General features: G+C 50.7%; 2 protein-coding genes and 2 pseudogenes across 2 annotated transcripts; all 4 read left to right on the top strand.

The window, feature by feature from the left end:
- Positions 1-4,090: 4,090 nt before the first annotated feature.
- Positions 4,091-5,280, top strand: LOC149360818 (uncharacterized; annotated as a pseudogene).
- Positions 5,281-22,369: 17,089 nt separating this feature from the next.
- On the top strand, positions 22,370-23,613 carry LOC149360819 (uncharacterized; annotated as a pseudogene).
- Positions 23,614-27,208: 3,595 nt separating this feature from the next.
- LOC149360820 (uncharacterized) lies at positions 27,209-28,893 on the top strand. Its single transcript, XM_089572525.1, has 2 exons — positions 27,209-27,297; positions 28,074-28,893. The coding sequence occupies exons 1-2, from the start codon at positions 27,278-27,280 to the stop codon at positions 28,615-28,617; spliced, it is 564 nt and encodes a 187-aa protein (XP_089428651.1). The 5' UTR covers positions 27,209-27,277; the 3' UTR covers positions 28,618-28,893.
- Positions 28,894-58,790: 29,897 nt separating this feature from the next.
- Positions 58,791-60,041, top strand: LOC149360821 (uncharacterized). Its single transcript, XM_089569399.1, has one exon. The coding sequence runs from the start codon at positions 58,791-58,793 to the stop codon at positions 60,039-60,041; it is 1,251 nt and encodes a 416-aa protein (XP_089425525.1).
- Positions 60,042-71,124: the final 11,083 nt, after the last annotated feature.

Genomic DNA, 71,124 nt, shown 5'->3' on the forward strand with positions numbered 1-71,124 from the left:
TAACCTTGCGAGCGAGAAGCGCGCCGGCGACAAGGCGCCTTCCGAGCTGGGCCAGGTGCACGCTCAGGATGACGCCGGCGGCGACGGCGGCGGTGGCGTCTAGCCATGTGCTGGACGCGAGAGGTAAGCACCACGCTTTCGGTCTCTTCTTCTTATGTAGAAATGGCTCCTGCATCTCCGCTGAAAGTCGCCTCCCTGAATGTTAGAGGTCTGGCAGGAAAGAGAAAGCAAGGCCAGCTCTTTCGGCTTTTAACGGAGCACGGCATAGATGTACTGGCTGTGCAGGAGACGAAAGTAGACGGCGAAGAAGAGACCGGGAGCATGGTGCAACGTTTCACGTCCTCGTTTTTTGCTGTAGTTAACCACGCTGTAGGCACATCGGCTGGCTGTGTTCTTTTTCTAAAGAAGTTGCCGGGGCTAGAAGTGCAAGCTCATTTCTCTTGTGTGTCGGGCGGGTGTGTCTTCCTTGATTTTCGATTGAATAACGTCGATTGGCGGATTATTTGTCTGTACGCGCCTAATGAAGCAGAAGAAAGGGCGCAGTTTTTTTATAGCATCGAAGAGCGCCTTCGTAGTGACAGACAGCTGATCGTCCTGGGCGATTTTAATTGTGTTCTTAGTGCGCGAGATAAGACAAGCCCTCGACCGTTTAGAGATGCCAGCACACAAGTGTTATCGCGAATGGTTGAGAAATGGAACATGGAAGATGTGGCAGAGTGTCTTTAGGAACGCGTGCAGTAAAGCTCACACACTTTCAGGGTTCTAGCCATGCACGGCTGGACCGCATTTATGCATCCGTTGATGTCTTACCTGAATGTCATAGTTACGAAGTTGTGCCAGTATCTTTTTCAGACCATTGTTTAGTTAAATCTTGTTTTGGGATGGTAAAGAGAGGAAATTCTTTTTCGTGGGAAATGTGGAAATTCAATAATAAATTCCTGCAGGACGAACTGTATACCAGCATAGTAAAAGATGAAATTGCAAAAATAGGCCCCGGTAAAAATGTGCACATATGGCAACAGTGGGAGCTCTGTAAAGAAACTATAAAAATTAAAGCAATAGAGAAGGCTGCCTGTATACGGTTTCAAGAAAAACAGAAAGAGACAGAGTTAAAGAAGCTGCTCCATAGGCTGCTTCAACAGGAATCTCTAGCGCCGGGGAAATGGACTGAAGATGTAAGGAAAACAAAGCAAAAACTAGATTTGATGGAAGAAGAACGGTATCGGGGAGCGTTAGTGAGGGCAAGGGCAGAAGACATAGCTGCAGGGGGGACGCCATCAAAACGAGCGCTAGGGTTGGAAAAAGCAAACGCTGAAAGAAACCACATCGACAAAATAGAATGGGGCGGTGTCTTGTCGGCGGACAACGACCACATAAAAGCAGCTTTCAACGAGCATTACCAAGCGCTCTTCGCTTCCCACGTGGTAGACAATATCAAGTTTAAAGATAAGTTTCTGGCGGCGATGCCGCGTCTCGTTGATGACGTAAAAAAGAGATTAGAAATGGCTATCACTGAAGCCGAAGTGGAGCATGCAATCGCCAGTTTAAACCCCGGTTAATTGCCGGGACCAGATGGGCTCAGCGCGCGTTTTTACAAAGAATTCAAGCACGAAATTGCCCCTATTTTGAATGTGATCTTTAACGCAGCCTACACAGTAAATGCACTGCCTCCGTCATATGGGTCATCCCACACGGTGCTCATTCCTAAAACGGATCAAATAGATAAATTGCGACTGGTTACAGCCTACAGACCCATAGCACTTACGAACGTTGAATATAAAATTTTTATGAAGGTTTTGGCTCGGAGGTTGCAGACGGTGATTAAGGATATAGTTGGGCCACACCAGACGTGTGGGATAAAAAAATCATAAAAGGGAGGTCAATAATGTCCAATATTCATAAGATGCGAAGTGTGCTTGAGTGTTGTGATGACTCGAATTGTCGGGTGGCCATTCTCCAGATCGACCTTGAGAAAGCTTTTGACTGCGTCGATCACGAAATTTTGTTTTCTATTTTGGACCATGCGAATGTTGGGTCAGTTATCCGCAAGGGCGTGGCCCTGGCGTACCGGAACTGCACGACGAGATTGATCGTAAATAAGAGTCTGGGGGCCCCCATTAGCGTGCAGCGTTCGGTGCGACAGGGCTGCCCTCCCAGCCCTCTTTTGTTTTGTATATATATTGAGACATTGTGTATTAAAATATTGAACAATGATAACGTAAATGGGTTTAAGTTACAAGCAGCCGAGGTGAAGCTGCTGGCGTACGCGGACGATGTTGCAGTTTGTACGGTTGACCATGAGAGTATAACCGAGGCTGTCAAATGTATCCGTGAGTTCTCTCAGGTTACCGGAAGCGGGATGAACTGGGCCAAGTGCCTTGGGTTCTGGCATGGACGGTGGCCATCGAAGCCTGACCACTTTTCAAATGTGACGTGGGCGAAAACCCCAACCAAGTACTTAGGCGTCGAGCTTGATGGTTACCGCCAAAGCGAGCAATATTGGCAAGAGCAGACGAAAGCAATACGGGAGAAAGCGGAGAAGTGGAAAGGTGCTAACTTATCGATTTTCGCCAGGGCTACTGTATGTACCCTTTTTTATATCAGTAAACTTTGGTTTGTTATGCAAGTTTTGCATTGTTCGTGTGTAAACATACAGAAGCTCCAAAGGACTTTCGCTGTCTTTGTTTGGGCTGCAGAATGGGAACGCTGCAGCAGAACAAATTTATTCCGTCGGGTAAAAGGCGGCGGCTTGGGACTTGGACACCTCTTTTTGCGGCAAGTGGTCAACCGGTTTTTGTTTTTTCGCGACGTTTCTGACCCTTTCTTGCGCACTGTCTGCCAAGTTAGGCTGCGGCGCCTACTGCCGGAGTTTGTTGTCTCCACCGAAGAAGTTGCGTGTGGTATTTTCGGCTATTACAGAGAGGTCGTCGCAAGTGTTAAATTTCTTTCAGTGCGTTTTTCTAATGAATATTTGTCCTGCGTAAAACGGAAAAAGCTGTACCACGATTTATGTGACACTGTTTTACCACAACCTTTGTATAGAGTCTTATACAGTGGAGGCCCAGGCTCACACGTCTTAAAGAGGGTAAAGAAAATGCAGGTGCCGCCAGGAGCTAGGACCTTTTTCTTTAAATTACACACCAGAACGTTGCCAGTAAAGAAATTTTTTGAGCAAAAGGATTTATTTTTACCTTGGGGTTCGCATTGTTTAATCTGTAAGCAGCCGGAAACAGTAGACCATGTTTTTTTACATTGTTGGGAAGGGGTTTATTTTTGGGACGTTTTGCAACGGACTATGAAGAAAGACTTCCCCCTAGATTCGCATGGCATTCGTTATTTAAGAATTGATAATGACGACGGGGTTGCATTTGATTTAATTATGCTCCTGGGTCTCCACTGTATATGGCGCTCAAGAATGGCAGGCTATCACTGTGACAGGGAAGCACGCCCTGCCCGAATTTATTTCCGAGAGTCTATGGACTGGTTTGTCGCTATACAAAAAGCGGCTGCGGTACCTCCCGACTTGTTCTCAAGGGTAGAGCCTTTGTTGTCTTTGCGGGAGTTTTAATGTGACGAAGCCAGCCTGACGCTGGCTGAGTATGACTTTCAGTGTGTTCATTGTCTTGTATTATTGCTTTTGTGATTTGTCTGTTCTTTTTCGTGCAGTGTTGTTTTCCAAAGCCAGGAAATAAAGAAAAAAAAAGCAGAGTGGCGCAGTGGAAGCGTGCTGGGCCCATAACCCAGAGGTCCGTGGATCGAAACCACGCTCTGCTATAGTTTCTTTTGCTCTCTTCGGCGGCAGGCTCTCTGTCATGGCCACCATGCTGCTTCAAATTGAAATACGTGGAACTTTTCCTGCTCCCTCGTCCAGCAGAGTGGCGCAGTGGAAGCGTGCTGGGCCCATAACCCAGAGGTCCGTGGATCGAAACCACGCTCTGCTATAGTTTTTTTTTCTCTCTTCGGCGGCAGGCTCTCTCTCATGGCCACCATGCTGCTTCAAATTGAAATACGTGGAACTTTTCCTGCTCCCTCGTCCAGCAGAGTGGCGCAGTGGATTCTACTTCCGGCCACCGAGCGTGACGGACGTGTAATGACTAGCTCCGTCGGAGCGGCTACAGCGGCCATGTCTGGCCGCGGAAACGGGAATTTTGGCTCGGACAGCGAGTACCAGGTTGTACTGCCTAGTTTGCCTACAGGGCGTTTTGTTTTGAACACAGTTTTCCTGCACGGGAACATCAGTGCTCGCCCCTACAGGGTGGAAGATTTTCGAGATGCGCTCGCTCCACCGTCGCTCCTGCCGGAAGTTATCGCCCTGGGGGCGTATCGCATGAGTCTTGTGTGGGCCGTAACCTTCAAGGACGCCGACGCTGCGAAGAAGATTATCAACATCGGTGAGCTCAAAGTGAAAGGTGCCCGATGTCTTGTGATAGATCCTGTAAACAGGGACGTCCGAATGAATCTACATTGGCTCCTACACAGCGTACCGGACGAAGACGTGCGGCTTGCCCTCGCTCCGTTCGGGAAGGTGACGGACGTCACAAGGGAGCGATGGCGTGCACAAGGCGTGTCGGACAAGGGTTCAACTACGAGGCTGGTGACCCTTAAGTTGAACGCCGGCGTCAAGATGGACGACTTGCCCCACCAGGTGAGCGTAGCCGGTGAGCTTGCGCTTGTGGTCGTGTCGGGCAGGCCTCCCCTTTGCCTGCGCTGCCGCGGCACAGGCCATATTCGGCGTGAGTGCAAAACCCCACGTTGCGGTGCTTGCCGTCGCTTCGGGCACGAGGAAAGCCAGTGCGCTCGGACGTACGCCAGCGTCACCGGACCATCGACCAGTGAGGAGACGACAGAGCTGCTCATGGATGAGGCCGATGCGGAGGACGCATCGAGAGCGGCGAGCGGGCCAGTGGCGAGCGAGACCGCGTCGGCTGCTCCTCGAGCGGATCAGTGGGAAGCGCAACTTTGCCCGGTCGACACTCCGTCGCAGTCGCCTCCAGCTCCTGCACAGGCTGACGATGTCGTGACGAGAGATGCGACTGCAAAGCCTGGGGACTCTCCGGTGAGCGCCGCCTGTAATGTGGCTGAGCCCATGGACATTCCACCAACAACCAGTGTCACGGCCGGAAAACGGGCGCATGATGACAGCGCAAGCAAGGAGCCGCAGCAGGATGCCAGTGGGGCGATGAGCCTCCTCCTAAAATGCCAGGTATGAGGCGAGCGCCCTACAAGCCGCGGCCGAACATTCCGGCCGACTCACGGCAGACAGGGAAACCGCCTCCGTAGTTTTGCAGTGTAGCACCCGAGCTGGGGCGTGGGTGGTTTGTGGTGCGGTCGTGATGGTAGACACCATGCGACAAGGTCTTTTTTTTTCACTCGATATGGCGATCAATCTCACGGAAGCACTGCGTGTAGCAACTTTGAATGTACGAGGCCTCGGGGCAAGAAGGCGACAATGCCAGTTGAGTCGCCTTCTTCTAGAGAACGATCTACACGTAGTAGCAATTCCGGAAACTAAGATTGAAAGTGAGGAGGCGACGGATCGAATGGTGTCTGTTTTCCGTACGCATTTGGATGTATGCGTGTGTCACTCTGTTGGCGCCTCATGTGGCTGTGTTCTCTTCATTCGGAATAACCTTGGTATCACTGTGCAGTCCTTGTTCTCTTGTGAAAGCGGCCGACGTCTTGTCTTTGATTTTTTGCATTGCGGCCAGAATTTCAGGGTTATTTGTGCGTATGCGCCAAATTTAGAGACCGACCGGAAAATGTTTTTTGAGCGCTTGCAGACATATTTAAACTGTGACAGGGTGCTGGTATTAGCGGGCGATTTCAATTGTTTGTCATGCCTCAGATCGTGCAAATGGTGCTTCTGTGCGAGACAAAAGCATGGACGTCTTGAAAGAAGTGGTCTACGACCACTATTTAGAGGAAATTGGGAATGTATTCTTATATGGTACCCGTCCGCAGTATACTCATTTTCAAGGAAATAGCCATGCACGGCTAGACAGACAGTATGTGTCAGCAGAGCTGGTACCTCTATGTACAATGTACGAAGTAAAACCTGTGCTCTTAATGACCATTCCCTAGTAATAGCAACTTTTGGAAATAAACAAGAGAAAACTCGTTGCAACTGGCACTTGTGGAAATTTAATTCTAAATTATTGGAAGACGAGGGATTTAATAATGGAGTAACGCAAGAGCTAAAGAAGCTACTTGCAGCGCAACGGATAAACTACGCTACCCAATGGGAAGAGTTTAAGCAGCTTGTCAAAATAAGAGCGATTGAAAAATCTAGCACCTTGAGGTACGCAGAGAAACAAACCGAAACACAGCTACACGATCAGCTTGAGTTCCTGATCAGTATAGAAAGCGCTGAACCAGGAACATGTTTTAATGAAATAAGGAATTGAAAAACACAGCTTGAAAGAATAGACGCTGATAAGTACAGAGCGGCAGTTATTCGTGCACGGTCCGAGAAGCTGTGGGCAGCGGAAACGCCAACAAAGCGTGCTATGTCTGATGAGAAACGATACGCATGTCGGATGGAAATACGACAAATAAGCACCGGCGCAGATATTTCGGCAGACAGCAGTGTTATCAAGCGCGTAATCTGTGACCACTTCAAAGACGTACTGGGTCATTCGCGAAAAGCTGAAGAAAACTTTTACAGTGAATTTTGTGGGTTTCTAAGTGGACACAGGCCACCACCCACCGCGGGTTCGAGCTTCGCGCGAGCCAAGGGCCCCGATCAGCCGTCACCACACACACACTGGGACACCGATGCGGTGCACTCAACCTCCGCTGGGAGGAGAGCGATTCGCCGCAAAGAAATAGGCCTCCAAGTTCACAAAGGAGATGTTTATTCACATCGTCCTCCAGCTGATACACACACACTCAATAGTCACCCCGTCCCGGGGGCGCGCGAGGAGCAAGGCTCCGCTGCGCGCACGAAGCGACTCGAGCAATGCGTGCCGCTAGCACGCCGCTGCAGGAGAATGTCCCCGCGGCAGTGCTGTGATCTCCCTCTCGTGTCGACCGTTGGGCCGGTTGCGAGAGAGAGTGGGCAATCAACGCAAGGTACGCCTGTCTGAGGTCGCTGGACCCCGCTGGACAGGCTCGAGCCGCTGCAGGTCAGAGGACACGTGCGGGCGAGCTCGAGTAAGCACTGGTCCGAGCGGCAAAGGCCGGCAGGGACAAACAGTAACGTACGCACCTTTCGCTGTCTCGGAGGGATCTCCCTCTCTGGGCCCCGCTCGGACGGTCGCGCGGCGCGCGGCCGCCCAAAGCGGGGTCCCGAATTCCCGCCAAAAGGCGCCAATGGCAAAGGCCCTTGGGGAGCCGGGGCGGAGCTGTGGCTAAATGACAGTGATTAGTCACCCAGCCGCCTCTCCACCGCCTGAGGCGGGAGCAAGGGAAAGAGGAAAACAACGCGGGCGGCCGGCACAGCCGCGCAAAGGCGACGGCGGAAAGCCAGATTCCCACATCCCCCTCTCCTTAAATGCCCTCCTACCCATCGGCAAAGCACGCGGCCAAAATAAAGAAATCAATACACAAAAAAAATAAGCTACACTTCAGTTCCAAAATAAAGAAATGAATACACAAAAAAAACTAGCTCCTCTTCAGTTCCAGCCAGAACAATATAAAAAAACAAAGGAAAAACAAGGCAAACAAACAAACACTGCCATACGCTTCAGTAAATCAAAACAGCTTGCAGATTATATACACGGTACACAAGAAGATGTGAATACAACTGTACAGCTATGTTACAGGTGGATGCCAGCCTCAAAGTTCGATGGCGCGGCCCTGTGGGCCGGTCGGCGACTCACCGCTCGCAGACTTCAAGTTGAACAGGTTGGGAGGGCCGACGACTGATGGCGGTCTTCTTTCCGTTGATGTATGGTGCGTTGATGACGACGGGGCCGCGGCAGAGCACTGACCTCGCGCCCTTGGACACGACATCACGTTCGGGCACAAGACAGTTAGTGCACCCCTTTCACGCCGGCTGAAACGGGCGAGGACGTTCGGCGGCGTCCTGATGTGTAACCTTGGCCACAGCGAGGGGTCCTTCTCATCCTTGCGCTCACGCAGAAGCACACAACGGCACAACCTACAGGCGTCGCCTTGGCTCATGGTTACGCGCGCACACAGTCACAGCCACAAACACGCATACACCGGCACGTGCGCGGACGCTGGTCGGCGACAACGATCCCCTCATCAGAAGCGTCCAGAGGCGCCGCGGCGAGGGTCAAAGGGTGCACTTTCCGCCCCCCATCGTCCCAAACGCCCCGCCAACTTCCCCTCCATACGGGCCGCACAAAACTCGCACCGCGACACACGGCTCCTTAACGAGCCAACCACCCACAGTCGGGCCGGAAATGAGAAAAGGCGCGCTGTACAAACGACACCTAATCCAATCTATTCCTTCTAGAAGATAAGAGCAAGCACGAGCGGGCTGAAGTTTGCCTATGTACATCTGGGTACGTTAGAACAAAAACAGATGTACAAGCGGGAAACGAAAGTGGCTAGAAACTGACTCAAGCAAACAAATAAATAAACTGATAAACACACAAGGCTGGAACTGAGCATGCTGCCAAAACAACAACAGAAAAAAAACACACCGTGCTTCACCTGGGTAGGGCCTGACAAGAAAGCTCGCCAGCTAGCTGAGGCTGCGTGACTTCGGTTGCGGAAAAGTCCGCCGTCCGGCATCAATCACACAGGTGACCGTCGCCTCAGATTGTACCGGTGCTCCGTACGCTTGCGTTCCGCAGCACCAGTTGTGCCTTTACACTTGCCTTTGATACCAATGGGTACCGGCGCAAGCTCATCAGACCGTGACGCGTAGGCCTTCAGGTCAATGAACCCCTGCTTGCTCCTGGGGAAAGGCCCCATCAAATCGCAGGTGGCCATCTGCCACGGACGCACACTGTCAATCGGTTTCATCATTCCAGGCGGCTTGCCGCCCCGTGACTTCACCGCTTGACAGACATGGCAGGAACGGCAATAGCGGAAAATATCACGCTTCATGCCGGGCCACGTCACCGATTGACTCAGTTTTGCAAAAACTTTGGAGTCACTCAGATGACCGGCCAGTGGTTCGTCATGAGAGAATCTCAACAGTGCGCCTCTCAGACTTTTGGGGATAACCACCTTGAACGGGTCGATGGACTCGTCATCGGTGGCTATGTATTTCAGCACGAGCCCGTCATGGTCCAGCAAATATGAATCCCCGGGGTTCGCCGCGACACACGCTGGCTTCTGCCCCCCTGCGCCCGCTACAATACAAGTAGCGTCACGGCGCTCCGTCTCCCTGAGACCGTCGCTCACCTCGCGACAAAACGGGTCATTTTGCTGGGCTTTCAGTAGCTCTTTAGGGCTGAAAACGATTCCAGTCATCCCAGAGGGGAGCTTGGTCTCGTCCCCACTCAGGTTTGCAGCCAAAATTTCCGTTCGCGTCGGCAACTCCGAGGCGCTCACGAAGAGCTTTGCCTCTCGTCCGCTTTGCGAAGCGCTGCTTGCCTGGTTAGCGGAATGGGTTAACCCGTTTGCGGGTTCCCCCTCCTTGCCGCCCGGCGGCTCGTCCGCTGTTTCGCCCCCTCCGCCTACAGGCGTCAAGGCGCCGCTGGCGAGTGGGGCACGGGATAGCGCGTCAGCTACCACGTTTGTGCTCCCCTTTCGATACTGCACGGAAAAGTCGTAATGCTGTATCAGGAGAGCCAGCGCGCCAGCCGACCCGCAGGCTCGCGGAGCCGCATCAGCCAACTGAGCGCACTGCACCCCTGCCTCAGTGGAGGCTTGACAGGGCTGCACGAACGAGGGAGGCAAGGCTCCTAGTTCGATGAGCGGCGTGGTTTCCACAGGGAACCGGGCCAGCGCCTCGCCGTTCCCAGAGCAGAATTGACTGCTCGCGGGGCACGGCTGCTGCTGTTCGAAACTGCCGGTTGCGGCAGCGTGACACGAACTGCTTTCGCACTGGGCGGAAAGCGTGCACAGCTGAGGCATGCGACCAGCGGATGCACCGCAGGGTGCTTCCGATACAGCTCCAATGGGAGCCGCGTGGTCGACATTTTGGGTTGTGCCGCCGTAAACCCCAATGGGGGCCGCGGCCAACCACGGTGTCTAGCTATTCGAAGGAACAGCAGCCAGCGGATCAAACGACGCTACAACTCCGTAGGGAGCCGACATGTAGCTGCCGAGTGCCGCGCTGGGGGTGGTAGACACGGTGCGCAAGCGTGATCGTCAAGGCGACCTGCTCGGCTAATGTGCCATCAAAGGCGTAAGCGCCAATGACTTAGCACGTTGGGCGCCAGTTGTGGGTTTCTACGTGGACACAGGCCACCACCCACCGCGGGTTCGAGCTTCGCGCGAGCCAAGGGCCCCGATCAGCCGTCACCACACACACACTGGGACACCGATGCAGCGCACTCAACCTCCGCTGGGAGGAGAGCGATTCGCCGCAAAGAAATAAGCCTCCAAGTTCACAAAGGAGACGTTTATTCACATCGTCCTCCAGCTGATACACACACACTCAATAGTCACCCCGTCCCGGGGGCGCGCGAGGAGCAAGGCTCCGCTGCGCGCACGAAGCGACTCGAGTAATGCGCACCGCTAGCACGCCGCTGCAGGAGAATGTCCCCGCGGCAGTGCTGTGATCTCTCTCTCGTGTCGACCGTTGGGCCGGTTGCGAGAGAGAGTGGGCAATCAACGCAAGGTACGCCTGTCAGAGGTCGCTGGACCCCGCTGGACAGGCTCGAGCCGCTGCAGGTCAGAGGACACGTGCGGGCGAGCTCGAGTAAGCACTGGTCCGAACGGCAAAGGCCGGCACGGACAAACAGTAACGTACGCACCTTACGCTGTCTCGGAGGGATCTCCCTCTCTGGGCCCCGCTCGGACGGTCGCGCGGCGCGCGGCCGCCCAAAGCGGGGTCCCGAATTCCCGCCAAAAGGCGCCAATGGCAAAGGCCCTTGGGGAGCCGGGGCGGAGCTGTGGCTAAATGACAGTGATTAGTCACCCAGCCGCCTCTCCACCGCCTGAGGCGGGAGCAAGGGAAAGAGGAGAAACAACGCAGGAAGCCGGCACAGCCGCGCAAAGGCAACGGCGGAAAGCCAGGATTCCCACAATTTCTACCGTTCATGCCGAAACTTGACGAAGAAGTGAAAACGCGTCTTGAGCTACCGATTTCCGTGAACGAAATAGAGCACGCGATAGACACATTACCAATTGGTAAAGCTCCTGGTCCAGACGGCCTTGGGGCTGCTTTCTACAAAGCATTTAGAGCTATGATGGCTCCTGTCCTGCTGAAAGTATTTGCCGAGTGTTACGAAGCAAAACGTGTTCCCATGTCCTTCACAACTTCACACATTGTGCTCATACCAAAAACTGATGATCCGGAAAAACGCCTGTTGGTGAGCTCTTATCGTCCGATAAGCCTCACCAACGTTGACTACAAAATATTCATGAAGGTGCTTGCAAAAAGATTGCAGGGAGTCATAACCATGCTGGTAGGTGAACATCAGACATGTGGCATAAAGGGGCGAAGCATCGCCACTAACACACACGTAGCGCGATCCGTGCTAGAATGCTGCGACTCTTTTGACAACCAAGTGGCGATGATGCAGCTGGATCTGGCAAAAGCCTTTGATCGTGTTTCCCATGAAGTACTCTTGGCCATATTAGATTACTCGAATGTGGGCGAGATAATAACAGAGGGCGTGAAAATAGCCTACGCAAATTGTACAACTCGAATTGTTGTCAACGGAGACCTCACAGAGAGCCTGCAAGTGCGGTCTTCTGTGAGGCAGGGTTGTCCTTTGTCACCCTTGCTATTTACGGCCTACCTTGAGCTACTTTGCCTGGCTATTCAGAATAAGGACCGCATAATGGGCTTCAGGCTGCAGTCAGTGGAAGTGAAAATCTTGGCATATGCCGATGACATTGCAGTTTTCTGTTCAAATAGGGAGTGTTTGTGAAGCCACAGATGTAGTACACAAATTCTGTAGATCCACTGGAGCGCAGATCAACTGGGAAAAAAGCTACGGGTACTGGCATGGCAGTTGGGAAGTCACGCCCGACTACTATTCTCGAATTCGCTGGTCCACCATTCCAACAGTATATCTAGGAGTACCACTTGATTGTTACCGAGAGCCTGATCGGTACTGGAATGAGCAAGCAGCGAAAGTCAAGGAAAAAACCGATGCTTGGCAAGGACGACAATTGTCCATGCTCTCACGTGCTACTGTTTGTAATATTTTCCTTGGCGCAAAGATATGGTATGTGATGAATGTGCTGAGCGCAGCGCGGGTCAACATTCAAAAAATGCATCGTGTTTTTGCCGTTTTTATTTGGTCTTCAACTTGGGAGAGGACCAGTCGAACAAATTTGTTTTTGTCCGTGAAGAAAGATGGGCTTGGACTTGCACATTTATTTTTGAGACAAGTGGTCTCGCGTTTTATGTACCAACGAGAGAAAAACGATATGTTCCTACTTACCGTAGTGCAAACTCGGCTAGGTCGATTTCTTCCAGAGTTTCTTGTGTGTTCGTGCCAAAGCATGGGTGGGGCCGTGAGAGGGTATCTGCGAGAGGTCGTACTCGCGTATAGGATGTTGCATGTGCGATTTTCTATGGAATATTTGTGTGGCGTAGGGAGAAAAAAATTGTATAAGGATTTAGTGGACATAATGCTACCTGTACCGATGTACCGTTTCCCACATCGTGGAGGCCCAGGAGCAGATGTTCTTAAGAGAGTAAAGAAGATGCCAGTATCGCCATCAGTCAAATCCTTTTTCTTTAAACTTCACACTAACACATTAGCAGTCAAAACATGGATGCAAGATAAAGGCATCTTCATTCCCTGGTCAACTAACTGTTTTCTATGCAACAAAGCTGAAACCATAGAACACGTTTTTTTGGACTGTTGGGACCCCATCTTCTTCTGGGATGTTCTTCAAAGGACTTTAAAAAAAGACTTACCCTTAGATTCTTATGGCATAAGATTTTTACCGTTCCACGACGCAGATGGTATTCCATTGGATGCGATTATGCTCCTGGGCCTGGACAGCTTGTGGAAAACAAAAATGCAGTTCAACCATGCTGATGTAGAGGTTCGTTCTGTACGGGAACACTTCATTCAAAGTGCTGTACGTTTCAGAGAAGTGTATCGAGGACTACCTGAACCGCCAGAATGGGTTGATGTGCTTGACGTTTTGACGCAACTGAAAAAATTTTAACATGCCGTGTCAGCCAAAGCCTGGCTGGCACGTTTTATCAGTTGTATATTGTTGTGAACGTCGAAGTCGGCAATAAAGAAAAAAAAAAAAAGCAGAGTGGCGCAGTGGAAGCGTGCTGGGCCCATAACCCAGAGGTCCGTGGATCGAAACCACGCACTGCTACAGTTTTTTTTTTCTCTCTTCGGCGGCAGGCTCTCTCTCATGGCCACCATGCTGCTTCAAATTGAAATACGTGGAACCTTTCCTGCTCCCTCGTCCTTGTTGATTGTTTGTGTTGTCCAGTGTTTTGTGTCAAAGCCAGGCAATAAAGAAAAAAAGCAGAGTGGCGCAGTGGAAGCGTGCTGGGCCCATAACCCAGAGGTCCGTGGATCGAAACCACGCTCTGCTACAGTTTTTTTTTTCTCTCTTCGGCGGCAGGCTCTCTCTCATGGCCACCATGCTGCTTCAAATTGAAATACGTGGAACCTTTCCTGCTCCCTCGTCCAGCAGAGTGGCGCAGTGTTCACTGTCACGGTAAGCATCGAGCGGAACAGTGAACACTGCGCCATTATTGGACAGGACAGGTCAAAGAGACACGGGAGAGAGCTGATAAGTGGAAAGGAACGACCTTGTCGATTTTCGCCAGAGCCACTGTTTGCAACCTGTTCTTTATCAGCAGGCTCTGGTACGTAATGCAGGTGTTGCACTGTTCACGGTTAAGTATTCAAAAGCTACACCGAATTTTCGCCGTCTTTATCTGGTCGTCTGAATGGGAGCGCTGCAGCCGAACCAACCTGTTCCGACGAGTACCAGACGGGGGGTTGGGATTGGGCCATTTGTTTTTGCGACAGCTGGTCAATCGTTTTTTGTTTTTTAGGGACACAAGAGACCCTTTTTTGCGTACCGTATGCCAAGTTAGGCTGCGGCATCTACTTCCAGAGTACATAGTCGGAACTGCTGAGGTGTATAGTAGGGTCACCGGTTTTTACCGGGAAGTCGTAGCCAGTGTAAGGTTTCTTTCCGCGCGATTTTCCAATGACTTTCTGTCCAGTGTGAAACGAAAGAAACTGTACCGTGCCTTGTGCGATGTAGTTTTCCCCGAGCCCTTGTACAGGGCCTTGTACAGTGGAGGCCCAGGCAAAGATGTTTTAAAGAGAGTTAAAAAAATGCAGGTGCCGCCTGGAACAAAAACCTTCTTTTTTAAATTGCACACCGGGACCTTACCGGTTAAAAAATTTTTAGAGGGAAAGGAATTGTTTTTACCCTGGGGATCTCACTGTTTAATTTGCAGAAAGCCGGAAACAATAGACCATGTATTTTTACACTGTTGGGAAGGGGTTTATTTTTGGGATGTATTGCAGCGAACATTAAAGAAAGAATTTCCACTAGACCCGTATGGCATCCGGTTCTTATGTGTTGAAAATGAGGATGGGGTGCCTTTCGATTTAATAATGCTGACAGGCCTCCACTGTATATGGCGCTCCAGAATGGCAGGCTGGCATTGTGACAGTGACGCAAGACCTGCCAGAATTTACTTTCGCGAAAGTATGGAGATGTTTCTGGCCATTCAGAAAGCCGCTGCGGAGCCTCCGGAGTGGCTCTCAAGACTAGAGCCGCTCTGTACGTTGCGTGAATTTTAATTGGACGAAGCCAGATTTATGCTGGCTGACCACAAGTCGTGTGTACATAGTTATTGTCTTTTGTTGATTGTTTGTGTTGTCCAGTGTTTTGTGTCAAAGCCAGGCAATAAAGAAAAAAAAAAAAAAAGCAGAGTGGCGCAGTGGAAGCGTGCTGGGCCCATAACCCAGAGGTCCGTGGATCGAAACCACGCTCTGCTACAGTTTTTTTTTTCTCTCTTCGGCGGCAGGCTCTCTCTCATGGCCACCATGCTGCTTCAAATTGAAATACGTGGAACCTTTCCTGCTCCCTCGTTCAGCAGAAGCCAGATTTATGCTGGCTGACCACAAGTCGTGTGTACATAGTTATTGTCTTTTGTTGATTGTTTGTGTTGTCCAGTGTTTTGTGTCAAAGCCAGGCAATAAAGAAAAAAGCAGAGTGGCGCAGTGGAAGCGTGCTGGGCCCATAACCCAGAGGTCCGTGGATCGAAACCACGCTCTGCTACAGTTTTTTTTTTCTCTCTTCGGCGGCAGGCTCTCTCTCATGGCCACCATGCTGCTTCAAATTGAAATACGTGGAACTTTTCCTGCTCCCTCGTGCAGCAGAGTGGCGCAGTGGATTCCACTTCCGGCTGCGATAGCGAACGGACGCGTGTGAAATGGGCTCCGTTGGAGTGGTATCAGCGGCCGTGTCCGGCCGAGGTAACAGGTTTTCTTCTGCATCGGATGATGAGTACCGTGTTGTTTTGCCTAGTATGCCTTCAGGGCGTTTGGTTTTGAATACCGTTTTTATGCATGCGGACGTGAGAGCACGGCCCTACCGAGTAGAAGACTTCAGGGATACGCTGGTGAATTTGAATCTGCTCCCCGAGGTTACGGCCTTGGGGGCGTATCAAATGAATCACGTGTGGGCAGTTACCTTCAAGTGTGACGCAGGTGTGCAAAGACTGCTCGCCAACAACGAAGTGCAAGTGAAGAACCATCGCTGCGTTCTCATCTACCCGTCTCACCAGGACCTACGGTTGAAACTGCACTGGCTGCTGCCCACCGTCTCCGACGACGACGTGCGGGCGGCTTTGCTAGTGTACGGGAAAGCGACAGATGTGGTCAAGGAGCGTTGGAGGGTGAATGGTCTGTCTGACAAGAGCTCGACGACCCGGACCGTGACTTTGAAGCTCAAGGCTGGTGTGAAGCCGGAAGATATACCACATCAGCTTAGGATTGCTGGTGAGCTGGCCCTTGTCGTGGTGCCGGGCAGGGCACCCCTCTGCTTGCGATGCCAGAGCACAGGCCACATACGTCGTGACTGCAAGGTACAGCGCTGTGTGCTATGTCGTCGCTTTGGCCACGACGAGACCGAGTGCGTGCGTACCTACGCCAGCGTCGCAGGGCCCGCGAGGAGTGACGATAACTCGGAGCTCCTAATGGATGAAGCAGCAGCCAAGGCGGAGTCAGAAGACAAAGCTACGGCTGGAAATGAGCCGGCTGAGCAAGCCTCGGGCGAATCAGTACGCCAAGGCCTTCCGAACCTCCAAGAAAATGGCACACATGCGAGAACAGAAGACCCATCGACGGCGAGGTTGGTTCAGGACGAGAAGATAAACGCGACATCGGTGGGAAGCGCCAGCGAGGGGGTGCAGAACATGGACACATCAAACGAGGGCACCGCCGCCGCGGTGACTAAACGCTCGCACGAAGTCGTCGAGGAAGATAACACATCTTCTGGCCCGCCTGTCAACGGAGAGCCACCGTCAAAAGCAGCTCCCGTGCGTCGGTCGACGTTGCGACCTCGACCGAACATCCCTCCAGACCGGGGGACGAGGGCAACGACGCCGCCGCCGCCGCCGCCGGCGTCCTCGTAGTTGTAAGTTTTGTGAGTGGACGAGCGCTTGTTCTGGCGCTGAGGATGCTTCTTGTCAGCGGTAAGCACCATCCTCTTGGTCTCCTTCCATACTACAATGGCGCTCCCAGATAGAGCTTTGCGATTCGCCACAATCAATGTCCGAGGGCTATGTGCGAGGAGGAGGCAACGGCAGTTATATAGGTTGTCAACGGAAAAAGATTTAGATATTATTGCCGTACAAGAGACGAAAATTGAAGGAGATGTTGAGACCGAGAGTATGGTGCTGCCTTTCATGTCACATTACTACGCGTGTGTGAGCCATGCGGTTGGGAGATCCGCAGGCTGTTTTTTTTTTTGTGCGCCAACATTTGGGGCTTGAGGTGCAGGCCGTACGGTCGGACATTGCAGGACGTATGGGTCTTTGCGATTTTAGTTTTGGTTCAGTGCTGTGGCGGGTGATATGCTTGTATGCTCCTAATGTACTCGAGGAAAGACGACAGATGTTTGAGGGACTCAAAAATTATTGCGATGTCGATCGGAAACTAGTACTGATGGGAGACTTTAATTGTGTTTTAGCGGCGCGAGATAAAGCGAACGATACACCGTACAGAGACGCCAGCACGGCAGAACTTCGAAACTTAATCGATGAATTTGGGCTCGAAGACGTAGCGGAATGCTTGGAAGACGACCACTGCGTTCGCTTTACGCATTTCCAAGGAGCCAGTCACGCCCGGCTTGATAGAATGTACGTTTCGGCCGAATTGACAGCGCTTTGCACTCGTCCACGTTCCTGGCAGAGCTCCGCTCTGCCTCCGGTGCCGCGGCACCGGACACATACGTCGGGAGTGCCGTGTGCCACGTTGCGGGCTCTGTCGTCGCTTCGGCCACGACGACGCCCAATGCGTGCGAACATATGCTACCGTGGCTGGTCCTGGTCGTAGGGATACTACAGAGGAGCATATTATGGACGAAGTCGACGCGGTAGAGGCGACCTGTGAGAGTCGGGAAGAAGCAGTACCGAAAAGCATAGCCTCAGAAAAAGCAGTGCTTCCCACGGAACATGAGGCTGCCAACTGAGCAGAACCATCTGTGCCTGACACCAGAACTGAGGCGGAGGCGGGAAAAGCAGATGATGCTTCGGTAGGTGCACCTGAGACGGTTTTGGAACCGACCGACGAGAAGGACATTGACACGGAGATGCCCGCGGCGTCAACTTTGCCAGCAAAGAGGACGCACGACGAAGCTGATGACAAGGCGACGAGCTACGACGGGACGGACCATGAGGAGCCTCTTCCCAAAGCGCCTCCTGTTCGACGTGCGGCCTACAAGCCCAAGCCGAACATCCCTCCTGATCGTAGGACTTCGTCGGGTGTCCCTCCGCCTTAGCGGAGGTGCCTTGCAGGGTCTTCGTGCTGGTAACCCGGTCTTCGATCGGGTTCAGTGCTGACACCGCCGTACTTTGCAAGCTGGAAGGATTTTTGATGAGGTGAGCTGCAAACCGATGTCACTTCGAGAGCGGCGAATCCCAACCATTTAGATGGCGTCTCAACTAACATCTAGCTTGCGTATTGCCACACTGAACGTGAGAGGTCTTTCTGCGCGAAGAAGGCAAAATCAGCTTAAACGTCTCTTGTTCGAAAACGAAATCGATCTGTTGGCTATTCAAGATACAAAAATTGAAAGCGAAGAGTTGACAGATGCGATGGCAGAAATTTACCGTGCACAGTTCAGTGTTTGCGTGTGCCATGCAGAAGGAAAGTCGGGAGGGTGTCTGATTTTAACTCGAAGCGGCAAAGTCGCCGTGGAAACTGTATTTTCCTGTGAAAGTGGCCGGATTGTAGCATGCGATTTTTACTTTTCTGGTGTAGAGTGGAGAGCTGTGTGTGTATATGCACCTAATAGAATTCCCGAACGAGATGCCTTTTTTCGCCGTGTTCAACCTTTCCTGCTGACAGAGAAGCGTGTACTATTGCTTGGAGATTTTAACTGCGTGTGTAGACCTGAAGATAGAACAAGCAACAAAACCCTGCAGGACACGAGTGTCGAGCTGCTGTCTGAGATGATGAATGAAGCAGAATTGGAAGACATTGGCATTATAATGCAAGGTTCAGAACAAGCACAGTACACGCATTTCCAAGGCGTTAGTCACGCAAGGCTGGACAGAATTTATGTTCCTTCTGAGGTTGTGCCCTTGTGTTCCCAGTACCAGACTGTGCACGTCAGCTTCAGTGATCATTCTTTAGTCGTGATCACACTTGGGGAGAGGAAAAGGACTGTCAAGTTTAGTTGGGAATTATGGAAATTTAATGACTGCTTGTTGGAGGATGAGGAGTTTAGCGAGAAATTAAAAGACTCAGTCAAAAGCTTGTTAGAAAAAGAGACAGACTTTATACAAACATGGGAACAATTTAAATGCGACGTGAAAGTGGCCGCTATAGAAAGAGCATGTGTGTTAAAGCGTAAAGAAAAACAACAAGAAAAGGAACTTCGTACCGAGCTTGACTTCATGCTCAGCAAGGAAGGCGTCAAGCCGGGGTTGTACAGACAAGAAATAAAAGAGACCAAAACTAAGCTTGAACTAATAGATGAAAAGAAATATCGAGGTGCTGTGATAAGGGCACGCAGCGAAAGATTTTGGCTTGGGGAGACGCCCACAAAAAGGGCGCTCAGCGACGAAAAACAGTATGCAGTTTCGAAAGAGACAAAGGAAATTTGTTATCGCAATGGCGTAACTTCCGAATCTGAGGTGATTGAAAGGGCGTTTCTGGATATTACCAAAACTTGTTCAGCCTTAAAACGCCTGATGTTGAACATTACAAAACTGCATTCCTGCCGCTAATGCCAAGAGTCGAGGAGGACCTGGCGCAGGTACTTGAGGACCCCATAACGGCAGCAGAAATCGAAGCTACAATACAGCAGCTGAGCTTAAACAAGTCGCCTGGGCCGGACGGCCTCGGTGCCGCACTTTACAAGGCTTTGAAAACAGAAATGGCAATAGCATTGCAGCGCGTAATAAGCGAGTGTTACGAAAGAAAGTTAACTCCGCCGTCTTTTCGAACTTCTCACGTGGTGTTGATCCCAAAATCGGACGACCCGAGTAGGTTGCAGTCAGTTGAGTGTTACCGCCCAATAAGCTTAACTAACGTAGACTACAAAATTTATATGAAAGTGCTAGCCGGACGACTCCAAACAGTAATTAAAACCCTTGTTGGCCCACACCAGACCTGCGGCATAAAAGACAGATCCATTTTTACTAACATACACGTAGCTAGGAGTGCCCTTGAATGCTGTGATGCAACGGAGGGTCGTGTCGCCATGATGCAACTGGACGTGCATAAGGCGTTTGATAAAGTTGTGCATGAAATTTTGTTCGTGCTTTTGGAACATGTGAATGTAGGATGTATCATCACTGATGGCGTGGAAATATGGCTGTACATCAAGGTTCATAATTAATAACCGCCTGAGTAATAGTATTCCTGTCTTGTCGTCAGTGAGGCGGGGTTGCCCTCTTTGTCCACTGCTTTTTGCAATTTTTGCACCTGGAGCCCTTTTGTTTAAAGCTGTTAACTACGCAAAACATTCGAGGTTACGCCTTTTGTCACAATGAAGTGAAGGTATTGGCATATGCAGATGATATAGCAGTGTTCTGCAGAGACCAGGAAAGCGTGCAAGAAGTGGTTAGAGAAGCCGTAAATTTTTTTGATGCAAGTGGCTGTGCGATAAGCTGGCAGAAATGTTTTGGTTTTGGCATGGAAAGTGGCAGGCCACGCCAGAAGTATTCTGTCGAATGAAGTGGGTAGACACGCCAGGAAAGTACCTCTTCGTGCCGCTAACCAACTACAGAGAAAGCAAGGAATATCGGGCCCATGAAACCGTACGAGTCAAAGCTCAGACAAGAAAATGGGGCGGTCACAACTTTTCCATGTTTGCAAGAGCTACGGTGTGCAAAATGTTTTTAATAGCGAGGATTTTTTACGTTCTGCAAGCGTTAACTTTGCCAAGGACTTCAGTGCAAAGGTTGCACAGAGTGTTTGCAACATTTATTTGGGCGTCAACATGGAACGTACCAGCCGATGCAATCTGTTCCACAAGGTGCGGAACGGGGGGCTAGTGTTATCAAATTTATTTCTTAGACAGATAGTCACTAGATTCTTTTTCTTGCGTCAAGATAATGATTTTCTGCGAACTGTTATACAAGTGCGATTGTCAGAATCACTGCCTGATTATGTTGTGTCATCCATGTCTGCAGGGCGGAGTGGGTTAAGTGCTTTTTGCAAGAAGTTGTTGCAGCAGTCCGTATTCTTCGGTCAAAATTTTCCGATGAGTATCTAACCATTGTAACAAGGAAACAGATGTACAAGGACCTGCTTGATGTGTTTCTGCCAGTGCCTGTTTATCGCAGTGCTTATCTTCTGGGTCCCGAAAGGGATGTGCTAAAAAGAGTCAAAAGAATGCCGGTGAAGCCTTCAGTGCGTTCTTTCTTTTTTCAATTGCATACTGGAACCCTCCCAGTGAAGCCATGGTTGCAAAGCAAAGGCCTTTTTGTACCTTGGTCAGTAGAGTGTCTTATTTGCAAAAAAGTGGAAACTATAGAACATATCTTTCTCGACTGTCATGACGCTGTTTTTCTTTGGGATGTGTTGAAGCGCACACTGAAAAAAGATTTCCCCCTGACTCCTTTTGGAATACGCTTCCTACCATGTGCAGAGCCAGGTGAAGTGCCTTGCGACCTGCTAATGTTGCTCTGCATGCACAGCCTATGGCGTTCGCGAATGGATGTCAGGCATGAACATCATAGAGTAACATAAAAGTAAAGAGCGGACACTCGGGCCCTTTCGCGGCCGAGTTCGGCGCTTCCCCGTTTCCGCCAGATGGCACTGAACGTGCAAATAAAAAAAGAAAAAGAGTATGATCTTGGCATATCTTGGCTTGCAGTGACGTGCGCTGCGCGCCTACGGTCGCAGTTACGTCAGCAACAGCGGCGTCTTTTAAGTGCGTCAAGCCAACGGGCAAGCACGCCCAGGCGGCAGTGTGCGACGGCCGACGGTGTGAGCGGCTGTATTTTTTTGCGGCGTCTGCAAGCTTCGTGGGCACGTCCGTTTTGTGTACTGCTGTGGTGCTGCGACGGTTGTTTCTTCCACTCCGTGAACTGTCCAACAAGAAGCTGCAGCTGTCGGCCTTAAAGGCGGTGGCGGCGGCTCTTCCTAAGCACTTCCAAAGAGGCAACAAAGCTGCGTCAAGGGCAGATGCCCACCACCAGGTTTTGACAGTAAAGCCTCCAAGATTCCTGTTTATGCCTATCATCTCTGAGGCCAGTGCGTTTCCCCGGGTCCGCTAGGTGCGCTGTGCACAAAAGTCGGCCGCTGGGGCCTACGGGAGTGTCCGCTCTTTACTTCTATATTACTCTATGTGAACATGTTGTTGTGAATCCGGCTCATCAGTATTTCATTGAGAGCATCATGTATACTCAGGCAGTTTTCGGACAGCAAGCTCCTCAGCCTGAGTGGCTGCCTGTCCTCGACCAACTAAAATCATTTAACCAATTTTATCATCGTGCACTAGCTAGAAACTGACCTGTGCTTTTATTGCCATGTCATTGTATTTTTGTTTTGTTTGCCCGGCCAAGTCGGTAATAAAGAAAAAAAAAGCAGAGTGGCGCAGTGGAAGCGTGCTCATTCTACTTCCGGCCACTGTCGTGAACGGTCGCAGAATCATGAGCTCCGGTGGAGCGGCGATAGCGGCCCTTGCTGGCCGCGGAAACAGGTCCGACATGGAAGCCGATAAGGATTACGAGATTATTTTGCCGAACCTGCCAACAGGACGTGTTGTTCTCAACACCGTGTTTTTGCACGGCGACGTGCGAGCGCGGCCTTACAAGGTCGAAGATTTTCGTGACGCCCTCGCCCAAGCGGGTGCGCTCCCCGACGTAGTGGCGTTGGGGGCGTACCAAATCAACCATGTTTGGGCGGTGACTCTCAACAGCGCTGAAGCAACAAAGCGATTGGCGGCTTTCAAGGAGCTTCCAGTTAAAGGACGCCGGTGTGTTATATTCGACCCCGAGGACCAGGTGCTGAAACTGCGGCTACACTGGATGCTGCACGGCGTCGCCGACGAAGATATCCGGACTGCGTTTGCGGCCTTCGGGAACGTGACAGAGGTAACCCGTGAGCGTTGGCGTGTGCAAGGTGTGAAAAAAAAGGGCTCCACCACAAGGACAGTGCTGCTCAAGCTGAAGCCTGGAATGAAAGCGGACGACTTCCCCACCAGATACGAGTCGCCGGTGAGCTGGCCCTTGTGGTTGTGCCTGGACGGCCCATGCAGTGTCTGCGTTGTCAGGGCAGCGGACATGTCCGACGTGAATGCAAGGTACCTCGCTGCTCACGCTGCCGACGTTTCGGACATTCCGAAGATGGGTGTGTCCGCACATACGCTGCCGACACGGTGCCAGCGCTCAGAGAGGAGACACCGGAAGACATTATGGACGTCGTCGAGGCTGAGGAGGCAGCCAAAGGGACCGATGGTGTGGAGAGCTCTGCGGTGGCCCCCAGCGTGACAACTCCGACGACCACGGAAAAGGAGGCGTGCGAGGGCGTGGACAAGACACAGGCACTGCCATCCGTTGTTTCGGAGGCGCCTGTGAGCGAGGAAGCGCCCCTTCAAGGGACAAGTGTTCCGGAAACATCGGCGGCTGAGAACACGAATGCGGAAAACCGCGGCCGGTCAACGAGCGCTGGCAGTGCGCTGAAGCGCCCGCACGCCGACGCCGGTGACGGGGCGGATAAGCAGGCCCCTGGCAACGCCGAGGAACCACCTACGAAAACTGTGCAGGGGCGACGACCTTCCTTCAGACCGCAACCTAACATCTGGACGGGCCGGAGGGCAGCCGGAAAGCCGCTCTCGCAGCACGTCGAGCCCGATAATTACGATGGCGGCGGGACTTCTGGAAGCGTCTAGCGACGTGCTAGGCGCGAAAGGTAAGCACCATGCTACCAGCGTCCTTCTAAAGTACGAAAATGGCGATGCAGCAGTCACTGAGCGTAGCAACGCTTAACGTCCGTGGGTTTGCATCGAAAAGAAAGCAAAGTCAAGTATACCGTATTTTAACGGACCAGGACGTGGACGTGTTGGCGGTTCAGGAAACCAAAATAGAAGGGGAAGAGGACACGGGGAGCATGGTGCAGCGTTTCACGTCGAGGTACGATGTGGATGTTAGTCACGCGGTTGGCACATCGGCCGGGTGCCTTCTGTTCGTTAAGAAGTTGCCAGGACTGACAGTGCAGGAAGTGATTTCATGTATGCAGGGTCGCTTTATTGTCTGTGACTTCGTTTTTCATAACAGTGAATGGCGCGTTCTTTGTGTTTATGCACCGAATGCGGCTGATGAAAGGTTAACTTTTTTCGTGAGCATCCAGCGATATCTAAATACTGGGCAACTCGTCGTTATGGGCGATTTCAATTGTGTCTTAAGTGCTCGAGATAAGACAAGTAGCCGCGCCTTTAGAGACGCAAGCACGGATGTTTTGTCGCAGCTAGTTGGCGAATTTGCTCTAGATGATGTAGCGGAGTGTTTGGAGGGAGCGCGCAGCGTGAAATACACGCATTTTCAAGGTTCTAGTCATGCCAGGCTCGACCGTATTTATTTATCGTTGGATGCGATTCCGAAATGCCAAAATTATGTCGTTATGCCAGTGTCTTTTTCGGATCACTGTCTTGTGAAATGTACAATCGGCCCTAGAAACCGAAGGAAAAAATTTGTGTGGGGACTGTGGAAGCTAAACTCGAAACTCTTAGAAGATGAAGTTTTAGTTGAAATAATTGCAGGGAAGCTTAAAGAGATAGAACAACGGCCGTGCACCACCATTGGAGAGCAGTGGGAATGGTGCAAACTGTATCGGTAGCTAAGTCATCGTCCCGGAAGCCACGGGACATGCGCACACAGTCGGCTTCTGGGGAGAGGAGGTCGCCCTTCTTTCCAGTGGTGGCTATAAAACCAGAGCGCAATAAAGCACGAGAGCTCCTTTGCCCTGCAACCGTGTTGTCATGTTCTATCGACTGTGACAGCCGATACATGGTGTCAGAAGTGGGATGCCACCGACCAACAAGATGGAATTCCTAAAGCCACCGGAGCCGCTGCGTGTGACAGGGGACATCAGCAAGCACTGGGAGCTCTTTAAACAGAAGTTTGAGCTCTTCTTGACTGCATCGGAGCCAACCGAAAAACCTCGACCAGAGTCTGCGAAGGCCGCGCTGCTCTTGAGCATCGCAGGTGAGGAAGGCATCGCAATCTACAACACGTTTACCTTTGCGGATGGCGAGAACAAGCTCGACTATGCGACGGTGGTGAAAAAGTTTGAAGAATACTGTGCTGCCCAACGGAACGAAGTCCACGAGCGGTATATCTTCAGGAAACGGATGCAAGATTCCGGTGAGCCCTTTGAACATTTTTTGCGTGATTTGAAGACTCAAGCCCATTCATGCAATTTCGGCTCATTGACGGAGTCAATGATTAGAGACCAAATAGTTTTTGGCACCAGTGATAGCAAAGTACAAGAGAAGTTGCTCGCAGACAGCCAGCTCACCCTCAAAAAAGCAGAAGGAATCTGCAAAGCCGCTGAGAGCGCAGCTGAACACCAAAAGATATGGAATGAGCGCCAGCAGCAAACGATGGACTTGGTGCGAAAGGAAAGCCCGTTTTTGGGTAAAGCGCAATCAAAGCAATTCAAGTGCAGAAAATGCGTCCGAACTCATGCGCCGCGAAGCTGCCCAGCGTTCGGACGTACATGCAGAAAGTGTCAAGCAAGGAACCATTTCGCGGTCTGCTGCAAGGCAAATAATCAGGTGGACGCACTGCAAGAATCCGAAGAAGACTTTAACGTACTCGACGTGTCGGTTAGCAGCGTCAGCAGTCGACGTGAATGGACCGTTGAAGTATGCATGAACAGTTTGCTGGTGAAGTTGAAAGTGGACACGGGATCCCAAGCTAACCTGTTGCCCTTCGGTCTTTACAGGAAGATGAATCCCAAGCCATCATTAATGCCGAGTAGTGTGATCCTGAGATCGTATGGCGGCGGCATTATCAAACATATGGGTGTCCTCAGAACTCAAGTGGAGCTGAATAACCGAAAGAGCGTGTGCAACTTTTTTGTAGTGCGCAAAGGAAATCAAGCAATCCTTGGTCTTGAAGCAAGCGAAGAACTGGGTCTTCTGCCGCGGGAAGTTCACAACGTAACAGTGAACAGTTCTGATAAAGTCATTCACGATTACCAACACCTGTTCAGCGGCACAGGCTGTATTCGACGCGAATACCGCATGGCCCTGAGCGAAGGCGCCACACCTGTTGTCCAAACAGCGAGACGGGTACCTCTGGCTCTGCGAGAACCGCTTCGGCTAGAACTTGAACGCATGGAAAAGGCTGGGATCATCACAAAAGTCACAGAAGCCACAGACTGGGTGAGTCCTCTCGTTATCGTTCGCAAAAAAGACGGCAATATCCGAGTGTGCATGGACCCTAGAAAGATAAACGAATGCATTAAGCGAGAACACTACGAAATGCCAAGGCGAGAAGATATAGAATCCGAGCTAGCGGGCGCAACAGTGTTCTCCAGACTTGACGCAAACTCGGGGTTCCATCAGATCCCATTGCACGAAGAAACCTCCAGGATTTGTACTTTTGCAACACCGTTCGGTCGATATCGTTTTTTACGGATGCCTTTCGGTATTTCGTCGGCATCTGAAGTGTTTCAGAAAACACTAAATGAAGTTTTTGAATCTCTTCCCGGCGTGAAAGTGTACGTCGACGACATACTAGTCTGGGGCACTTCCCGGCAGGAGCACGACGTACGCCTTCGGTCAGCTCTGCAAGCAGCTGAGCAGGCCGGTCTCACATTTAATCGTGAGAAGTGCACAGTTGGCGTTCAAGAAATTGAGTTCTTGGGCGACGTTATCAGTGCAGAAGGTATAAAACCGAGCCCTTCACTAGTGAAAAGTATGTTGGAAATGCCCGCCCCCTCTGACAAATCGGGAGTTCTGCGAATGCTGGGGGTCGCAAACTACTTTGCAAAATTTTTACCCACGCTGGCGGAAAGAACGACTCTTCTCAGGAGCCTAATCAGACAAGATGCAGTTTTTGAATGGACAGATAACCATGCGAGTGAATGGAAACTGCTATGCCATAGCATGAGCCAACAACCGCTCCTGTCAATGTTTGACCCCAAAACACCAACAAAAGTGTCCTGTGATGCATCACAGAATGGGATTGCTGCAGCTTTAATGCAGTGTCATAGCGATTCCTGGAAACCCGTGGCTTATGCTTCCAAAGTGCTCACTGACGCACAGCAGCGGTACTCTCAAATAGAGAAGGAAGCACTGGCTATCGTATACGGGTGCGAAAAGTTTCACCACTTCGTCTACGGCCGGCAGGTTATTGTGGAAACAGACCACCGCCCATTAGTTGCCATCCACAAAAAAGCAGTTGGCGATATGCCGCCAAGGCTGCAGCGTTTTTTTCTTAGGCTGATGCGTTATGAGATCACAATAGTCTTCGTTCCAGAAAAAAAACTTCTGCTCGCCGACATGCTATCAAGGGCCCCCGCCGAGGACGATAAGAGCATCCAGAGCGATGACGTGGAAGTTCATGCCGTAAGTGTGGTTTGCTCACTTGTCAGCGACGACACGTGGAAGCGACTGGCCGTAGAGACGAGGAACGATCCTTATCTGAGCTCCGTTCTAAAATGCCTAAGTAATGGTATTCCTATCGAAGGGCCGCTGAAGTCAAGCGAGGGCGAACTGTCCGAAGTTAGAGGCGTCCTGCTAAAAGGCTGCAAGGTTATAATACCAACTACTTTACAACGGGAAATGTTAGAAAAAATACATCATGGTCATATGGGCATTAATAAGAACAAACTCAGGGCACGGCGTCTAGTTTTCTGGCCTGGAATGAACTCGGACATTGAGGCGTTTGTCAAGAAGTGTAGCGTATGTATGCAGTACGCCTACAGCCAACCAAGAGAGCCATTGAAAATGCGTCCTGTGCCTGAAAAGCCCTGGTACCGAGTGGGCATCGACATCTTCCAGTATGTTAGGAAATCCTACTTGTGTTTATACGATGCGTTGTCAAACTTCCCCGAAGTAGAACTGCTTAACGACTTGTCAGCGAGGAGCGTCATAGAGTCAACTAGCTCCATTTTTGCACGATACGGCATACCAATGGAGGTATGCACAGACAATGGTCCGCAGTTCGCATGTAACGACTTCGCTGCCTTTGCAAAGCGATATGATTTCAAACACACCACCTCGAGTCCACGATTCCCTCAATCAAATGGTCTCGCGGAGAAGGGTGTGCAAATTGTAAAGCGCATCCTAAAGAAAACCACCGAACTTAAACAAGATTTTTGGTTGGGACTTCTTGCTTACAGGACCACACCTCTAGAGTGCGGTCGAACCCCTGCAGAGATCCTCCAAGGCCGCGAGCTTCGCACCACATTGCCGGACTTGCGCTGTAGTGCCAACTACCAGGTGTACAAGCATCGCCAGACCGAAAGCCTCAAGCGGCCGTTGGCTCCACTGCAGAAAGGTGACGTCGTTCGGGTGAGGCAGAACACGTGGTCACCGAAAGCTCGGATCTTGCGTCAGTCCAGGTTTCCCAGGTCGTACGACGTACTCACCGAAGGTGGAAGAGTTCTGCGACGCAACCGGCGGCACCTGCTACCGACCAGTGAACCCTTTGAGCGGGAGCTGCCGGACTTCGTCGACGACGAAAACAGCTCGGACAATTCGGCAACCTCGGCCCGCACTGGTCCACCGCAGTCGCGTACTATCATGCCACAGCTCGGCACAGCGCCTCCAACGCAGGATCCCCCGCGCACTGCCTCGCCAGCACCAGCACTAAGGAGATCAACAAGACAAATAGCACCACCTCGGCGGCTCTCGTACAACAAGGACTTTGTACAGGTGCCCTAAATTTCCAATGCAAGTGAAGTCAACAAGGCGTCTGTGCGAGGGCCATACACCATTCAGATTTGTTTGTAACAGAGTTTTCTTCTCTTTTCTCTTTTCCTCTTCTTTCTTTTTTTTTTTTCCAAACGAAGGAGGATGTATCGGTAGCTAAGTCATCGTCCCGGAAGCCACGGGACATGCGCACACAGTCGGCTTCTGGGGAGAGGAGGTCGCCCTTCTTTCCAGTGGTGGCTATAAAACCAGAGCGCAATAAAGCACGAGAGCTCCTTTGCCCTGCAACCGTGTTGTCATGTTCTATCGACTGTGACAGCCGATACACAAACAAGAAATTAAGATGAAAGCTATAGAAAGAGCCAGTTGTATTCGACGTGATGAAAAGCAAGAAGAAGCATGTTTAAGGGCGACACTAAATCAGTTAATAGCGCACGAGTGCAAAGAGCCAGGGGTCTATAATGAGGATATTAGAAAACTATAAAAGAGAATTGAGTTATTAGAAGAGGATCGTTATCGAGGAGCGCTCGTTCGCGCCAGGGCCGAAAGATGCGCAGCAGGCGAGACGCCCACTAAACGGGCTCTCGGTCTCGAGAAAGCGCATGCTCGTCGAAACGACATAGAAGAAATAGAGTGGAACGGCAACCTCGTGACAGATAAAGACGGCATTGCACGTGCGTTTTACGAATACTATCAGCAACTGTTTGCTTTTCGCGACATGAACATGGACAGGTTTAAGCGCGTGTTTCTTTCTTCCTTGCCACGACTAGATGCTGACACCACAGAAAGGTTGGAGCTGCCGATTTCCGAGCATGAAGTTGAGCGTGCCATTGATAATCTAAATCCAGGAAAGTCGCCAGGGCCTGACGGCTTGAGCGCGGCTTTTTATAATGCATTTAAAAAAGTGTCCCCATTGTTAGCTGCAGTATTTAACGAAGGCTACGATCTTAACTTGTTGCCGCCTTCTTTTGCGTCGTCACATACTGTACTAATCCCTAAAACAGAACAAACTGAGAAATTGAGATTGGTGACGTCATACAGGCCAATAGCCCTAACAAATGTTGATTACAAGATACTAATGAAAGTACTAGCAGCCAGATTACAGACCGTTATTAAGGAGATTGTTCGGCCTCACCAGACTTGCGGGATCAAGGGAAGGACCATTGCTACGAACATACATAAGGCGAGATGCGTACTGGAGTGTTGTGATGCAACATGCGGTAGCGTTGCGGTTCTGCAACTCGACCTTGAAAAAGCGTTTGATTGTGTTTCACATGATGCCCTGTTCGCAGTTCTAGATTACATTAATGTGGGTTCTGTTATCAGCGAGGGCGTAGCCTTGGCATACCGAAACTGCACTACAAGATTAATTGTCAACAAGGAACTCGGTGCACCCGTAAACGTGCGACGTTCGGTGCGCCAGGGTTGCCCCCTCAGCCCGCTTCTGTTCTGCATTTATATTGAAACTTTGTGCTTGTCAATCCTTGAGAATGAATCTGTACAGGGCTTCCAAGTCCACATGACGGAGGTCAAACTTTTGGCGTATGCCGATGACGTAGCCGTCTTCTGTGCGAACAGAGAGAGCGTTAGCGTGGCAGTCGATGCCGTGAAAGATTTCAGCACGACAACTGGAAGTCCAGTGAATTGGGGAAAGTGTCTAGGGTTTTGGCCCGGAGAGTGGCCATCGACGCCTTGCACGTTTGCCAACGTGGCTTGGGACACAACACCGGTTAAGTATTTGGGTGTGCCTTTAGACTTTTATGACGACAGTGAGCCATTTTGGCGCGACCAAGCCCAAGAAATACGTGAGAAGGCTGACAAATAGAGCGGTGTGCCGCTGTCTATCTTTGCACGCGCAACGGTCTGTAATCTGTTTTTTTTTGTGGCCAAGTTGTGGTATGTAATGCAAACGCTTCACTGTTCCAGGTTAAACATTCAGAGGCTGTATCGGGTGTTTGCCGCTTTTGTTTGGGCGTCGAATTGGGAAAGGTGTAGACGGGATAACTTGTTTCGGAGTGTCAAAGACGGGGGTCTTGGCTAGCACACTTATTCGCACGACAGCTCGTAAGCAGATTCCTTTTCTTCCGCGACGTCACTGATCCATTTCTGCGCACTGTTTGCCAAGTAAGGCTCGTGCGCGCGTTGCCAAATTTTGTTGTTGCCACAGAAAGTATGCCAGGGCGCCTCTTTTGTTTTTTTAAGAGAGGTCGTAAACAGTGTCAGAATTTTGACAACTCGTTTTTCGGTTGAATATTTGTGCTCAGTCAATAGGAAAAAATTGTATAAGGATGTATGCGATGACTTTTTCTCCGTTCCTGTGTACAGAGCCTTGTACAGCGGCTATCCTGGTCAAGATGTATTGAAGCGGGTAAAAAGGATGCCAGTTTCCCCCGGAGTAAAAACGTTTTTCTTTAAGCTGCATACTGGTACGTTATCGGTAAAAACATTTCTTGAGGACAGGGGCTTTTTTCTGCCATGGGGGTCACTTTGTTTAATATGCAAACAGCCTGAGACAATAGATCATGTTTTTCTACACTGTTGGGAGGGGGTTTATTTTTGGGACGTGCTGCAAAGAACCCTTAAAAAAGACTTACCGTTAGATACACGTAGCATCAGTGTCACAACTATCGCCCACCAACCGGCTGCCTGGTGCAAGCCGTCGAGGCACAGGGGCCGCTTTACGCTCCCCTGTGGCCTAAAAGCGAGCGTTGTACAACATTCATTTTTTTGAGGTCGGTCAGCCCGTGCGTGGTGCACGTGTGTCGGTGCGTCAGTACTCCAAAGGAACTCAGGGGTTGCGGGTGTAAAACAAACATTTAATCGCATGCAGGAAAACACAAAAACATGTAAAAACAAACAGAGGAGTAGCCGAAAAACTATACAAAACGCGACAAGCAAGAGAGACAGACAATACAAAGAACACAGAAATCCAATTACAGAGAACAAGAAGGCGTACAGGGCATGAAAAGAAGTAATATACAAAAAGTTAAATAGGAAAAAGAACAGAAAGTCCGACGGACAATTCACATACGGGGGCTCCGTGCAGTTGACAGAGACGATGGCATGGGCGATTCTTCTAGCCCTGGTCAAAAAGCACACAACAGCATATCACGGTGTCAAGGAGCACCTTTACCACACGGAGTGGTGGCCTGCCCGTCCAGCCTACTGGGGTCGCCCCATTTGTGTAGCAATGGCAGCCTGTCCAGGAAGAAACGTCAAATGCAATACTTTTTCTGGGACTGCAACGCACACGGTGACTGTGGTGACTGGTGCTAGCCATGACCGTGCTGCCAGTCAGCACACACACTGTAGGATCTCGCCTTCTGTTCCGCTGAGATCTTCTTGTCTTTCCTCTTTCAAGGTGTCCCCATTATTGCTGTTACGTTTTTTTTCTTTCTCTCTCTTTGTGAAAACGAGGACAGCTGTGTTGTCAGAGTATGCATTCTTTTCGTTGTTGTTGTTTTGTGTCGCTCACCGTGTAGTGTTCATAACTTCTTTTTAAGTGCTGGCCTGCTAGTTTTTCCTGTCTGCCTTGAGGGGTGGGTGAGCTGTGTTTAATTGTAGACAGCAGAAGTTTTAATGTTTGTTATTTTCATTTGTTGTTGTTGCGCAAGTGCATAACAGAGCCACTGCGCAGTGAGGAGTATTCTTGGATGATGTAGCGTGCATGAGACAAGTACGCTTGTACAGTGCAAGCTGGAACTGTTGGCTGACAAACTCAGGGCACCAGGCTCTAAGAGCAAGTTCTCCCATAAAGCTTTGAGAGAGCATTGCTGCTGTGCGATGGAACGCGTGCCTCGGCGCGGTAACTCGGCCCTCCACGCCCGCAAACACACCACCCAACCTCTTCAACTGCCTATTTCCTCCCGACTGTCCAACCGCTCTCTGCAACCTGGACGGGCCGGCAGCTAGCATACTTCTTCCCTTTCCCTCATCATTGTGGCGCTTTTGTCAACGCGGTGACGACGGGGCAGAGGGGACGCACGAACCCGCTCAGCTCCCTCAGAGCGCCGCGCGGGAGAGCAGGAGGGAACGCAAAAGGTCAGTATTCCGTGACAGGCGTCGTCGAGTCGGCCATGCCTGCATTCTCCACTTTAAAACAAAACAGCGCACCCGTACCACCGCTCTAGAACATACCACTCCTGGAATTCCAGTGTCGGCTTCGTTCGCCGATGGCTGAGCCCCGAGAGAATTCCTGACCAGAAACATTCCACTGGTCTGTGACAATCAGGTTCCTGTCAACAGATAACGAAGATGGCGTGCCTTTGGATACCGTCATGTTAATCGGTCTGCACAGCCTCTGGCGGTCGCGGATGGCTGGGTTTCATTTAGACCCCGATGCTCGCCCTGCAAGGCTCTACTTTCGTGAAAGTATGCATGCGTTTGTTGAAATGCACAAATTGAAGCGTACAGTTCCCGAATGGCTGCTAAGATTAGAACCCTTGATCCATTTGAGAGAATTTTAACACGACAACGTCATCCCACCTAAGGATGACAGCTTACTTATTACTATCATTTCTACGTGAACATTTGGCTGTGAGTTGGCTGATTTGTTCCGTGTACAATTTTGTAATGTGTCAGTGTCCGGTAATAAAGAAAATAAAAAAGGAAGCGTGCTGGGCCCATAACCGAGAGGTCCGTGGATCGAAACCACAATCTGCTATAGTTTTTTTTCTCCCTTCGGCGGCAGGCTCTCTCTCATGGCCACCATGCTGCTTCAAATTAAAATACGTGGAACTTTTCCTGCTCCCTCGTCCAGCAGAGTGGTGCAGTGGAAGCGTGCTGGGCCTATAACCCAGATGTCCGTGGATCGAAACCACGCTCTGCTATAGTTTTTTTTTCTCTCTTCGGCGGCAGGCTCTCTCGCATGGCCTCCATGCTGCTTCAAATTGAGATACTTTTCCTGCTCCCTCGTCCAGCAGAGTGGCGCAGTGATTCTGCTTCCGGCCACGCCAGTGAAAGGACGCAGGATGCAGGGCTCCGCTGGAGCGTCTACAGCAGCCATGTTTGGCCGCGGAGACAAGGTTTTTGCATCTGACGAGGAATACCAAGTTATCCTGCCGAGTCTACCAACCGGGCGAGTTGTTTTGAATTCTGTCTTCTTGCACGCTGACATACAGGCCCGCCCATACAGGGTGGAAGACTTTCGTGACGCGTTGGCCGGTCTGTCGTTGCTCCCAGACGTTATCGCTCTGGGGGCGTATCGAATGAGCCATGTATGGGCGGTGACGTTCAAAGATGCGGCTGGTGTGAAGAAGATCCTGAGTGCGGGCGAAGTCAATGTTAAAAAGCGCCGGTGCCTTGTTATCGACCGGCCAACCAAGAAGTACGTATGAAAGTGCACTGGCTTCTGCATGGAGTAGCAGATGAAGACGTTAGGCTTGCTTTTGCTCCGTATGGAAAAGTGACCGATGTAACAAAAGAGCGGTGGCGTGTTCAAGGTGTGGCCGACAAAGGCTCGACGACACGGTTGGTGTCTCTCAAGCTGAAACCAGGGATGACGCTTGACGACCTTCCGCACCAAATGTCAATCGCTGGCGAGTTAGCTCTGGTGGTTGTATCCGGGCGACCACCTCTCTGCCTCCGGTGCCATTCTACTGGCCACATCCGACGGGACTGCAAAGTACCGCGGTGCGGGGCTTGTCGTCGCTATGGGCGCGAAGAAAGCGAGTGCACGCGCACTTACGCCAGCGTCACAGGGCCCGTGAGCAAAGAGGATGCGTCCCATCTGCTGATGGACGAAGCCAAATCAGAAGAGGCTGCAAAAGAAGCCACTACTGACACGCAAAACACGTCTGTGGTGTACCCAGCCGCATCTTCCCAGCCGAAGACGACACCTGAACATGATGCTTGATCCAAGACCCAGCAAGCAGCTACCGATGCAAAGCAAGCGGGCATGACGAAAAAGGTTACTGGGCCACCAGATGATAAGTCAGCACAGGTGTCGCAAGAGCAACGTGACGCCATGGAAGTCAACGAAGAGGGAGTTGGTGGTCTGGCAGGAAAGCGCCCGCGAGACGAAGCAAGCAGTACAGCAGAGACGACAGGAAACAGCGCCGACGAGGAACCACCATCAAAAGCGGCATCGACCAGACGGCCGAGTTACAAGCTGCGCCCTAACATACCGGCCGACACAAGATCGGCCGGGAAGTCGCCGCCGTAGGCACTGAAGACCTGTGGAACTAGAATGGTGAGCTTTCGAGGGGCTGAGTGGACTTTGTGCGGACAGAGCCGAGCTAGTTTCTTTGCTACTGTGTGTCGGTGTCGCAATGGGAGCAGTCATCCGAACCCAGTGAGTCCCTATTTAAGTATGCCAGCAGGGGCGACATCATACGATTCGGTCTTTAAACTAAATCATGGATTCTAACAACAAAACAGCGCTACGCATTGCCACTTTAAACGTAAGAGGGTTGGGAGCAGAAAAGAGACAATACCAGCTTAATAGGCTCCTTTTAGAAAAAGAACTAGACGTAGTAGCCGTGCAAGAGACTAAAGTCGAAAGCGTGGAACAAACGGATTGTATGGTGGCTCCCTTCCTATCGCGTTACAATGTTTGTGTCAGCCATGCTGTTGGCACATCGGGAGGGTGTGTTCTTTTTATTCGAAATGATTTAGCAGTTTCCGCTGAATCTGTTGTTGCTTGTGAAAGTGGTCGTTTCCTGGTTGTAGATTTTTCCTTTTTGCTATCCAACTGGAGAGCAGTGTGTGTGTATGCACCGAACGTTGAAGCTGATCGTGTAGCCTTTTTTGATAGCCTTGTGCAGTACATTTCATGTGACAAGAGTGTAATACTATTCGGAGACTTCAACTGTGTCTGTCGTACTGCTGACCGCGTTAAAAATCCGCCTATTAGGGAGAAGAGTGCCTCCTTGCTCAACCAAATCGTACAAGAATGCAATTTAGAAGATGTGGGAGCAGCTCTCACAGATGGTACGCGGCCACTGTTTACGCATTTTCAGAAAGAAAGTCATGCCAGACCTGACAGAATATATGTTTCAGTCGAGTTTTTGCCGCTGTGTACGAAATATGAGGTCATACCAGTTCAATTTAGTGACCATTGCCTAGTAATTGTAATGATAGGAACAAAGCCGAAAAAACAAAGATTCAATTGGAATCTATGGAAGTTCAATGAAAAGCTTCTCGAAGATTACGAATTCATTAACTACGTTGATAAGGAAATAAAAAATGTTATTGAAGCTAATTCGGCAAATGCTGCAGCCGAGTGGGAAAAAATTCAAGCAACGTGTAAAGATGAAAGCAATTGAAAGAAGCTGCATAAATAATGCAATCAAAACATGAAAAAAAAACAACTTCACGAGCGACTTGAATTTCTCTCGAGTAGTGAAAGTGGTCAGCCAGGAAGACATATGAACGAAATAAGAGCTGTGAAAAACTGCTTACAACAGATCGACACAGATAAGTATAAAGCGGCAGTGATAAGAGCTCGAGCTCAAAAGCTATGGGCGGGGGAAACGCCCACGAAACGCGCCCTATCTGACGAAAAAAGATATGCTTCTCAAAGAGAAATCAAACAGATACGATATCAGGATGGGGTGACTACAGACAGCAGAACCATACAGCAAGCATTTGTTGAATATTTTAGTGAGTTTTTAGGACAGGAAAGAAACGTTGAAGGAGAGTTTGAAGCTGACTTTTTACCGCTTATGCCAACGCTTGATGAGGAGACAAAAGCACGACTTGAAGAACCGATTACAGTCAGCGAGATTGAAAGCGCCATTGCAGGCTTACAGTCCGGAAAAGCACCTGGACCGGACGGGTTAACTGCAGGTTTTTACAAAGCCTTTAGAGCATCGCTGGCCCTTCTTTTACATTGCGTAATATCAGAAACGTATGATAAGCAAAGAGTGCCGCTGTCCTTTGGCACTTCGCACATTACTCTAATTCCTAAAACTGATGATCCTGAACAATGCCTGTTGGTGGGGTCCTATCGCCCAATTAGCCTCACCAACGCAGACTACAAAATATTCACCAAGATACTAGCAAACAGACTACAGAAAGTGATTACTCTTTTGATAGGCCCGCACCAAACTTGTGGCATAAAAGGCCGCACGATAAATACTAACATTCATGTTGCCCGCAGTGTTCTGGAGTGTTGCGATGCTTTTGAAGGTCATGTTGCCACGCTGCAACTCGATCTGGCAAAGGCTTTTGATCGAGTGTCGCACGCAGTTTTGTTTTGCGTCCTTGAGCACATCAATGTGGGCCGAGTGATACTGGATGGCGTTAAGATGTCATACGCATCTTGTACGACGCGTGTCATCGTAAATGGCAATCTTAACGAGAGCGTGAATGTGCACTCATCGGTGAGACAAGGTTGCCCGCTATCACCGCTGCTATTTGGGCTGTACCTTGCACCGATGTGTTTAGCTTGTGGGAATCCTGGCTTTCCGCCGTTGCCTTTGCGCGGCTGTGCCGGCTTCCTGCGTTGTTTCTCCCCTTTCCCTTGCTCCCGCCTCAGGCGGTGGAGAGGCGGCTAGGTGACTAATCACTGTCATTTGGCCACAGCTCCGCCCCGGCTCCCCAACGGCCTTTGCCATTGGCGCCTTTTGGCGGGAAATCCGGGACCCGCTCTGGGCGGCCGCGCACCCCGCGACCGTCCGAGCGGGGCCCAGAGAGAGAGATCCCTCCGAGACAGCGTAAGGTGCGTACGTTACTGTTTGTCCGTGCCGGCCTTTGCCGTTCGGACCAGTGCTTACTCGAGCTCGCCCGCACGTGTCCTCTGACCTGCAGCGGCTCGAGCCTGTCCAGCGGGGTCCAGCGACCTCTGACAGGCGTACCTTGCGTTGAATGCCCACTCTCTCTCGCAACCGGCCCAACGGTCGACACGAGAGAGAGATCACAGCACTGCCGCGGGGACATTCTCCTGCAGCGGCGTGCTAGCGGTGCGCATTACTCGAGTCGCTTCGTGCGCGCAGCGGAGCCTTGCTCCTCGCGCGCCCCCGGGACGGGGTGACTATTGAGTGTGTGTGTATCAGCTGGAGGACGATGTGAATAAACGTCTCCTTTGTGAACTTGGAGGCCTATTTCTTTGCGGCGAATCGCTCTCCTCCCAGCGGAGGTTGAGTGCGCTGCAACGGTGTCCCAGTGTGTGTGTGGTGACGGCTGATCGGGGCCCTTGGCTCGCGCGAAGCTCGAACCCGCGGTGGGTGGTGGCCTGTGTCCACTTAGAAACCCACAACTGGCGCCCAACGTGCTAAGTCATTGGCGCTTACGCCTTTGATGGCACATTAGCCGAGCAGGTCGCCTTGCCGATCACGCTTGCGCACCATGTCTACCCCCAGCGGGGCACTCGGCAGCTACATGTCGGCTCCCTACGGAGTTGTAGCGTCGTTTTATCCGCTGGCTGCTGTTCCTTCGAATAGCTAGACACCGTGGTTGGCCGCGGCCCCCATTGGGGTTTACGGCAACACAACCCAAAATGTCGACCACGCGGCTCCCATTGGAGCTGTATCGGAAGCACCCTGCGGTGCATCCGCTGGTCACATGCCTCAGCTGTGCACGCTTTCCGCCCAGTGCGAAAGCAGTTCGTGTCACGCTGCCGCAACCGGCAGTTTCGAACAGCAGCAGCCGTGCACCGCGAGCAGTCAATTCTGCTCTGGGAACGGCGAGGCGCTGGACCGGTTCCCTACGGAAACCGCGCCGCTCATCGAACTAGGAGCCTTGCCTCCCTCGTTCGTGCAGCACGCCCAAGCCTCCACTGAGGCAGGGGCGCAGTCTCTGAGGCCGGGGCTCCATTGAGCCAGATGCGGAGAAACTTTGAGCCATACTCGAATTTCCCGCGCCCAAGGACGTACGCGGCCAGCGCCGTGGTGTGGGAATGGCCAACTATTATCGTCCTGTGCCCGCGTGCAGGCACCCTTGAGCGAGCTCTTGGGAAGACTGCCGCGTGGCGATGGGAGCCCGAGCAAGAGCGATCCTTTCGCCTCCTGTCTAGTGCCATTGCCGAGACAGCGCAGCTCAGGCTACCCTACCTGACCAGACAGTTCGTAGTCCAGATTGACGCGAGCGATCTGGGTTTAGGAGCAGTTCTCCTACAGGAATTCGATGGCGTGCTGCAACCGCTGGCCTTTGCCAGCCGCTCCTTGCTGCCCTCGGAGAGGAATTATTCCGTGACCGAGAAGGAGTGCCTCGCTATCGTGTTTGCACTGCGCAAATTCGACGTCTACCTTGATAGAACGCAATTCGTGGTGCAGACAGACCACAGTGCGCTCAGTTGGCTGATGCGGCTCCGCGAGCCTGCGGGTCGGCTGGCGCGCTGGGCTCTCCTGATACAGCATTACGCCTTTTCCGTGCAGTATCGAAAGGGGAGCACAAACGTGGTAGCTGACGCGCTATCCCGTGCCCCACTCGCCAGCGGCGCCTTGACGCCTGTAGGCGGAGGGGGCGAAACAGCGGACGAGCCGCCGGGCGGCAAGGAGGGGGAGCCCGCAAACGGGTTAACCCATTCCGCTAACCAGGCAAGCAGCGCTTCGCAAAGCGGACGAGAGGCAAAGCTCTTCGTGAGCGCCTCGTAAGTGCCGACGCGAACGGAAATTTTGGCTGCAAACCTGAGTGGGGACGAGACCATGCTCCCCTCTGGGAGGACTGGAATCGTTTTCAGCCCTAAAGAGCTACTGAAAGCCCAGCAAAATGACCCGTTTTGTCGCGAGGTGAGCGACGGTCTCAGGGAGATGGAGCGCCGTGACGCTACTTGTATTGTAGCGGGCGCAGGGGGGGCAGAAGCCAGCGTGTGTCGCGGCGAACCCCGGGGATTCATATTTGCTGGACCATGACGGGCTCGTGCTGAAATACATAGCCACCGATGACGAGTCCATCGACCCGTTCTAGGTGGTTATCCCCAAAAGTCTGAGAGGCGCACTGTTGAGATTCTCTCATGACGAACCACTGGCCGGTCATTTGAGTGGCTCCAAAGTTTTTGCAAAACTGAGCCATTCGGTGACGTGGCCCGGCATGAAGCGTGACATTTTCCGCTATTGCCGTTCCTGCCATGTCTGTCAAGCGGTGAAGTCACGGGGCGGCAAGCCGCCTGGAATGATGAAACCGATTGACAGTGTGCGTCCGTGGCAGATGGCCACCTGCGATTTGATGGGGCCTTTCCCCAGGAGCAAGCAGGGGTTCATAGACCTGAAGGCCTACGCGTCACGGTCTGACGAGCTTGCGCCGGTACCCATTGGTATCAAAGGCAAGCGCAAAGGCACAACTGGTGCTGCGGAACGCAAGCGTACGGAGCACCGGTACAATCTGAGGCGACGGTCACCGGTGTGATTGATGCCGGACGGCGGACTTTTCCGCAACCGAAGGCACGCAGCCTCAGCAAGCTGGCGAGATTTCTCGTCAGGCCCTACCCAGGCGAAGCACGGTGTGTTATTTTTTTTTTTTTTGTTTTTGCAGCAAGGTCAGTTCCAGCCTTGCGTGTTTATCTATTTATTTATTTGTTTTGTTTGAGTCAGTTTCTAGCCACTTTCGTTTCCCCGCTTGCTCGTCTGTTTTTGTTCGAACGTACCCAGATGTACATAGGCAAACTTCAGCCCGCTCGTGCTTGCTCTTATCTTCTAGAAGGAATAGATTGGATTAGGTGTCGTTTGTACAGCGAGCCTTTTCTCATTTCCGGCCCGAGGAGCCGTGTGTCGCGGTGCGAGTTTTGTGCGGCCCGTATGGAGGGGAAGTTGGCGAGGCGTTTGGGGCGATGGGGGGGGGGGGGGGGGGGGCGGAAAGTGCACCCTTTGACCCTCGCCGCGGCGCCTCTGGACGCTTCTGATGGTGGCGTCGTTGTCGCCGACCAGCGTCCGCGCACGTGGCGGTGTATGCGTGGTTTGTGGCTGTGGCTGTGTGCGCGCGTAACCATGAGCCAAGGCGACGCCTGTGAGTTGTGCCGTTGTGTCCTTCTGCGTGAGCGCGAGGATGAGAAAGACCCCTCGCTGTGGACAAGGTTACACATCTGGACGCCGCCGAACGTCTGCGCCCGTTTCAGCCGGCATCAAGGGGGTGCACTAACTGTTTTGTGCCCGAACGTGATGTCGTGTTCAAGGGCGCGAGGTCAGTGCTCTGCCGCGGCCCCGTCGTCATCAACGCACCCTACATCAACGGGAAGAAGAACACCATCAGTCGTCGGCCCTCCCAACCCGTTCAACTTGAAGTCTGCGAGCGGTGAGTCGCCGACCGGCCCACTGGGCCGCGCCATCGAACTTTGAGGCTGACATCCACCTGTCACATAGTTGTACAGTTGAATTCACATCTTGTGTACCGTGTATATAATCTGCAAGCTGTTTTGATTTACTGAAGCGTATGCAAGTGTTGTTTGCCTTGTTTTCCTTTGTTTGTGTGTTGTTTTTTTACTTTGTTCTGGCTGGAACTGAAGTGTAGCTAGTTTTTTTTTGTGTATTCATTTCTTTATTTTGGAACTGAAGTGTAGCTAGTTTTTTGTGTGTATTCATTTCTTTATTTTTGGAACTGAAGTGTAGCTTATTTTTTTTGTGTATTGATTTCTTTATTTTGGCCGCGTGCTTTGCCGATGGGTAGGAGGGCATTTAAGGAGAGGGGGATGTGGGAATCCTGGCTTTCCGCCGTTGCCTTTGCGCGGCTGTGCCGGCTTCCTGCGTTGTTTCTCCCCTTTCCCTTGCTCCCGCCTCAGGCGGTGGAGAGGCGGCTAGGTGACTAATCACTGTCATTTGGCCACAGCTCCGCCCCGGCTCCCCAACGGCCTTTGCCATTGGCGCCTTTTGGCGGGAAATCCGGGACCCGCTCTGGGCGGCCGCGCACCCCGCGACCGTCCGAGCGGGGCCCAGAGAGAGAGATCCCTCCGAGACAGCGTAAGGTGCGTACGTTACTGTTTGTCCGTGCCGGCCTTTGCCGTTCGGACCAGTGCTTACTCGAGCTCGCCCGCACGTGTCCTCTGACCTGCAGCGGCTCGAGCCTGTCCAGCGGGGTCCAGCGACCTCTGACAGGCGTACCTTGCGTTGAATGCCCACTCTCTCTCGCAACCGGCCCAACGGTCGACACGAGAGAGAGATCACAGCACTGCCGCGGGGACATTCTCCTGCAGCGGCGTGCTAGCGGTGCGCATTACTCGAGTCGCTTCGTGCGCGCAGCGGAGCCTTGCTCCTCGCGCGCCCCCGGGACGGGGTGACTATTGAGTGTGTGTGTATCAGCTGGAGGACGATGTGAATAAACGTCTCCTTTGTGAACTTGGAGGCCTATTTCTTTGCGGCGAATCGCTCTCCTCCCAGCGGAGGTTGAGTGCGCTGCAACGGTGTCCCTGTGTGTGTGTGGTGACGGCTGATCGGGGCCCTTGGCTCGCGCGAAGCTCGAACCCGCGGTGGGTGGTGGCCTGTGTCCACTTAGAAACCCACAAGCTCTGCTTCAAAGTGATAGGGTGGTTGATTTTAAGCTTCAGGACGCTCATGTTAAGGTCCTAGCCTATGCGGATGACATCGTTGTTTTCTGTTCAGATAAAGATAGTATACGTGGAGTTGTTACTATTGTAGGGAAATACTGCAAACAGACTGGGTGCCAAATTAACTGGGAAAAAGTTCAGGCTTTTGGCAGGGGCACTGGGACAACAGGCCGGAATACTTCGCTCTGATGAAGTGGTCGCTATTGCCTACAAAGTACCTCGGTGCACCACTGTGCTGTTACCGAGACACTAAGCGGTACTGGACAGAAGAAACAAATCGAGTACGTGAAAAAGCGGAAGGATGGCAGGGCAGAGATTTATCTATGTTTTCGCGAGCTAGTATCTGTAACGTTTATCTAGTTTCCAAAATATGGTATATCATGAATGTTTTGTCTGTGTCACGTGTCAATATCCAGAAAGTTCATCGTGTTTTTGCTGTTTTTATTTGGACTTCTACTTGGGAAAGAATGAGCCGCACAAATTTGTTTCGACGTCTCAGAAGCGGAGGCTTGGGTCTCGTTCATTTGTTTCTACGCCAGATAGTATCGCGGTTTCTATATCTTCGAGACCAGCATGACTCGTTTTTGCGAACTGTTTTGCAAGTGAGGATGCGTAAAATGTTACCCCAGTTCATTGTATCATCCTGCACAGAAGCAGGTACAGCAATCACTGGCTACCTACGCGAGATGGTATGTGCGTTTAGAATGTTGAGTGTCCGATTTTCGATGGAATATCTTTCTTCCGTTTCAAGACGTCAACTCTATGCAGACCTCCTTGATATCATGTTACCTGTACCTGTGTACCGTTCTGTGTACTATGGAGGTCCTGGAAGCGACGTTTTAAAAAGAGTAAGACGGATGCCAGTTAAAGCAGCGGCGAAATTCTTTTTCTTCAAATTACATACTGGGACACTTCCAGTGAAAATTTGGATGAGAAAAAAGGAATATTTGTTCCGTGGACAACGAATTGTTTTCTGTGCAAGAAACCAGAGACAATTGAACATGTATTCATAGACTGTTGAGACCCAACAGTCTATCCATTTCATTGGGATGTTCTTCAAAGAACGATAAAAAAGGAACTCCCAATAGATCCCTATGGCATCTGATTTCTACCTGTCGACAACAAAGAAGTACCGTATGATATGATAATGCTCCTTGTCCTCCATATTTTATGGAAGACCAGAATGCAGGTACGGCACGCAGACGTCAATACACGTCCCGTCCGAGAAAACTTCATTGAGACCGTGGCGTATATCAGAGATGTATCCGAGCCCAATCTAATCCACCGGATTGGCTGAATGTACTTGACGATTTGGTTACTATGAAACAATTTTAAACCACACGTGTCGGCCAAAGGACTGGCGGCACTTTTATCATTGTTTTGTTTATGATCTGTATTGTTGTTGTGAGCCTGCAATAAAGAAAAAAAAAGCGGAGTAGCGCAGTAGTAGCGTGCTGGGCCCATAACCCAGAGGTCCGTGGATCGAAACCACGCTCTGCTATAGTTTTTTTCTCTCTTCGGCGGCAGGCTCTCTCTCATGGCCACCATGCTGCTTCAAATTGAAATACGTGGAACTTTTCCTGCTCCCTCGTCCAGCAGAGTGGCGCAGTGATTCGACTTCCGGCCACCGAGCGTGACGGACGTGTGTATCATGGGCTCCCAAGGAGCGGATTTAGCGGCCCAGCCGGGCCGCGGTATCAGGAGTACGATCAAACCGAACGAGGACTACCAGCTGATTTTGCCGCATTTGCCAACAGGTTCGAGCGTTTTGCATACTGTTTTTTTTGCATGGCGACGTCCAAGCCAGGCCATACCGTGTTGAAAACTTTCGTGACGCTCTTGAGCGTCTGTCATTGCTGCCGGAAGTGGTTGCCCTCGGGGCATATCAGATGAATCATGTTTGGGCCGTGACATTCTGCAATGAAGAAGGAAAAAACAAAATGCTACAGGCGGAGGCGTTCAACGTCAAGGACCACCGCTGTGTGGTCATTGACCCATGCAACCAGAGCGTCAGGCTGAAGCTGTTCTGGCTGCTACACGGCGTGAAAGATGACGACGTGAAGGCAGCTCTGGCGGCTTTTGGAAAAGTGACCGACATAACTCGGGACAAGTGGAGAGTCAAAGGCTGCGTCGACAAGTCGTCTACTACGCGCTCAGTGACATTGAAGCTAAAGGTGGGCGTTACCATCGAGGACTTACCGCACCAGCTGCGTGTTGGAGAGGACGTCGCACTCGTCCACGTTCCTGGCAGAGCTCCGCTCTGCCTCCGGTGCCGCGGCACCGGACACATACGTCGGGAGTGCCGTGTGCCACGTTGCGGGCTCTGTCGTCGCTTCGGCCACGACGACGCCCAGTGCGTGCGAACATATGCTACCGTAGCTGGTCCTGTTCGTAGGGATGCTACTGAGGAGCACATTATGGACGAAGTCGACGCGGTAGAGGCGACCAGTGAGAGTCGGCAAGACGCAGTACCGAAAAGCATAGCCTCAGAAAAAGCAACCCTTCCGACGGAACATGAGGCTGCCAACTCAGATGAACCACCTGTGCCTGACACCAGAACTGAGGCGGACGCGGGAAAAGCAGATGATGCTGCGGTAGGTGCCGCTGAGACGGTTTTGGAATCGACCGACGAGAAGGACGTTGACACGGAGATGCCCGCGGCGTCAACTTTGCCAGCGAAGAGGACGCACGACGAAGCTGATGACAAGGCGACGAGCTACGACGGGACGGACCATGAGGAACCTCTTCCCAAAGCGCCTCCTGTTCGACGTGCGGCCTACAAGCCCAAGCTGAACATCCCTCCTGATCGTAGGACTTCGTCGGGTGTCCCTCCGCCTTAGCGGAGGTGCCTTGCAGGGTCTTCGTGTTGGTAACCCGGTCTTCGATCGGGTTCAGTGCTGACACCGCCGTACTTTGCAAGCTGGAAGGATTTTTGATGAGGTGAGCTGCAAACCGATGTCACTTCGAGAGCGGCGAATCCCAACCATTTAGATGGCGTCTCAACTAACATCTAGCTTGCGTATTGCCACACTGAACGTGAGAGGTCTTTCTGCGCGAAGAAGGCAAAATCAGCTTAAACGTCTCTTGTTCGAAAACGAAATCGATCTGTTGGCTGTTCAAGAGACAAAAATTGAAAGCGAAGAGTCGACAGATGCGATGGCAGAAATTTACCGTGCACAGTTCAGTGTTTGCGTGTGCCATGCAGAAGGAAAGTCGGGAGGGTGTCCGATTTTAACTCGAAACGGCAAAGTCGCCGTGGAAACTGTATTTTCCTGTGAAAGTGGCCGGATTGTAGCATGCGATTTTTACTTTTCTGGTGTAGAGTGGAGAGCTGTGTGTGTATATGCGCCTAATAGAATTCCCGAACGAGATGCCTTTTTTCGCCGTGTTCAACCTTTCCTGCTGACAGAAAAGCGTGTACTATTGCTTGGAGATTTTAACTGTGTGTGTAGACCTGAAGATAGAACAACGAACAAAACCCTGCAGGACACGAGTGCCGAGCTGCTGTCTGAGATAATTAATGAGGCAGAATTGGAAGACATTGGCATTATAATGCAAGGTTCAGAACAAGCACAGTACACGCATTTCCAAGGCGTTAGTCACGCAAGGCTGGACAGAATTTATGTTTCTTCTGAGGTTGTGCCCTTGTGTTCCCAGTACCAGACTGTACACGTCAGCTTCAGTGATCATTCTTTAGTCGTGATCACACTTGGGGAGAGGAAAAGGACTGTCAAGTTTAGTTGGGAATTATGGAAATTTAATGAGTCATTGTTGGAGGATGACGAGTTTAGCAAGAAACTAAAAGACTCAGTCAGAAGCTTGTTAGAAAAAGAGACAGACTTTATACAAATATGGGAACAATTTAAATGCGACGTGAAAGTGGCCGCTATAGAAAGAGCATGTGTTTTAAAGCGTAAAGAAAAACAGCAAGAAAAGGAACTTCGTACCGAGCTTGATTTCATGCTCAGCATGGAAGGCGTCAAGCCGGGGTTGTACAGACAAGAAATAAAAGAGACCAAAACTAAGCTTGAACTAATAGATGAAACGAAATATCGAGGTGCTGTGATAAGGGCACGCAGCGAAAGATTTTGGCTTGGGGAGACGCCCACAAAAAGGGCGCTCAGCGACGAAAAACAGTATGCAGTTTCGAAAGAGATAAAGGAAATTTGTTATCGTAATGACGTAACTTCCGAATCTGAGGTGATTGAAAGGGCGTTTCTGGAATATTACCAAAACTTGTTCAGCCTTAAAACGCCTGATGTTGAACATTACAAAACTGCATTCCTGTCGCTAATGCCAAGAGTCGAGGAGGACCTGGCGCAGGTACTTGAGGAGCCCATAACGGCAGCAGAAATCGAAGCTGCAATACAGCAGCTGAGCTTGAACAAGTCGCCTGGGCCGGACGGCCTCGGTGCCGCACTTTACAAGGCTTTGAAAACAGAAATGGCAATAGCATTACAGCGCGTAATAAGCGAGTGTTACGGAAGAAAGTTAACTCCGCCGTCTTTTCGAACTTCCCACGTGGTGTTGATCCCAAAATCGGACGACCCGAGTAGGTTGCAGTCAGTTGAGTATTACCGCTCAATAAGCTTAACTAACGTAGACTACAAAATTTATATGAAAGTGCTAGCCGGACGACTCCAAACAGTAATTAAAACCCTTGTTGGCCCACACCAGACCTGCGGCATAAAAGAAAGATCCATTTTTACTAACATACACGTAGCTAGAAGTGTCCTTGAATGCTGTGATGCAACGGAGGGTCGTGTCGCCATGATGCAACTGGACCTGCAGAAGGCGTTTGATAAAGTTGTGCATGAAATTTTGTTTGTGCTTTTGGAACATGTGAATGTAGGATGTATCATCACTGATGGCGTGAAAATGGTTTATGATGGCTGTACATCAAGGTTCATAATTAATAACCGCCTGAGTAATAGTATTCCTGTCTTGTCGTCAGTGAGGCAGGGTTGCCCTCTTTCGCCACTGCTTTTTGCACTTTACCTGGAGCCCTTTTGTTTAAAGCTGTTAACTACGCAAAACATTCGAGGTTACGCCTTTTGTCATAATGAATTGAAGGTATTGGCATATGCAGATGATATAGCAGTGTTCTGCAGAGACCAGGAAAGCGTGCAAGAAGTGGTGAGAGAAGCCGTAAATTTTTGTGATGCAAGTGGCTGCGCGATTAGCTGGCAGAAATGTTTTGGTTTTTGGCATGGAAAGTGGCAGGCCACGCCAGAAGTATTCTGTCGAATGAAGTGGGTAGACACGCCAGGAAAGTACCTCGGCGCGCCGCTAACCAACTACAGAGAAAGCAAAGAATATTGGACCCATGAAACCGAACGAGTCAAAGCTCAGACAAGCAAATGGGGCGGTCACAACTTTTCCATGTTCGCAAGAGCTACGGTGTGCAACATGTTTTTAGTAGCGAGGATTTTTTACGTTCTGCAAGCGTTAACTTTGCCAAGGACTTCAGTGCAAAGGTTGCACAGAGTGTTTGCAACATTTATTTGGGCGTCAACATGGGAACGTAGCAGCCGATGCAATCTGTTCCACAAGGTGCGGAACGGGGGGCTAGGGTTGTCAAATTTATTTCTGAGACAGATAGTCACTAGATTCTTTTTCTTGCGTCAAAATAATGATTTTCTGCGAACTGTTATACAAGTGCGATTGTCAGAATCACTGCCTGATTATGTTGTGTCATCTATGTCTGCAGGGCGGAGTGGGTTAAGTGCTTTTTTGCAAGAAGTTGTTGCAGCAGTCCGTATTCTTCGGTCAAAATTTTCCGATGAGTATCTAACCATTGTAACAAGGAAAAAGATGTACAAGGACCTGCTTGATGTGTTTCTGCCAGTGCCTGTTTATCGCAGTGCTTATCTTCTGGGTCCCGAAAGGGATGTGCTAAAAAGAGTCAAAAGAATGCCGGTGAAGCCTTCAGTGCGTTCTTTCTTTTTTCAATTGCATACTGGAACCCTCCCAGTGAAGCCATGGATGCAAAGCAAAGGCCTTTTTGTACCTTGGTCAGTAGAGTGTCTTATTTGCAAGAAAGTGGAAACTATAGAACTTATCTTTCTCGACTGTGATGACGCTGTTTTTCTTTGGGATGTGTTGAAGCGCACACTGAAAAAAGATTTCCCCCTGACTCCTTTTGGAATACGCTTCCTACCATGTGCAGAGCCAGGTGAAGTGCCTTGAGACCTGCTAATGTTGCTCTGCATGCACAGCCTATGGCGTACGCGAATGGATGTCAGGCATGAACATGTTGTGAATCCGGCTCATCAGTATTTCATTGAGAGCATCATGTATACTCAGGAAGTTTTCGGACAGCAAGCTCCTCATCCTGAGTGGCTGCCTGTCCTCGACCAACTAAAATCATTTAACCCATTTTATCATCGTGCACTAGCTAGAAACTGACCTGTGCTTTTATTGTCATGTCATTGTATTTTTGTTTTGTTTGCCCGGCCAAGTCGGTAATAAAGAAAAAAAAAAGCAGAGTGGCGCAGTGGAAGCGTGCTGGGCCCATAACCCAGAGGTCCGTGGATCGAAACCACGCTCTGGTATAGTTTTTTTTTCTCTCTTCGGCGGCAGGCTCTCTCTCATGGCCACCATGCTGCTTCAAATTGAAATACGTGGAACTTTTCCTGCTCCCTCGTCCAGCAGAGTGGCACAGTCATTCTACTTCCAGCCACCGAGCGTGACGGACGCAGAATCATGGGCTCCCACGGAGCGGCGATAGCGGCCGTTGCCGGCCGCGGAAACAGGTTTGCCAGCGACGCAGATAAGGAGTACGAGATCGTTCTGCCTACCCTGCCCACCGGACGTGTTGTGTTAAACACGGTTTTTCTGCACGGGGACGTGCGTGTGAGCCCTACAGGGTCGAAGACTTCAGGGACGCCCTAGCCAACGTTGGTGCGCTACCCGACGTCGTGGCGTTGGGAGCGTACCAGATAAACCACGTGTGGGCTGTGACCTTCAGCAGCGCCGACGCCGCAAAGAAACTGGCCGCCATGAAGGAGATGGAAGTCAAGGGACGCCGCTGCATTGTTTTTGACCCAGAAGACCACCAGGTAAAGCTGCGCCTCCACTGGATGCTACACGGCGTCGCCGACGAGGACATCCGTACGGCATTTGCGGCGTTCGGCAACGTGACCGAGGTCACCCGGGAGCGTTGGCGCGTCGCTGGCATGAAGGAGAAGGGGTCCACCACGAGGACCGTGCTCCTAAAGATGAAGCCAGGCATTAAGGTAGACGACCTGCCCCACCAGGTTCGAGTTGCTGGCGAGTTGGCTCTCGTGGTGGTGCCCGGGCGGCCGATGCAGTGTCTGCGCTGCGGCGGCGCGGGGCACGTGCGCCGTGATTGCAAGGTGCCCAGGTGCTCGAAGTGCCGACGCTACGGTCACTCCGAGGCCGACTGCGTGCGCACCTACGCGTCGGCTACCGGGCGTGTAGCGGCGAGTGACTCCGCAGAGCTCATGGACGTCGTCGAAGCGGAGGAAGCAGCGAGCGGCATTGACGACACGGGCAAAACGGCGGGAGTTGAGCCTGCGGTTTCGACCAGCAACACCGACGCGGCTGGCGCAAAGGAGAGCGGGTCGCCCATCTGTGACCAACCTTTGACGCCTCTGGAGACGCCCAAAGATAACCCGAGCCCCCCAGAGCACGTGGAAGCGGAAACAAAGGCGGCCAGCGTGAACCGCGATGAGAAGACCGACGCCCGCATGAGCACCGGCGTGACCACCCCAGCGAAGCGTACGCACGCAGAGACGAAGCCCGACGGGGAGAAGGCAGCAGAGCCCAGCGTGGAGGAACCGCCGGCAAAGACGCCGCAAGCGCGACGGCCCAGCCTGCGGCCGCGCCCGAACATCCCGACTGACAAGCGTGGCGGCGACAAGGCGCCGCCTGACCAGGTCCATGTGCTCGCGCCGGATGAGACCGGCGGCGACGGCATCGTCTAGCGACATGCTGGGCGCGGGAGGTAAGCACCATGCTTTCGGTCCCTTCTTCGTAAGTTGAAATGGCTTCTGCAACTCCGTTCAAAGTCGCCACCTTAAATGTCAGAGGCCTGGCAGGCAAAAGAAAACAGTCAGCTGTACCGACTTATAACGGAGCAAGATATTGATATATTAGCAGTGCAGGAAACTAAAGTCGATGGTGAGGAAGAGACCGGGAGCATGGTGCGACGTTTCACGTCTAGATATTTTGCCGTTGCCAGCCATGCGGTGGGCACATCGGCTGGTTGTATTCTGTTTGTCAAGAAGTTGCCGGGGCTAGAGGTACACGGTCATCATTCGTGTTTGTCGGGTCGATACGTGTCCATAGATTTTTCGCTGTGCAACACTGACTGGCGCATTGTTTGTCTGTACGCTCCTAATGCGGTCGATGGCCGAGCAGCGTTTTTTGAAAGTGTCGAAGAACGGCTTCGCACGGACAGGCAGCTCATTGTTATGGGCGATTACAACTGTGTCCTTAGAGCGCGCGACAAGACAAGCGTCCGAAATTTCTGAGATAAGAGCACTCAAGTGTTGTTGCGAATGATTGTGAACTGCAACCTCGAGGATGTGGCTGAGTGTCTTGAAGGAGCGCGTGCTGTAAAGTACACACGATTCGAGGGCTCAAGTCACGCACGGCTAGACCGCATTTATGCATCCGCTGATACTGTACCTAAATGCAATAGTTATGGAGTTATGCCGGTTTCATTTTCTGACCACTGTTTAGTTCAATGTTGCATAGGAATCGTTAAGAAGGGGAATGGTTTTTCGTGGGAAATGTGGAAGCTAAACGAGAAGCTACTACAGGACGAATTTTATAACCGAGCTGTAAGGGAAGAAATAGCAAAAATAGAACCAAGTAGCAACATGAGGATTTGGCAGCAGTGGGAGCTCACTAAAGAAACTTTAAAATTAAAAGCCATAGAAAGAACCACCTGTATGCGTCATGAGGAAAAAAAGCAGGAAATGGAGCTAAAGGCACTGCTTCAGAAGATGACAAAACAGGAATGCCGAGCGCCTGGTAAATGGATAGAAGACATAAGGAAAACCAAACAAAAGTTACAGCTTATCGAAGGAGAACGTTATCGGGGAGCGCTGGTGAGGGCAAGGGCAGAATACATGGCAGCAGGGGAAGCGCCAACGAAACGAGCGCTTGGTTTAGAAAAAGCCCCTGCCGAAAGAAACCACATTAACGAAATAGAATGGAGAGGTGTTTCAAAAACGGACATCGATCATATCAAAGCAGCTTTTTTCGAGCATTACCAGGCGCTCTTCGCATTGCATCCGGTAGATGTTATAACTTTTAAGGAGGCGTTTCTAGCCGAGATGCCGCGTCTGGATGACGAAACAAAAGACAGATTAGAGCAGAAGATAACTCAATTGGAAGTCGAGCAAGCAATAGACAGTTAATCCCAGGTAAGTCGGCTGGACCGGACGGGTTCAGCGCGGCATTCTACAAAGAATTTAAACATGTAATTTCCCCGGTCTTGACGGTCATCTTTAATGAAGCCTATAAACTAAAATCACTGCCTCCGTCCTATGGCTCGTCCCATACTGTGCTGATTCCGAAAACGGATGACATAGACAGATTACGACTGGTAGCCGCATACCGACCCAGAGCACTCACTAACGTCGAGTACAAAATTTACATGAAGGTTTTGGCGCGAAGGTTGCAGACCGTGATCCATTTATTAGTTGGTCCGCACCAGACCTGCGGGATTAAAGGGCGGTCCGTTTTTACGAATATTCACATTGCGCGCAGTGTATTAGAATGTTGTGATGACACCAATGATCAGTTAGCTATACTCCAGATAGATTTAGAAAAGGCTTTTGACTGCGTTGCCCATGAACTTTTGTTTGCAGTATTAGGCCATGTTAATGTTGGTTCTGTTATCAGCGACGGTGTTGGCCTGGCGTACCGGAACTGCACGACGAGATTGATCGTTAACAAGAGTCTGGGGGCCCCTATTAGAGTGCAGCGTTCGGTGCGCCAGGGCTGTCCCCTCAGCCCTCTTTTATTTTGTATTTATGTGGAGACCCTTTGTTTAAAGATTCTGAAAAACAGGAGTATTAACGGATTCACTTTACAAGCAGCCGAAGTAAAGCTCTTGGCGTATGCAGATGACATTGCTGTGTTTGCCGTTGACAAGAGAGGCATAAGCGAGGCTGTTCAATGTGTTCGGGATTTCAGCCAAGCTACAGGCAGCGGGGTTGACTGGTCGAAGTGCCTCGGGCTTTGGCATGGAATGTGGGCATCTACGCCTGAACGGTTTGCTAGTGTTCCGTGGACGACAACGCCAGATAAGTACTTGGGCGTTCCGCTCGATGCTTACCGTGACAGTGAACATTATTGGACTGTACAGGTCAAGGAGATACGGGAGAGAGCGGAGAAGTGGAAAGGAACGACCTTGTCGATTTTCGCCAGAGCCACTGTTTGCAACTTCTTCTTTATCAGCAGGCTCTGGTACGTAATGCAGGTGTTGCACTGTTCACGGTTAAGTATTCAAAAGTTACACCGAATTTTCGCCGTCTTTATCTGGTCGTCTGAATGGGAGCGCTGCAGCCGGACCAACCTGTTCCGACGGGTAAAAGACGGCGGTCTGGGATTAGGCCATTTATTTTTGCGACAGTTGGTCAATCGTTTTTTGTTTTTTCGGGACACAAGAGACCCGTTTTTGCGTACCGTATGCCAAGTTAGGCTGCGGCGTCTGCTGCCGGGGTATGTACTCGGAACTGCTGAAGTGTACAGTAGGGTCAGCGGTTTTTACCGGGAAATCGTTGAAAGTGTAAGGTTTCTTGCCGCCTTGTTTCAAATGATTTTCTGTCCAGTGTGAAACAAAAGCAACTGTACCGTGCTTTGTGCGATGTAGTTTTCCCAGTGCCCTTGTACAGGGCCTTGTACAGTGGAGGCCCAGGCAAAGATGTTTTAATGAGAGTGAAAAAGATGCAGGTGCCGCCTGGAACAAAAACCTTCTTTTTTAAGCTGCACACCGGTACCTTACCGGTTAAAAAATGGTTAGAGGGAAAGGAATTATTTTTACCCTGGGGATCTCACTGTTTAATTTGCAGAAAGCCGGAAACAATAGACCATGTATTTTTACACTGTTGGGAAGGGGTTTATTTTTGGGATGTATTGCAGCGAACCCTAAAGAAAGAATTTCCACTAGACCCATATGGCATCCGGTACTTATGCGTTGAAAATGAGGATGGGGTGCCTTTTGACTTAATAATGCTGACAGGCCTCCACTGTATATGGCGCTCCAGAATGGCAGGCTGTCATTGTGACCCAGACGCAAGACCTGCCAGGATTTACTTTCGCGAAAGCATGCACACGTTTCTGGCCATTCAGAAAGCCGCTGCGGAGCCTCCGGAGTGGCTCTCAAGACTAGAGCCGCTCTGTACTTTGAGTGAATTTTAAATTGACGAAGCCAGACTCATGCTGGCTGATCACGAGTCGTGTGTACATAGTGTTTATTGTCTTTTGTTAATGGTTTGTTTTTGCAATTTTCTGTGTCAAAGCCAGGCAATAAAAAAAAAAGCAGAGTGGCGCAGTGGAAGCGTGCTGGGCCCATAACCCAGAGGTCCGTGGATCGACACCACGCTCTGCTATAGTTTTTTTTTTCTCTCTTCGGCGGCAGGCTCTCTCTCATGGCCACCATGCTGCTTCAAATTGAAATACGTGGAACTTTTCCTGCTCCCTCGTCCAGCAGAGTGGCGCAGTGGAAGCGTGCTGGGCCCATAACCCAGAGGTCCGTGGATCGAAACCACGCTCTGCTATAGTTTTTTTTTCTCTCTTCGGCGGCAGGCTCTCTCTCATGGCCACCATGCTGCTTCAAATTGAAATACGTGGAACTTTTCCTGCTCCCTCGTCCAGCAGAGTGCCGCAGTTGAAGCGTGCTGGGCCCATAACCCAGAGGTCCGTGGATCGAAACCACGCTCTGCTATAGTTTTTTTCTCTCTTCGGCGGCAGGCTCTCTCTCATGGCCACCATGCTGCTTCGAATTGAAATACGTGGAACTTTTCCTGCTCCCTCGACCAGCAGAGTCTCGCCGTGTACAAATACCTTTTTCTTTAAGTTACACACCGGTACGTTGCCCGTTAGAACATGGTTAGAGAAAAAGGGCATTTTTGTGTCTACCGTTAATTGCCGCCTTTGTGATGAACGAGAAACAATTGAGCATTGTTTCATCAGTTGCAAAGATGCAGTACTCTTCTGGGATATCCTGCAACGCACATTTAAGAAAAGAATTCATCTGACTCCACATTCTGTTCACTATCTCACTGCGCTGCCATTTGCTGATGAACCCCTGGACATGTTCTTTCTGATTGGACTGCACAGCCTCTGGAAAACCCGCATGATGGACAGACACTGTGAACGTGTTGTGTCTACAAAGGATCACTTCAGTCGAATGGTTGTTCATCTAAGAGATGTGTATGCCCAGACTGAGTACAAACCGGAGTGGAACTCACTATTAGTTATGTGCTCTGCATTGCCCCTTTTCTAGTGCATGGTCTTTTCAATATGTACTGTTTACCACTGTTTTCATAATGACTTGCATATAGTTCATGTACATAGAACATTACATCACTGTAATAAATACCATGTTGAAGCAAAAAAAAAGACATTGTCGCTATTCAAGAAACTAAGATAGAAAGTGAAGTGGATACACAGATAGCCCTGCGACCTTTCCTAACAGATTACAACGTCTGTGTGTCGCACTCAGTGGGTCTTTCGACAGGTTGCTTCCTTTTCTTAAAGAAGAGTCTCCCTATTTCTGACTTTAAGTACCAGGTTGACATAGAAGGGCGTCTGATATGTTGTGACTTTCGACTGCATGGCGAGTCGTGGAGGGTTATCAATGTGTATGCTTCAAATAATCCGGTGCAACGAGCAGTTTTTTTTCATGCCATAGCAACTCTCCTAGGATGTGATCGTCATGTCGTTTTCATGGGTGACTTCAACTGTGTGTGCGACCCACGCGATCGCACAGGTCCTAACCAAAACGCCGATAAGAGCTCTGGTATATTATTATGCGAAGCATACTAAAATAGCCCAACCCAGCTCCTCGAGCGCGGCGGTGTCGTTACCATTGACCTTTCGTGACCTCCATGTCATACCACGTGATGTGTGACGTCACAGCAGATGAAAAACGGGGGCCCAACTCGCGCCGTCGCGCGAGGCGTCGTGACCAAGGATGACCACGTGGTGCGTGACGTCACAGCAGATGAGAAACGGGGGCCCAGCTATGCCCAGCTCGCGCCGTCGCGCGAGGCGTCGCGACCAAGGAGGACCACGTGATGCGTGACGTAACGACATAGGAGAAACGGGGCCCCAGCTCGCGCCGCCGCGCGAGGCGTCGCGACCAATGTGTTTCCTGCTTCTTCCGCTAGGTGCGCTGTAGTGAACACGTGATGCTGGAGCGGCGGTATACAAGGGGGTGCGCCTGCCTCTGCTAGGCGTACACGGGATATAGATGCCTCCTGGAGACAGGGCTGCTCGTTGGAATGAGAAGCAAAAGTTGCGGTATGCTACAGAGACTGATGTTAGGTTAAGCCTAGTCAGATGCTTCGCATCTGACTAGGCTTAACCTAAGCTAAGCCTCAGCCATTTTCTTTTCTCTATTACCGAAAACGCAGGTTTAATTGATGCCGGATAGCCATCCGCCTTCACATACATCAGAGGAGCCTCACATTCACGCCTTGATCGCATTTACGTTTCCGTAGATCTCCTTCAACGGCACATTTCATGTGATGTCAAGCCTGTTTCTTTCTCAGATCATGCTATGGTCATTGCGCGTATTGGAGAATGCGCCCGTCCCAAATTTCAGCCGCAGTGGGAACTGTGGAAGCTTAATTCCGAGCTTCTAAATGATGAGCATTTTCAGCAGCGGGTGATGACAGCTTTGGAATCTAGCTTGGTCATGGATGTCCCATTATTTGCAGCTTGGGAGATGTTTAAGCTAGAAGTTCGTAGCATAGCTATTGAGATCGGCTCCGTGAAGTCTTATCTTAAGCATGGTGAGGAGAAACGGTTACTTCAGAGTCTTTATAATCTGCATGCTCTTGAATTTAAGGCTCCTGGCTTGTACACAGAGGAAATTGGCGCTGTTAAGTGCGACCTTCAGAAGTTTGATGCAGAACGCTATCGTGCGGCCCGTGTACGATCCCGCAGCAACCGTGCTCTGCACTCTGAGGTGCCTACTAGACAGGCCTCGCTAGATGAGCGTCGTCACGTGGCTGCCAAGCGAATTTCCGAGCTCTACTGTGGTGGTGTTGCCCTGGTCACAAGTACAGATGTCATAGTTACCGAGTTTGAAAACCACTATAGCTCTCTGTTTGCTGCCACGTCTAGCACTGCTGATGATGATCATATAGCGCGATTGGTGTCCATGATTAACCCACTCAATGAGGATGAGTGCAAGGCAATAAGTGGCTCTTTAAACTTGGGTGAATTGCAAGATGCAATTGATCAATTGCCGCTTTCGAAAACTCCGGGGCCTTACGGCCTCTCAGGAGAATTTTACAAGGCATTTAAATCCGTTCTAGCCCCTGTCCTGCTCCAAATTTTTGAGGCAAGTATTGATGTTGAATTTCTGCCTCAGTCATTTACGAAAAGTCATATTGTCTTTATACCAAAAACCGAGGATAAGGAAAAACTTCGATTTGTAGATGGCTACAGACCAATCACGCTTTCTAATGTAGATTATAAGATTTTTGCTAAAGTACTGTCAAATCGGCTGCAGCTTGCAATGTCTACTTTGATTGGGCCTCATCAAACATGTGGCTTGCGGGGACGATCAATGCAATCTAACCTACATGTAGCGCGTACGGTGTTGCAGTATTGCGGTGACGCTCAAGAACAATTAGCATTGCTGCAAATTGACGTAGCAAAGGCATTTGATCGAGTGTGCCATTCATGTCCTTTTCCACTTTTAAATCACGTCAATCTCGGTTAAATACTTTCTACTGGCATACGCCTTTGTAATGGCCGTCTCTCGCAACCAGTCCCAGTTCAGTCTACGGTGAAACAAGGCTGCCCACTGTCTCCGCTCCTGTTCGCATTATACTTGGAGCCACTTTGCATAAGTGTTATAAACAGTAGAGCTGTCAATGGTTTCCGAATAATGGGCCACGAACTGAAGGTATTGGCTTATGCAGATGACCTTGCGTTTTTTTGTACTGATAAGCCAAGCATCGATGAGGTTATTCGTTTAACGGAGGACTTTGGTTCGGTGTCAGGAAGTCGGATTAATCGCTCTAAGAGTTGCGGTCTTTGGTTTGGTAGCTGGGGTTCGACACCTGCTGAATATGCTGGTATAACATGGACATGCAGGCCACCAAAGTACCTTGGCGTCCCTTTGAGTGCCTATAAGCATAGCGCACATTATTGGAAAGACCGCGTGTCAACTCTTCAGCGCTATGCTCAAACGTTTGTCCCCCATGGCCTCTCAATTTTTGACAGGGCGACCGCCTGTAATCTGTTTCTCGCCACTAAAATATATTATGTACTGCAAATTATTCATTGCGCAAGACTTCCTATCCAGCGTTTTCACAGGGTTTTCGCTACTTTTGTGTGGGATTCGTCTTTTGAATCCATGAGGCGTGATAATCTTTTTCGGCCTGTAAGCGCTGGCGGCCTTGGTCTAGTTCACCTGTATGTCCGACAGATAGTGTCACGTTTCATGTTTTTCCGTGACACTACACACCCAATAGTACGTTCATTCCTGCAAACAAATTTAGTTCATGTTTTACCCAACCTCATTGTGTCTTCCAATGTTTGTGACCGTCCGTGTTTGTGGGGCATAATGCAAGAGGTGTATTTGGCTGTCCGTTTCCTACTTGTTCGTTTTTCTCCTGAGTTCCTTTTTTAGTGTCGAGGAAAAGGTTGTATAAGGATTTGATTAGTATGCTCTTCCCTCCGCACATGTACCGCTCTCTGTATTTTGGTTTACCGGGGCATGACGTACTCAAAAGAGTACGTAAGATGCCAGTCTCGCCGTGTACAAAGACCTTTTTCTTTAAGTTACACACCGGTACGTTGCCCGTTAGAACATGGTTAGAGAAGAAGGGCATTTTTGTGTCTACCGTTAATTGCCGCCTTTGTGATGAACCAGAAACAATTCAGCATTGTTTCATCAGTTGCAAAGATGCAGTACTCTTCTGGGATATCCTGCAACGCACATTTAAAGAAAAGAATTCATCTGACTCCACATTCTGTTCGATATCTCACTTCGCTGCCATTTTTTGATGGACCCCTGGACATGTTCTTCCTGATTGGACTGCACAGCCTCTGGAAAACCCGCATGATGGACAGACACTGTGAACCTGTTGTGTCTACAAAGGATCACTTCAGTCGAATGATTGTTCACCTAAGAGACGTGTATGCCCAGACTGAGTACGAACCGGAGTGGCACTCACTATTAGTGATGTGCTCTGCATTGCCCCCTTTTCTAGTGCATGGTCTTTTCAATATGTAGTGTTTACCACTGCTTTCATAATGGCTTGTATATAGGTCATGTACATAGAACATTACATCACTGTAATAAATACCATGTTGAAGAAAAAAAAAAGTGGAGCAGTGGAAGCGTGCTGGGCCCATAACCCAGAGGTCCGTGGATCGAAACCACGCTCTGCTACAGTTCTTTTTTCTCTCTCCGGCGGCAGGCTCTAGCTCTCATGGCCACGATGCTGCTTCAAATTGAAATACGTGGAACGTTTCCTGCTCCCTCGTCCAGCAGAGTGGCGCAGCCATTCTACTTCCAGCCACCGTGCGTGACGGACGCAGAATCATGGGCTCCCACGGAGCGGCGATAGCGGCCGTTGCCGGCCGTGGAAACAGGTTTGCCAGCGACGCTGATAAGGCCTACGAGATCGTTCTGCCTACCCTGCCCACCGGACGTGTTGTTTTAAACACGGTTTTTCTGCACGGCGACGTGCGTGTGCGACCCTACAGGGTCGAAGACTTCAGAGACGCCCTCGCTAACGTTGGTGCGCTCCCCGACGTCGTGGCGTTGGGGGCGTACCAGATTAACCACGTGTGGGCGGTAACCTTCAGCAGTGGGGATGCCGCAAAGAAACTGGCCGCCATGAAGGAGCTGGAAGTCAAGGGACGCCGCTGCATCGTTTTGGACCCAGAGGACCACCAGGTCAAGCTGCGACTCCACTGGATGCTACACGGCGTCGCTGACGAGGACATCCGTACGGCATTCGCGGCTTTCGGCAACGTGACCGAGGTCACCCGGGAGCGTTGGCGCGTCGCCGGCATGAAGGAGAAGGGGTCCACCACGAGGACCGTGCTCCTCAAACTGAAGCCAGGCGTGAAAGTGGACGACCTGCCCCACCAGGTACGAGTCGCTGGCGAGTTGGCTCTCGTGGTGGTTCCCGGGCGGCCGATGCAGTGCCTTCGTTGCGGTGGCACGGGGCACGTTCGCCGCGATTGCAAGGTGCCCAGGTGTTCGAAATGCCGACGCTATGGACACTCGGAGGCTGACTGCGTTCGTACCTACGCGTCGGCTACCGGGCATGTAGCAGCGAGCGACTCCGCAGAACTGATGGACGTCGTGGAAGCAGAGGAAGCAGCAAGCGGGGCAGACGACGCGGGCAAGACGCAGGAGGTGGCGGTTCAGCCAGCGGTTGCGAGCAGCAACATCGACACGGCAGTCGCACTGGAGAGCGGGTCGCCAGCCATTGACCCATCTTTGACGGCTCGGGAGACGCCCAAAGATGGAGCGAGCCCGCCCGTGCACTTGGACGTGGAACGGAAGGCGGCCAGCGAGAGCCCCGACGACAAGGCCGACTCCCGCATGAACGTCGGCGTGACTACACCTGCGAAGCGTTCGCACGCCGAGACCAAGGCCGACGGGGAGAAGGCAGCAGAGCCCAGCGTGGAGGAACCGCCGGCAAAGACGCCCCAAGCGCGACGGCCCAGCCTGCGGCCGCGACCAAAGGTCCCGACTGACAAGCGTGGCGGCGACAAGGCGCCGCCTGACCATGAGCACGTGCTCGCGCCGGATGACACCGGCGGCGACGGCATCGTCTAGCGACATGCTGGACGCGAGAGGTAAGCACCATGCATTCGGTCTCTTCTTCCTAAGTTAAAATGGCTTCTGCAACTCCGTTTAAAGTCGCCACCCTAAACGATAGAGGCCTGGCAGGTAAAAGAAAACAAAGCCAGCTGTACCGACTTGTAACGGAGCAAGATATCGATATACTGGCAGTGCAGGAGACCAAAGTCGACGGGGAGGAAGAGACCGGGAGCATGGTGCGACGTTTCACGTCTAGGTATTTTGCCGTCGTTAGCCATGCTGTAGGCACATCGGCTGGCTGTATTCTTTTTGTTAAGAAGTTGCCGGGGATAGAAGTACACGGTCATCATTCGTGCCTGTCGGGTCGATACCTGTCCATCGATTTTTCGCTCTGTAACATCGACTGGCGCATTGTTTGTCTGTATGCACCTAATGTGGTTGATAGCCGAGCCGCGGTTTTTGAAAGCGTCGAAGAACGGCTTCGCACGGACAGGCAGCTCATTGTTATGGGCGATTACAACTGTGTTCTTAGTGCGCGCGACAAGACAAGCGTCCGAGGTTTCAGGGATAAAAGCACCGAAGTGTTGTTACGAATGATTGTGAACTGCAACCTCGAGGATGTAGCAGAGTGTCTTGAAGGAACGCGTGCTGTAAGGTACACACGATTCGAGGGCACAAGTCACGCACGGCTAGACCGAATTTATGCATCCGCGGAAACTGTCCCTAAATTGAATAGTTATGTAGTTCTGCCGGTTTCATTTTCTGACCACTGTTTGGTTCAATGCTGCATAGGATTCATTAAGAAGTTGAATGGTTTTTCATGGGAAATGTGGAAGTTAAATGACAAGCTACTCCAGGACGAATTTTATAACCGAGCTGTAAGGGAAGAAATAGCAAAAATAGAACCAAGTAGTAACATGAGGATTTGGCAGCAGTGGGAGCTCACTAAAGAAACTTTAAAATTAAAAGCAATAGAAAGAGCCACCTGTATACGTCATGAAGCAAAAAAACAGGAAATGGAGCTAAATGCACTGCTTCAGAAGATGATAAAACAGGAATGCCGAGCGCCTGGTAAATGGATAGAAGACATAAGGAAAACCAAACAAAAGTTACAGCTTATTGAAGAAGAACGTTATCGGGGAGCGCTGGTGAGGGCAAGGGCAGAAGACATGGCCGCAGGGGAAGCGCCAACGAAACGAGCGCTTGGTTTAGAAAAAGCCCGTGCCGAAAGAAACCACATAAACGAAATAGAATGGAGAGGTGTTTCAAAAACGGACATCGATCATATCAAAGCAGCTTTTTTCGAGCATTAGCGGGCGCTCTTAGCATTGCATCCGGTAGACGTTGTCACTTTTAAGGAGGCGTTTCTGGCCGAGATGCCGCGCCTGGACGACGAAACTAAACACAGATTAGAGCAGGCGATAACTCAATTGGAAGTTGAGCAAGCAATAGACAGCTTAAACCCTGGTAAGTCGCCTGGACCGGACGGGTTCAGCGCAGCATTCTAGAAAGAATTTAAGCATGTAATTTCCCCGGTCTTGACGGTCATCTTTAATGAAGCCTTTAAACTAAAATCACTGCCTCCGTCCTATGGCTCGTCCCATACTGTGCTGATTCCGAAAACGGACGACACAGACAGATTACGACTGGTAGCAGCATACCAACCCATAGCACTCACTAACGTCGAGTACAAAATTTACATGAAGGTTTTGGCACGAAGGTTGCAGACCGTGATCCATTTATTAGTTGGTCCGGATCAGACCTGCGGGATTAAAGGGCGGTCCATTTTTACAAATATCCATGTTGCGCGCAGTGTATTAGAATGCTGTGATGACACTAATGATCACGTAGCTATACTCCAGATAGATTTAGAAAAGGCTTTTGACTGCGTTGCCCATGAACTTTTGTTTGCAGTATTGGGCCATGTTAACGTTGGTTCTGTCATTCGCGAGGGTGTGGCCCTGGCATACCGGAACTGCACGACGAGATTGATCGTTAACAAGAGTCTGGGGGCCCCCATTAGCGTGCAGCGTTCGGTGCGCCAGGGCTGTCCCCTCAGCCCCCTTTTATTTTGTATTTATGTGGAGACCCTTTGTTTAAAGATACTGAAAAACAGGAGTATTACCGGATTCAGATTATAGGCAGCCGAGGTGAAGCTCTTGGCGTACGCTGATGACATTGCTGTGTTTGCCGTTGACGAGGGAGGCATAAGCGAGGCTGTTCAATGTGTACGCGATTTCAGCCAAGCTACAGGCAGCGGGGTTAACTGGTCGAAGTGCCTCGGGCTTTGGCATGGAAGGTGGGCATCTACGCCTGAACGGTTTGCTAGTGTGCCGTGGACGACAACGCCAGATAAGTACTTGGGCGTTCCGCTCGATGCTTACCGTGACAGTGAACATTATTGGACAGGACAGGTCAAAGAGACACGGGAGAGAGCTGATAAGTGGAAAGGAACGACCTTGTCGATTTTCGCCAGAGCCACTGTTTGCAACCTGTTCTTTATCAGCAGGCTCTGGTACGTAATGCAGGTGTTGCACTGTTCACGGTTAAGTATTCAAAAGCTACACCGAATTTTCGCCGTCTTTATCTGGTCGTGTGAATGGGAGCGCTGCAGCCGGACCAACCTGTTCCGACGGGTACAAGACGGCGGGCTGGGATTGGGCCATTTGTTTTTGCGACAGCTGGTCAATCGTTTTTTGTTTTTTCGGGACACAAGAGACCCTTTTTTGCGTACCGTATGCCAAGTTAGGCTGCGGCATCTACTTCCAGAGTACATAGTCGGAACTGCTGAGGTGTATAATAGGGTCACCGGTTTTTACCGGGAAATCTTTGCCAGTGTAAGGTTTCTTACCGCGCGGTTTTCCAATGACTTTCTGTCCAGTGTTAAACGAAAGAAACTGTACCGTGCCTTGTGCGATGTAGTTTTCCCCGAGCCCTTGTACAGGGCCTTGTACAGTGGAGGCTCAGGCAAAGATGTTTTAAAGAGAGTTAAAAAGATGCAGGTGCCGCCTGGAACAAAAACCTTCTTTTTTGAGTTGCACACCGGGACCTTACCGGTTAAAAAATTTTTAGAGGGAAAGGAATTGTTTTTACCCTGGGGATCTCACTGTTTATATTGCAGAAAGCCGGAAACAATAGACCATGTAATTTTACACTGTTGGGAAGGGGTCTATTTTTGGGATGTATTGCAGCGAACCCTAAAGAAAGAATTTCCACTAGACCCGTATGGCATCCGGTACTTATGCGTTGAAAATGAGGATGGGGTGCCTTTTGACTTAATAATGCTGACAGGCATCCACTGTATATGGCGCTCCAGAATGGCAGGCTGTCATTGTGACCCAGACGCAAGACCTGCCAGGATTTACTTTCGCGAAAGCATGCACATGTTTCTCGCCATTAAAGGGAGACTGAAGCACTTTTTCTGAAAATCGGGCTGGCAGCGGCATCCTATAGTTTTTCATGCTGTATACTGGAATATTGCATCCAAATAAGGCAAAAACAAGCGCGAATTGCCTTTTTTAGCCGAAATATGCGGCCTGTGACGCGGGGCACGCCGCGCGGCGCGCCGCCGCCCGTGATTGGTCAAGAGAGGTCGTGACGTCACTTTGAGGACTGGAGCAGCTGCCGATGCGGATCCGGCGCTGCGTTCAGGGCAGATCGCAGCTTTCCGTGTCGTTGTAAAAGCGAATACGGCGACTATTTTTTTTTTACTGACCACCGAAGTAAAGCATACTACAGTTTGCTCATTCCACGTATCGCCTGAAACCAAAAAAGACACAAGCAAAAAATTCTATGCCTAGCACAAGCATACGCCAGCGTCAAAGACGTGATACAGACCATGCGTAAAAGGTGCCAGCTCAACATCGGCTCGTATTCTCGGAAAGGAAGGGGTGCGAACAATACTCAAGTCAATTACCACCACCGGACGCCTCCTGGCTCGCCCGGAAGAGCGTCATCCTAAAGAAAAGGCCCAAAGCACTGTGTAAATCCTGTTCTCAGTACCCGGCGTTGCAGGTTGGGGCAAGAAAGTATTTCAAGTGAACGATGAAGGAGCACAAAGTTGGTGTCAAAATTAGCGAAGCGCAGTGGCCAAGCACTGCGAGGCATGTGACCACAAGATAGTGACGCAATCATGGTGCGCTGGAAACCAAGCCAAATACGCGCACAAATACGCTTCACTCCTGGCGCGTTCAGCAGATGCCAGAAAATATTAATCGCTGCCTCGGAAACGTTCGCCCTTCCTAGATTTGCAGTTTAGGTTCAGTGAAGTAGTTGCCAACTATATGTGTGTTTAAAAGCCAAGCTAACTGCAACTCGCCCGCTGCCACAACTTTATGAAGAAACCGAGTAAGGTTGCGGTGTTTTTTTTGCAAAAACTCGGTTGGCATTCATTTCTCTCATAAATTTGCATCCGAAATCAACGTCGAACGCTTTCATATTAATTGCTTAGCTAGGATTAAACGAGATGCCGCATATGAAGAGCTTCGATGCTTGCTTTGCTTTATTGTGCTTTGCTCTGCTTGCTTGCTTGCTTGGACGCGTGGAACCGAGTGTAAAATAACTAACCGAGCCTTGCTGAGCACGTCTCAGGTGGTCTGGCCGCACCTAAGCTTTTCAAGTCAAGTCAAGTCATCTTTATTTTCAACATCACAAGGATGCTAGGGGCGCAGCCAAAAAGCCTATTAAAGGCTTGACGAGGGGCTGCGCCCCGTACAAAAACTTGGTAACTTCGGCGTAAGAGTGGACTATGCAATGAAAAATATTTTTAACACAAACAACAGGGCGAAATGGCACTTTCACATTATGTTTAACTAAAGACTGTAGAAAAGGTGACATAGGATTGCGGCAAAGAAGAAAAAACATACACGCAGTGTGGAAAACATAATTACAGAAATGCACACTTTCAGTGAGGTAATAAAAATAATAATAGTGTTATCTGCACACTATAACTATTGGATTGTGTTTAGAAGAAGAGGCAAGGTGTAACTAATGCTCTGCCGTCCGTAATTTGTTCGGGTTTGTGGAATGACGAAATGATTTTTTGTACGAGTGCTGTAATTGTGAGACTTGCGTTCAAGTCTGTAGAGTTCCTTGAAGAAGATAGCTGTGTTTATGGCTGTAGTCCTGTAGCGCCTTAATAAGGTTTGTTTATATTGCTGCGGGATAGGAATTATATTCATTTTACGAAAAATCGCTTCTGTTGGTGCGTCTCGAGAAACGTTGACGATGATTCTAAGGGCTCGTTTTTGTAATCTGTGAAGCTTGCTAACATTCGAAAAGGTGGTGGTCCCCCAAACCAAAGAGCAGTAACCTATAACAGAAGAAAATAGGGACTGAAAGATAATTTTTTTTACACATTGCGGTAAACAATACCGAAGCCTGGAAAGAATACCCACTACCTTAGCTATTTTGTTAATCGTAGTATCTATATGTTTATTCCATGATAAATGTTCATTGAAATACACTCCAAGACTTTTAAATTCCGAGACAAGCTCAATTTTTACCGAACCTAGCCACAGCGAATATCCCAGGAAATCAATGATCCTATTTCTGGGACGGAAAAGCATTGCTTTTGTTTTTTTGGTATTCATTTCCAAGGAATTAATGGCTGTCCATTCATGGAGGGAAAGCAAACACTGATTCGCCTGCCCAAAGAGATCATATACATTAGTTGATTTAAAAAATAGGCTGGTGTCATCAGCATACATTATAAATGTGCATTGGTTATCTAGACTAGTAACATCATTTATGTAAAGATTAAATAGCAGTGGACCCAATATGCTGCCTTGAGGAACACCAGCTCGTAGAGGCTGTATATCGGAAAGCTGAGGAGAGCAACACATGCTTAAGCCTCTATAAGCTTTTGTTCAGGGGCTAAGTGAGCATGTTTCTACTTTTAAAAGAGGCGCTTCTTCGGAATGGTGACACGCCTCTTATGCGCGAGCAAATCGATGGAACTGTGTCATGGTTCAGCCGCGCCTTTTCGACAGAAATCTCCAGAGATCACACTAGGACAAGCTCTGCCTGTAGCCGCTCTTACGAAAGTGTTTCGAGCAGAGTAAGCTTGCTTTAGTCGGCTTGAATTCTTCGTCACAGCAGCGAGCGGTTGTGCTGCGAGCTTGTGGTATTGCGGAAAACAGTGGAAGACGACACAGTCGCGGCCGTAGTTGTTCGTGGACACGAACGCAGAGTAGTACCTGTTGAATCTGATTCTCAAGATCGGCTGACACGTTTCGTACGTCGCAACGCACGCAGTACGAGGAACAACGCATGCAGCACGAGAAACAACGCGCGCTGAAAGCGCGCTCGGTTGCGCCGAAGCATCCCCGGCTCCTCAACATGACGTCACGCTGGCCGACATGGACGAGGTTTCCCTCTCCGCTGTTCCCCTCTCCTGCGCTCGCGCAGGGGCGCGGGAAATTTGAACATCGCGTTTTTAATTGGTGATTGCGCCGCTGTTTTAGCCAAAATCGAAAAAATAATTTCACAGACGTGATCAGCAATAGAGAGTTTTAGCTGAGCGTTTTTACGGCCAGCGGCGCTGAGCGGCCCAGCGGATACACCAGCGGAGCGTCGAGCGAGAAAAGACTTTTAGCTCGGCGGGTCCGGAACCCGCCCGAGCGGAAAAGATCGGCGCGCTCTGTTGCGCCATCTCGTGGTCAGAATTGGAGCTAGCGTAATATGAATACGCGTCGCGCTTGTTTTTATTATGCTATAACTGCGGAATAAATTAATTTTCTTTTGTTTTCTCTATATTAGTTCAAAATAGGGGTGTTTTGGATGCAGTAGAAGAATATTTGTGTTAGAAAAAATGTTTGCGACTGCGACGCTACGAAAATGAAGCCAAGTGCTAACCGCCAGGTCAGCTGTTCTTTCGCGCGCTTTTTTAGTTGCTTCTGCTCTGCTTATATCCGTTTCCAAGATGCCGAAAAGCATATTGCAAGATCCGCTACTCCTGTCGAGACTTAAATGGTCCGAGATAGAAGATTTGTTGTGCCTGGAAGTGTTTGGACAGACGCGCCGTGACCCACTTTCGTCGTGCTGGCGGCCGCCATCTTGAATACCCATACACGCCCGCGCGCGCTTACGCACGCTCGCGCGCTCCGCTGAGGAAGGCCTCCCAGCGGGGCGCCGTAAACGCGCTCGCCGCCCCAGCGCACTGCGCATGCGCAGTGGCGTCCGCGCTCGTCCGCTCCGCTCCGCTGGCCGTAAAAACGCTCAGCTAAAACTCTCTAATGACACGACTTCAAAACCCTAGAAGGTTAACTGATTCTAAAACCGCCTCAGTATCCCTTTAAGAAAGCCGCTGCGGAGCCTCCGGAGTGGCTCTCAAGGCTAGAGCCGCTCTGTACTTTGAGTGAATTTTAAATTGACGAAGCCAGACTCATGCTGGCTGAGCATGTGTGGTGTGTACATAGCGTTTATTGTCTTCTGTTGATAGTTTGTTTTGTGCAATTTTCTGTGTCAAAGCCAGGCAATAAAGAAAAAAAAAGCAGAGTGGCGCAGTGGAAGCATGCTGGGCCCATAACCCAGAGGTCCGTGGATCGAAACCACGCTCTGCTATAGTTCTTTTTTCTCTCTTCGGCGGGAGGCTCTAGCTCTCATGGCCACCATGCTGCTTCAAATTGAAATACGTGGAACGTTTGCTGCTCCCTCGTCCAGCAGAGTGGCGCAGTGGATTCTGTTTCCGGCCACGCCAGTGAACGGTCGCAGAATCATGAGCTCCGGTGGAGCGGCGAAAGCGGCCCTTGCTGGCAGCGGAAACAGGTCCGACATGGAAGCTGATAAGGATTACGAGATTATTTTGCCGAACCTGCCAACAGGACGTGTTGTTCTCAACACCGTGTGTTTGCACGGCGACGTGCGAGCGCGGCCTTACAAGTTCGAAGATTTTCGTGACGCCCTCGCCCAAGCGGGTGCGCTCCCCGACGTAGTGGCGTTGGGGGCGTACCAAATCAACCATGTTTGGGCGGTGACTCTCAACAGCGCTGAAGCAACAAAGCGATTGGCGGCTTTCAAGGAGCTTACAGTTAAAGGACGCCGGTGTCTTATATTCGACCCCGAGGACCAGGTGCTGAAACTGCGGCTACACTGGATGCTGCACGGCGTCGCCGACGAAGATATCCGGACTGCGTTTGCGGCCTTCGGGAACGTCACAGAGGTAACCCGTGAGCGTTGGCGTGTGCAAGGTGTGAAAGAAAAGGGCTCCACCACAAGGATAGTTCTGCTCAAGCTGAAGCCTGGAATGAAGGCGGACGACCTCCCCCACCAGATACGAGTCGCCGGTGAGCTGGCCCTTGTGGTCGTGCCTGGGCGGCCCATGCAGTGCCTGCGTTGTCAGGGCAGCGGACATGTCCGACGTGAGTGCAAGGTACCTCGCTGCTCACGCTGCCGACGTTTCGGACATTCGGAAGATGGGTGTGTCCGCACATACGCTGCCGCAACAGTGGCAGCGCTCAGAGAGGAGACACCGGAAGACATTATGGACGTCGTCGAGGCTGAGGAGGCAGCAAAAGGGACCGATGGTGTGGAAAGCTCTGCGGTGGCCCCCACCGTGACAACTCCGACGACCACGGAAAAGGAGGCGGGCGAGGGCGTGAACAAGACACAGGCACTGCCATCCGTTGTTTCGGAGGCGCCTGTGAGCGAGGAAGCGCCCCTTCAAGGGACAAGTGTTCCGGAAACATCGGCGGCTGAGAACACGAATGCGGAAAACGGCGGCCGGTCAACGAGCGCTGGCAGTGCGCCGAAGCGCCCGCACGCCGACGCCGGTGACGGAGCGGATAAGCAGCCCCCTGGCAACGCCGAGGAACCACCAGCGAAAACTGTGCAGGGACGACGACCTTCCTTCAGACCACAACCTAACGTCGCGACGGGCCGGAGGGCAGCCGAAAAGCGGCTCTCGCAGCACGTCCAGCCCGATAATTATGATGGCGGCGGGACTTCTGGAAGCGTCTAGCGACGTGCTAGGCGCGAAAGGTAAGCACCATGCTCCCAGCGTCCTTCTAAAGTACGAAAATGGCGATGCAACAGTCACTGAGCGTAGGAACGCTTAACGTCCGTGGGTTTGCATCGAAAAGAAAGCAAAGTCAAGTATACCGTATTTTAACGGACCAGGACGTGGACGTGTTGGCGGTTCAGGAAACCAAAATAGAAGGGGAAGAGGACACGGGGAGCATGGTGCAGCGTTTCACGTCGAGGTACGATGTGGCTGTTAGTCACGCGGTTGGCACATCGGCCGGGTGCCTTCTGTTCGTTAAGAAGTTGCCAGGACTGACAGTGCAAGAAGTGATTTCATGTATGCAAGGTCGCTTTATTGTTTGTGACTTCGTTTTTCATAACAGCGAATGGCGCGTTCTTTGTGTTTATGCACCGAATGCGGCTGTTGAAAGGTTAAATTTTTTCGTGAGCATCCAGCGATATCTATATAGTGGGCGACAACTCGTCGTTATGGGCGATTTCAATTGTGTCTTAAGTGCTCGAGATAAGACAAGTAGCCGCTCCTTTAGAGACGCAAGCACGGATGTTTTGTCGCAGCTAGTTGGCGAATTTTCTCTAGATGATGTAGCGGAGTGTTTGGAGGGAGCGCGCAGCGTGAAATACACGCATTTCCAAGGTTCTAGTCATGCCCGGCTCGACCGTATTTATTTATCGTTGGATGCGATTCCGAAATGCCAAAATTATGTCGTTATGCCAGTGTCTTTTTCGGATCGCTGTCTTGTGAAATGTACCATCGGCCCTAGAAACCGAAGGAAAAAATTTGTGTGAGGACTGTGGAAGCTAAACTCCAAACTCTTAGAAGATGAAGCTTTAGTTGAAATAATTGCAGGGAAGCTTAAAGAGATAGAACAACGGCCTTGCACCACCATTGGAGAGCAGTGGGAATGGTGCAAAAAAGAAATTAAGATGAAAGCTATAGAAAGAGGCAGTTGTATGCGACATGACGAAAAGCGAGAAGAAGCTTGTTTAAGGGCGACACTAAATCAGTTAATAGCGCACGAGTGCAAAGAGCCAGGGGTCTATAATGACGACATCAGAAAACTGAAAAAGAAAATTGAGTTATTAGATGAAGATCGATATCGAGGAGCGCTCGTTCGCGCCAGGGCCGAAAGATGCGCAGCAGGCGAGACGCCCACTAAACGGGCTCTCGGTCTCGAGAAAGCGCATGCTCGTCGAAACGACATAGAAGAAATTAAGTGGAACGGCAACCTCGTGACAGATAAAGACGGCATTGCACGTGCGTTTTACGAATACTATCAGCAACTGTTTGCATTTCGCGACATGAACATGGACAGGTTTAAGCGCGTGTTTCTTTCTTCCTTGCCACGACTAGATGCTGACACAACATAAAGGTTGGAGCTGCCAATTTCCGAACATGAAGTTGAGCGTGCCATTGATAATCTAAATCCAGGGAAGTCGCCAGGGCCTGATGGCTTGAGCGCGGCTTTTTATAAAGCATTTAAAAAAGTGTTGTCCCCATTGTTAGCTGCAGTATTTAACGAAGGCTACGATCTTAACTTGTTGCCGCCTTCTTTTGCGTCGTCACATACTGTACTAATCCATAAAACAGAACAAACTGAGAAATTGTGATTGGTGACGTCATACAGGCCAATAGCACACACATCCGTCCCCGGTAACGAGGCGACATACATGTTAGCCCGAGATCTCTACTTCCGGGTAACTGTAGAGCCGCCCGACCCCCAGGGGATGGACGAACGTTTGCAAACGTACGCGGAAATCGCCGTGCACTACAGGTTAGGCAGGCGTCTAATGCCACCACCAGATCCAAACTTAACCAATACAGAGGCCATCGCCTGGCGACGATTACAGGCCGGAAATTTCGTTAACCCTGTCTGGTTATTTCAAACCACGTTAGACGATAAAAAAGGTGACAAATGTAAGACCTGCGGAGCGAGAGGGACCCTCGATCATATAATTTGGCAATGCCCTGGATCCCCGGGTGCTGAGGACAATATTAAGAGTAGAGAAGCCTGGGAGGCCCTTCTGCGAAGCGAGGTCCCCGCCGACCAGAAACGAGCTGTCCGCCTGGCGGCTGAAGCCGCGAAGAGACAATGTATCTTGGCCAGTCTTTAGTCGC

Source organism: Amblyomma mixtum, chromosome 2, assembly GCF_055824585.1.
Source record: "Amblyomma mixtum isolate Tamu chromosome 2, ASM5582458v1, whole genome shotgun sequence".
NCBI classification, from domain to species: domain Eukaryota; kingdom Metazoa; phylum Arthropoda; class Arachnida; order Ixodida; family Ixodidae; genus Amblyomma; species Amblyomma mixtum.

Coding starts and splice junctions, on each gene's coding strand:
- LOC149360821 (XM_089569399.1), top strand. CDS start 58,791: ATGGGCTCCCACGGAGCGGCGATAGCGGCCGTTGCCGGCCGTGGAAAC.
- LOC149360820 (XM_089572525.1), top strand. CDS start 27,278: ATGACGTGGAAGTTCATGCC. Junction 27,298..28,073: donor ATGACGTGGAAGTTCATGCC/GTAAGTGTGGTT, acceptor TCTTGCTTACAG/GACCACACCTCTAGAGTGCG.